Source organism: Lutra lutra, chromosome 15, assembly GCF_902655055.1.
Source record: "Lutra lutra chromosome 15, mLutLut1.2, whole genome shotgun sequence".
Lineage (NCBI taxonomy): Eukaryota > Metazoa > Chordata > Mammalia > Carnivora > Mustelidae > Lutra > Lutra lutra.
Window position 1 is genome coordinate 40,720,922 of NC_062292.1, and position 69,769 is coordinate 40,790,690.

Genomic DNA, 69,769 nt, shown 5'->3' on the forward strand with positions numbered 1-69,769 from the left:
CATCCTTCTGTACTCAATGGTTATCTGCTGTTCTACTCTTTGAAAATATTTAATTATTTGATGGAGTTTTCACACTTTACATCTCAAATTCTGGTTGGGTAGCTGAGTCCCTGATTGTTCTTTTTGAACCAAAATCGATAAAGAGAAGTTAGTTTTGACTACTGAATGTGGCTCTTCTGTGTCTTCAAACATTAACCAATTTTCCATCTCTATCTGGAGCTGCGCAGGAGTTCGGCTTTAGTGACTGTAAGAGTTTGGTAATGATGTGGTAAGGGCTGAGACAAGGACAAGTCACTCTATTAATCCCACATCCTGACACTCGGCCGTCAGCATCTAACTTTGAGGTTATGACCTACCACGTTTCTAACAGCCTGTTCCTCTGTTGGTGGTGTCATGCCTAGTGAGTTCCATTCCTGTTTTGAATCTCACCGTTCCCCCTTTTGTTTGGGACCTCTCCCTTCTCTACCATGCAGTGTTATTACATAGAACAATGATGGGCATCTTCTTCCTGTCTTTTAATCATCTCTGTTACGTAGAAGTCTCCAAACACGCCCACTTAAAATCAAATAGTGGTGGGAAGTTGCTTGTCACTCCCCAGTTAGAGTCAGGTAAATTATTCATGCGTTCTCTAGCAGCACCCGGGGGCATTCATTCAACAAATGAATGCCAAGCACTGTTCTCGACTCAGTAAACCAAACAGAATCTTTCTCATGGGGTTTCTATCTCAAGTTGAAGAGAGCCAATAAACAAATACATAGATTGAATCAATTTAGTACCAGTAAACGCTAGCTTCTGGGCACTGGATAATCAGAGAAGTTCGAACCAGTGACAAGGAGTCGACTGGACAGAGACAACAGCTTACATCCCTGCGATCCACAGTGGAAACAAAGCGAATGAAATAATTCAATGGTGTAGTAAGTGCCTAGCTCAGTCGCCCACTGCGGATGCTTCATACGTGCCAGTTTTCATCTCTGCCATGGAGAGCTGCTGTCAGAACCAACTGCAACAAGGACAGACACCATTTATTGGTGACCTAACAGTGGAGACTAGGTCTCTCCGATCAGATGAGTCTCTGAGCTGCGCCTGTGCCTCTGCCACCATGTGGGGAAGGCAGGGGCTACCTCCCCATCAGAAAACGAACCCCATGAGGGCAGGAACAGTCTCCCCTCGAGTCCTCAGGGGAGGGTCCTGTCCTGGGGGCTTCTTGAGCAGGAGACTGAAGGGCGCGTTTCCTCCCTATGGATGCATCTTGCAAGGACTTGAAGTGTCCAGCAGGCCCCGGGCTAGCTCCCCGCCCAGCCCTCCGCCAGGCCCCTGTCCATGGTGTTCTGCTTTGGCATGTGGCCCCAGGGCCAAGACACTGGTCGGGGATGGGGTTTCATCCTGAGCTTTGCCACGATCTGTATGTGTCGAGGCTGCTGGGAACCTGGGAAGCTGATGCCAGACTAAGGACAGCTGATCTCAGGGCAGGCGCCATACTGCCCTTGGAACCTGGGGCAGTGGGATTGCGTCATAGGGTCTTATCCCCATGGTACCGGTCTCAGCTGGCCAGTGGGAGTGGAGGTTCCAGGGACAAGTTATACCCCATCTGGGCCTCAATTTCCATCTTAGGCAAACTAGCAAGACGGAGCTTTCCCTGGGTATATGTCCAGGCTTAGGCGCAGGGATTGGGAGTCTCTGCCGCTGCCCCTAGAAACCCCTAGTCTGGTGTGGGATTGTTTTTGGGGAATGCCAGTCTAATGGGGGAGATAGGTCCTGGCTTCAGATTTTTTTTCCACTCCAATCTAAACAATACACAACACCCAAGAGCTCCTGCTAAAACACAAATATATTATTTCTTAAATAATATATTAAATAAATTATTAAAAACCTCTCCTGGCTCCTCATACACGCCAAGATAAAGACCAAACCCCATCGCAAGGCACAAAAAGCACTTTACTACCTCCCCGGGTATGAAGCCACCAGGGTGGGTGGGCCTTTTGGTGAAGGACTCTTTCCTTCCCTGTCCCAGAATTTGACCTGCCTAAAGGCTCTTTCAAAGGTATGCTAAATCCATGTTGAGCCAGAGCTTTCTTCTAAAGGTAATGGTTGCTTGCAGGGGGGGATGGGGACAGCAAAGAGAGCTTTGGACCATCTCCCATGCCCTGAGGCTACGGGTTCAGGAGAAACTGCCCTGCCCTCAAGCTGTCCTGGGAGCAGAGCCCTGTCTGGGGGCTACCGAGAGTGTGTCCTGAGAGGAGAGACACACTCTGGCCTTTGGGAATTTCCAAGGACTTGGAGGGACACAGAATTTGTGTCCCCAGAACAGGCCCGAGGTACGAAAGCTGAGGTGATTAATGTGGTCACACGGACATGTCACTCAATATGGGTATCACAGGAAGGCAGGAAAGTCACCATTCTAGATGGCGCGGCTGGTGGGAGGAGGGTTAAGAATGAACTGGAGGTCAAGTGCCAGCGAGTCTGAGTGAGAGAGACCAAGCTGGGAGGTCAGGAGGGAAGGACTTTGTTGGCAGAAAGGCCTTGGATGCCATGAGGAGCTCATATTTGGAGCAAGCAGGCTCCTTGCTCGCCATGGAGTTTCTGTCAGGCCCAGCCCTGATAGCGTTTGCTTCTAGTACAAGAGTCTGAGTCAGGCTGTCCTGTGGGGCTTCCAGGGGCAGTTCTAGAACTCGGGGCTCCCAACTTGCCCACCCTAGCCAGCCTCACGTCCCAGCTCAAGGTGGTTCCTCCACTCCGCTGCTGCTTCCCCAGCTCCTCACTGCCTCCTGGACTCAGTTTCTCCACTTGAGAAGAGGGAGTCCAGCTCTGTGTTCTCAGAGTTGCTCTGGGCAACAATCTGACAGAGCTGCGTGGGGATTCCAGGGGCGTGGCCCAGGTGGGGTCTCCAGTCCTCCCCGTCCCCCTTCTGCTCCCCCTTCTGCCCGCAGAAAGCTGCTTACTGTGAGGCCCCTGTCAGGGGCACGTGACATGGATGCCGGGAAAGCTCTTGGGAAAGATGGTAGAGATGAGGGAGCAGAAGGCTGGCTGGGGACAAAGCAAAAGGCTGACACCTCACAATCTCCTCCTCACCCGCACTCCTGGGTGGGACAAATGTAACATTCTTTAAGAATGTCCCAACTAGGGGCGCCTGGGTGGCTCAGTGGGTTAAGCTGCTGCCTTTGGCTCAGGTCATGATCTCAGGGTCCTGGGATCGAGCCCCGCATCGAGCTCTCTGCTCAGCAGGGAGCCTGCTTCCTCCTCTCTCTCTGCCTGCCTCTCTGCCTGCTTGTGATCTCTCTCTGTCAAATAAATAAATAAAAAATCTTTAAAAAAAAAAAAAGTCCCAACTATCTTTTTTTTTTTTAAGATTTTATTTATTTATTTGACAGACAGAGATCACAAGTAGGTAGAGAGGTAGGCAGAGAGAGATGGGGAAGCAGGCTCCCTGCGGAGCAGAGAGCCCGATGCGGGGCTCGATCCCAGGACCCTGAGATCATGACCTGAGCTGAAAGCAGAGGCTTGAACCCACTAAGCCACCCAGGCGTCCCTGTCCCTGAGATCATGACCTAAGCTGAAAGCAGAGGCTTGAACCCACTGAGCCACCCAGGTGTCCCTGTCCCAACTATCTTAATGTTAATGGTTGGCTAAAAGGGCAAGACCTCCAGACCTCTGGTATCCTGTACCTCCTAGATCCTCTTTAGCATATGAAAGTTCTATTGAAACCTCCCTTTCCCTTACCTTCCCCCACCCCATGAACAGAACCTGCCATCCCTCACAACCCCTGGGGGGGGGGGGGCAGCAGCTCTTCCTGCCCACGGGTCCTGTCCCCGTGCTTTAATAAGCCACCATTTTGCACCAAAGATGTCTCAAGAATTCTTTCTTGGTCATCGGCTCCAGACCTCACTGCACCAAACCTCACCAATGTTCTAGAACTTCATCAGTAGGAGGGCGTCTTCTCCCCATTCGGCTTGCCACCTCTTCCCACAACGGCCATCACTGGCTGGGGCTGCCAAGGACACAGAGCTGGGGTGACCTGCTGAGAGCTGGGGGGGCTGATGAAGGGATGACACCGAGCTCTTTCTGAACCACACAGATCTTCCTCCTGCCGCCCCCCAAGTCCCGGCCCCTGCCCTGGGTAGAGCCAGCCCATCCCGGGCGACGGCATGGTGCTTCTTGAAGGGCACTTCAAGCAAGGCAGGGTCACCTCCTCGAGCAGGACTGGTTCATTTACTTCCTCACCATCTGACGGACACCTCAAGGGAGCAACTTTCTGGAATGACTTAGTAATTGCAGGTTCTCCGCAGTTACCACCTTTTGGCAGGTCAGGTTCGTCTCCATTAACGACTAGAAACCTGTGGATCTCTCTGCCTCCCTCCGTTGCAGAGACGGGACCTGAGGCCTGGAGAGGAGCCCATCTCTGGAATGGAGGGAAGCGGAGTAGATCCACAGACTACCAGTTGTTAAGAACGCGGATGTAAGAGTTAACGTATTTAAAGACCCAGGAGAATGTTTGAAACGTAACAAGAGCTCTGTAAAAGTACTGTTGTCATTGTGTTGTGGATGTTAAATGCTGTCAAAGGTTCTGTTCAGTTCTGATCTTCTGGAAGGTTCTACACTGCCCTAGTAGGCTGACATCCACCGTGGCCTAACCCCTCCTGGAAACTAAAGCAGAGACTCTTCCTGCCCTCTGCTCCTTGGGGGTCCAGACCCCTTTCTGTGACCTTCAGGTCAGCGGGGACTCCTCTCTGATGATGAAAGCTGGCTTTGCATGAATGAAATCACCCTTGGGGTCTCTAAGATCTTCAGTTCCACAGGCCTCATTCCCTCCCTGCAGGTGGGTGAGAAAGACAGGAACTGAGGTTGGCGTGTGGGCTGCGCTGGAGACGGGGAGGCATACCAGCAGGGCAGGCAGCTGGGCAAAGAGTAGGGGGATGGGAGGAGTGGTTTGGGAGTGGCGGATGGAAGGGCCACCCTGACGGTGTCCAGGGAAGCTGGTGGGAAGCACAGGAAAGGAGAGCGTCTGCTCCCATCCCACTCTCTCACTTCCAACTTCCTGGGTAAGGACTGGTCCTGGGCCTTAGCCCTACACTCAGAAATGGGTCTAAACCCCTGAAGCCATCCCCACAGGGCAGCAGGTGGCCTATTACATTTCTGGAGAGTCCGGCTCTATTGGTGACTCTGTGTGTGTGTGTGTGTCTTTGAGTAGAAGCATGCCCTCCCAACCCATCTACCTGGACCTCAGCGGGGATGAGAGAGGACATAGTCCCAAGGAGGTTGTTTTCAGTGGCTTGTCCAACTGGAGCAGAGCCATTTCCCACACCAAGATATAGAGACAGTAGCAGCCTGCAAATTAATTCAAATTCTCTCTGAGTCACATGAAATCACCCCACTTTACAAGTCCACGAGGCCTTTACAGGCCTTGCCTGTGGAACCCACTTGGCAAGTCACGGGGCTCTAGAAGACTCAAGTTGGCCAGGATCTCAGAGATCATCCCACCCCACCCATGCCATGGGGAATAAGAGGGCCCCTAGAAGGAGGCCCATATGGGGTCTGAGCCTCTTGGCACCTGCCATAGAATAATGCATTTTCCTCTTCTGGGGACGAGAAGCAATAATAAATTGTGATCATTTCACTACCCAAAGTCATTGAGCCTTCCCATAAGACACTGCGGAAGAATGAATGTATATGAATCCTGCCCAGAGCTCTTCTGATATGGACAGTCCCCTAATAACGAAGGCCCAAACTGGTTCCTTTATCTCCCAAAGAAAAAGTCTATCAGGAGGTGTAATAAGCTTACATTAAAAAGAGAAGTCGTGTGAACATTTTGCCACTGGATAAAACCTGGGCACTGGGAAAGATCACTGGGTAAGGTCAGAACACTCTATCACTGGCCTGTGGCAGGTAGCCAGAAAATTCCTTAAAGGGGCTGCGCTGTGGGCTGGGCACTCTCGTGTCACCCCTTTTGTTACCTATTGCCAATTTTAAGGAGCAACACCAGTGTCTGACCCAGGATCTTTCATACCATTGAGGATTCTCACCTTCAGGTAGAAGGCTGAACATGCCAGGCATAGCTAAATATTATTGGGCATTCCATCTGATAAAGGATAAAGGATAAAAAACAGAGGATAGAGGATGGGTGAAAAACATTTGACCAATTTTAGTTGCTTGGAGTCGTGAAATTTCTATCTTACTGCAATGAGAGGGATTCGAGTATGGGACAGTGCAGAGCAGATAGGCATGCCTACTGTAGTCTTCCGGCCATCCCCAGGCCTCAGGGAAGAACCTACCAGCTCCCTGGGGTCCAGTGGAGACACATACAATGCTGAAGAGCTCTGTACTGGGCCATGTTCCCAACTCCCTCTTCCCCTCCTGGGACGATGGAGCATTGTGGCTCAGAAGGTCCCCTGGAGCCCAGGACCCCACTATCAGAAAGAACACCTTGGGTTTATTGGACCAGGCTTCTGGCAACTGGACTCCTGCTTCTCACTTCCACTCTCCTCCGTTCCTTTTCTGCCCTGCACCAGAATGAGTTTCTAAAAATGCAAACTGGATCCTGTCACTCTTCAAGGTTAAATAAACCTCAACAGCCCTTAGGTCAGAGATCAAAATTCTTCAATGGCTTCTCAAGCCTACCTGTCCAAGCTCAGCTCATGTCACTCTTGCCCTAGGTCTCTGAGCTCCAGCTCTCCTGGCCCTCTACCGGTTCTTCCGGAGCACATGCCGCGGTTTATAACTGGCTTTTTATCACACATCTGACCTATTAGACCTAGTAGACCTATTAGACCTATGAGACTGTAAGCTGTAAGCTCTGGGAGGGGAAGGCCCTGTCATTTGCTTACCTTTGTATTCCCTGTGCCTAACACAGTGCCAGACCCAGGACCTGACACAGGGTAGGTGTTGGACACATACTTACTGAATAAACGAAACACCAGCCTCTGACACTTAGAGTTAGAAACACACACCACACACACACACACACACACACACACACACACACACACACCCTAGAGTAGAAGAGGTCAAACACCTCACTTCTCAGAACATATGCAGAGGCAGCCCCTACAGCATTAACAACATGCTGATGAGTATGTGTAAATACCCAGCAGCCTCCCTTGGAAGGTGGCCCTTTCAGAGCAGACCAGGTGGTCTTCTCATCATCTCCTAAGCCTTGCTTCCCCTCTACACTCCTTAAGAAAATCTGTTAGCAGCAGCCATCCTACCCCCAATTCCCATCTCCCATCCCCACATCCTCAAAAACCCAACCATCTGCCTGCCACTTTCAGCCCCCAGCTCCCTGCTTCTACCCCGAGAAAGCTCACCTTCTCCCAGAAGGCCTCCTGGCTGCACGACTCCCAGGGTCTCCCCCGCTCAGAGGAGTGCATCCCTGCAGTAGAACTTCGGGATCATGCCCCTCTGTCTAGTTCCCAAAGTTTGTTGCCTGTTTGGTGCCATTTTGGGTTGTGATTCCCAAGGGGGGAGGTGGCTTTATGCGTCAAGGGTCTCAAGGGATCAGCTTAGCTGCAAAATTAGGGCTTTGGGTGGTGTACCCCACTCCTGCTAAAAGCGGTTATCTAAACCGGGCACCATGGAACAAACCTAATCAAGCCAGTTTAGCTAAGAGCTTAGAGCTTTGCAAACCGAGGAGCTGGATGAGCTAATGTCACAGGACCCTTCCATCTCTGACCTCCACAGAGGCAAAGGCATTAACCCTGGGGCGGGGGCCCTGCCCTGCCAAGCATGGGCCAGAGCAGGAGGAGGGAGGCGGGGTGAGTGGGAGGGGCAAAGAGAGCCTGGGCAGTCCGCAGTGACCTACATCTGCTCCCAGCACCGCCGGTCCACCAGCAGTCCATTCAGAGTCTCGGGCAGCGCGCAGCAGCTGGAAACAGGGAGGAGGGAGCAGACAGGAGGCTGGAGGGCAGCAGTGCACCAGGTAAGTGGGCACTGAGCACCTGGCTGCCTACACCGGGCAGAAATGGAGATGCTGGAATGTTCTCTAACTTTCTACTCAGCAAGGGGCAGCAGCAGGCATGAGATCAGCCTGGGAACAGTGAGCTGTAAACAGCTGATTATACCATGGGGTGCATGCTCAGTCCCCTCTAAGTGACTCCAGGATATTTGGAAGAGAGAGCTTCAGTGAGTCCTGTCCAGGTGGTTCTGTCCTGGCTCTGATTTTCCAGGCACTGTTTGGCTTAGGATGTGAAATGATGACCAGGTTAAAAATCTGACTAGCTGTCTAGAATGAGGACCTCAGATCTAGGACTTGTGATGTCTTGATTGATAACATGGTCAAAACAGTTGAGACCAACCCCATTTGGCTCTTCCTGCCTCAACCCTACCAGTTGGAACGTGGGAGCAGCAGCTACCCACAGGCACAAGATGAAGGCAGGTGGGGCAGGGAGTGGGTGGGGGGCTGTGGGTACTGGAGGGACCAGGAGACCGGCGGGCCAGGGCTAAGAGTCATGGTGGGATAAGCTGAAGTGAGGACACTGCTGTTGTTTGGTGCTGAGGAAAATTAGGTTTTTTTCTCAAAAGGGGAAATGAATCATGGCAAGAGAGAGAGTATCCTTCCCCAGCCCCTCTAATTGAGACCACATCCCTCTAGTCTCCAACCAAGCAGACCTCTTGCCCATTTGTCACTAACCGGGTCCCGAATCTGGCTTCCTGAAGAGAATGGAGGTCTAGAGGGTGAGATGGCTTCACATGAGACCCTTAAGTTCCCAGAGGGGTCTGCTTCTCTCTCCCTTCTCAGCTGGGACCTGCAGGCAGGAAGCTGGAGCAAGAGCAGCCGTGTTAGCATTACACTTCATGTGTGGCGAACGGCAGAATAAGGGACTGAGAGCTGGTCGTGGGGCTGACAGAGGTGATGAGGAAGATGAAGAGGACAGCTAAGGTGTCCATGTTAAATTCAAATTACACCAGGGCAGGGATCGTGGACAGGTGCGAGATGAGGTACTGGAGAACAGACAGGACACAGACCCCTGCAACTCCCACCACTCGTAGTCAGCTGCGTTCTCCTCTGCTGGTGGCCGCTCCATCCTCGCCCTCCCTCCTGACTCCCTGCTGCGTGGCGGCTGTAGCCCTGTGACCGCTCCAGAACGCAGCTGGCGCACCATGGCATTCCAGCGCACTGGGGGGCAGCCGCTGGGCTATAGATGGGACACCTTGATGCCAGAAGTGCCAGTGGGTGGGAAGTTGTGAAACTGAAGTGTCAGTTGGAGGGAGGAATTTGCTCTGTCATGTGTGATTCTATCCTGAACACAAGGCTCTTTGGGCAGGGAATGGCGTCTTCAAAATGGAACCCATTGGCCATGGGCCAACCGCACAGGAGGTAGGACTATTGGAGAACTCTTTCAAGAAATCCACCCCCCCCCAAGTCATGGCCGTCATCAAGGCTCTCATCTCAGCCCAGAGCCAAGCCCCCTCTCTCCCCGGGGTGGCACTCCCCAGCAGCCATGATGGAAGGATGCAATTGTGAGAAAATCAGGGGGAAAGAGTGGTGATGATGGCTGGGAGAGCCTGGAAGGCATTGTGTTCACCTGACACCATAACTCACTGGCTTCGGAGGGGAGCGGATGGATTTATGAGGATCCTGTCAGCCTGGGTCAAGAAGAGCTAAAGAGCAGCTAACTGAGGGTGCTCCCCCACCAATACAGTGATCAAAAGCATTCCAGATTGGTTGAGGGTGGGAGGTAGAAGGCTGCTGGGCCCTGCTAGAAAATCTCAGAGTTGGGGTTGGAGCCAAGAGCTCCAGAGAATATCCAGGGAAAATTGATATTCCATAGTCAAGAGGGAGCAGGCTGCAAAATCCCTAAAGAAATCCTAGATGACAGGCATTTGATTTCCTGAGGTTCAGGGAGGCTGTGTCTCACCCTCTGAGTGGCCATTGGGTCTGGGGACCCAGCCAAAGGCCAGGCCACCGGCATAAGTTGCAGGTTCAGCCCCGTGGGCTCCATTACCTGGGAAAGGTACAACCGAGCAGCAGCCCACCCTCTTCCGGGCTAAGGGAAATTGGTTTTGCCAGGGCAGGGACTGGCAGGACAGTGATTGGTACCATTAGGTGGGGTTAGTTAGACAAGCTCTCAGGGCGCCGCAGCTCTACCCAGCTCCCAGGCGAGAGACCAGCCAATGCATGGACAGTGTGCGTGGGGGGGGGGGGGTAAGACCAGCCTGCACCTCTCATAAAGAATTCTGTCTTCTGTTCTCAGCAGATCAGTTGCCACCCTCAGTAACCAAAGAGGAACCCAAACTATGGCAGGTGAGAGAAGAGCTAACCTCTCCCCGCCCCCATCCCAGTACCTCACTGGCGCTCCTCATGCGATAGAGACAGAGAAGGGCTTGGAGATCTTTGGGAACTCACATCTGTCTGTTTTTCTAGTCTTGGCTTTGGGTTTTAACTTGTTTTCCTGAATAAAGGATGCCCAGCTCCCCCATGTGAGCCCCTTCCCATTCTCCCTTCTCTAGCTTTACCCCAGTGACGCTCCCAGGGTCTTCGTTAAGTGCCCCTGCCCACTCCCCAGGGACTCCATGCACACTGCTGGAGGACCACTACCTGAATCCACTAGAAAATTCCAAAGCCCTGCTCATAGGCAGGAGCAGTGGGAGACAATCCTGCTTGATGGTGGGATAGGGAGGAGGGGCTCATGTTCCTTGGGTTCTTGTGTCAGTGCTCCATTGTATTAAAGGGCCACCCACGAGGAAGAGTAGGGAGGGTTCATCTCCCTTTCTCCCACCTTCTAGAGAAGCCCCCCAGGAAGTCCGCCCTTCATGGGGTGAGCATCCGGCAGCTGGTGGAGGAGATCCCCGAAGGCTACAGCACACCAGACTTCCAGCAGAAGCCCGTCGCCCTGGCGCTGCAGGAAGGTGAGACCAGGGAGGGGAGCTGCTGAGAGCCTGAAGGAGGGGGCTCAGTCCCATCCTTCCCAGCCTGCCTTCCGGCCCCCCTATCCAGCACCAGGCCACACCATATCTCCCTCTACTTGTGGGGGTGCCTTCCTGGGTCCCCAGAAGGGGCGAGGAACCTAAGGGGCAGAATGGGCAAAGGGAGTGAAGATACACTATGGTATGCTAAAACGAGATATATTTGGGAACAAGGTTGGGGGCTGCTCACTGGGAAGCGGGAGAGGTGGTGGTGTTTCCGAGCTCCCCTCCCTGCACCTGGGCACTGGGCAGCTGCTGCAGACGTTATTAAAATGAGATTCATGAGAGGAGTGCCCAGGAAAGTGATGGGAACAAAGACTTTTGAGGGAAGGGGTGAGAACTGGTGGTCTTTTCCCAGCACAGGTTCCTACAATACCTTGCAATTTACATCATTTTGGTACAAGAAAAAGAAGAGCACTTTATTTTTCTAAATCTGACTCTAAGTCCTCACTCAAAATACAAACAAAGGTCATGAGAAAGTGCCTGTCATCATGGGGAGGGCCCTTGGTCTTCACTGCACCGCTCTCTCAGGAGATGTTCCTGGCAGGAGCCCAAGGGATTTCTTGAGGGTAGGAAGCGCCCAGCCTCCCCTGCCAAACACTGAGCTTGGGCTCTTTCCTGAGGCTAGAACCCTGTGTCTCGGAGTCATCCCACCTTGAGAGAGGACACGGAACTCCCAAAAGACCAGTCCCCTTCCCAGTCTTGGGAGAGTCCTTCAGACTCTTCCCTTACCCTTGCAAAGAAACTCACCTGTCAAAAAGAAAAAAAAAAAGAAACTCACCTGTCCACCCCAAGCCCCGCTTGCCTTCCCTTCCACCGTGGACTGTCCAGTCGCACCTTTTCCTCAAGGAGCCCATACTCTGGGATGCAAAAGCCAGGCGGGGTCTGTCTTCTGGGCGTCTGGAAACTGCTGCTTTCTGCCTGGCATCCTAAGAGTCCTTGAGTCAGGGCGCCAAGGCCAGACATGCTTCTTGGAATGGGCAGTTGAAACCCCTAGAGCCACGAACACAACAAATTAAGGTCTCAAGAGAGTACACTCTCAGCCCTCCCCCAGGTGGCCAATCTTTTGACCACCTTTTCCTGCCACAGGGAAAAATGCCATCTTCCGGGCCCTGGTCTGTGGGGAGCCCCAGCCTGAGGTCCATTGGCAGAGCACCAAAGGTCACCTCAGTAACTCCAGCAAGTACCACATCTCCTCCTCCCCCAGCGGCAAAGAGCATGTGCTACAGGTAAGATGGGCCGCTCCCCCCTCCCCCAACCCCCCAACCCAGGTCTACTAGTCTTTCCCTGGGCCTTTGAAGGGCTCCTCGGCGACCTGCAGGACCCAGAGGACTATGAGATGCTCCCCGTTGGGGTTGGGCCCACTCAGCTCCGTCCTGTGACCCAGATGGCCAGAGCCGGGTGGGGACCCGCCAGGCCTGCAGGTACTCTGCTGATACCCTGGCGGGTGGCAGAGGCTGGAGTCTGACAACCTGGGTTCCAACCCCAGGCCCACCATCTTGGCCTTGGCAAGTTCCTTACTTCTCCGTACTTCCGTTTCCTCCCCTGTGACGGCAGCGGGGAGAGGGGGTGTAATAATAGTACTTACTTTGCGGTGTTGTCATGGGTATGAAAAGTTTATGTAAAGTATCTCGCCAGTGTTTGGCCTCCAGGGGGTTCTCTATCCGCGCCGGCCAGTATTAGTAATAATTAGAGCTACGAGTCACAGAACACCCACTCTGTGCTGGGCTTTGGGCTAAACATTTGACAGAGACTATATCATTCACTCCTGACCATTCACTACTTTTGGAGGCATTATTATCCTCACCTTATAAAAAAGTAAGGATCAGAGAGGTTAGGTAATTTACCCCAGGTTCCCCAGCCCATACTACACGACAGAGATGATACGCAGTCCCAGACCCATTTGACCCCAAAAGCCATCTTTTTCTGCAACACCAGGTTGCCTCAGCTGGCCAAAAGTCCCTCAAACTGCCAATGGTACATCTGCTCCCTGTCACCTTCCCACTTTTTGTTTTGCGGTCTGTTTCCTTGATGAAGACTGTGGGCTCTGTAAGGAAAGGGCTGTGTCTTATCCATCCTGATAGACTTCTAGCCATGTCTCATAAGGGGAGGAAGGGGGCGCCACTAGCCCTGTCCCCCTGGCCTGGGCCTCTCTGCAGATCAACAAGCTGACGGGCGAGGACTCGGACCTGTACCGCTGCACTGCGGTGAACGTCTACGGTGAGGCCACGTGCTCCACGAGGCTCCTGGTCATCGAAGGTGGGCTTGTCCCCTTCCCTCATCGGCGCTTGGGGTGCTAGCCCCAGCTTTCTCCTCAGAGAGCCCTCCGAGGTCTCAGAGGCGGGGCAGCTGGTGGGGTGAAAGGAGAGAGGGACAGCAAGGCCACTGTCCCATCTGGTGCCAGGGCCCTTGGCTTCACCCACTCACACGCCGAGTCTGCGTGTGGTCTAAAAGGCGCTCGCTCAGCAGATGCCCACTGCAGGAGCTCTGAAGGATATTCTCTTAACCCTGCGGGGTGAGGGCGGGACCTCGAGCTCGGTTTCTGGGCCTGACCGTTTGCTAACTCCTTCAGCGGGCTTCGTTTCCTTCTCTGGGCCCCATTTTCCACTCTGCGGGGGATATCTTATCCAGGCCTACATCAGAGGGGCAAACAGGTCATATGAAGGCCAAATCCTTGCTCAGACATGGGGGGCAGGGAGGTGGTTGGTTTGTCTTGATTTGTAGGGTTTCTAAATTTTAAATCAATCGTTGATGTACAATAACGGGAAGGGGCATGTCTCTTGAGAAAGTGGATCTAATCTTTCGATGGCTTATGCTTTTGCCCAGGAGTAACAGAAAACCCTAAGAATAGCCCAAGAAATAAAGACACTTGATTATGTCACATGATAAGGAGTCCTAAGGTTAGAGTCCAGGGCTCAAATCACAGCTCAGCGCTGTCACGGGCCAGCCGGACACTTCCTGTCTCGCTGAGCTGTCACCCAAAGACGTTGGCTTAGAGCCTCACGGTCATAAGACTGCTGCTGCCGATCTACACCGAATCCATGCTCAAGGTGGGAAGAAGGGGAAAGAGGTGGCCCCAGGTACAGCGGGCCCTTTTATCAAGAAAGCATAACTTTTCTCAGAAACACCTTGGACACTTCCGTTTGTATCCCATTGACCAGACCCGTGTCACATGGCCACTCCTGGTGCCCAGGGCAGCTGGGAAGGGAGGAGTTAGCTTTCCAGCCTCCTTCCTACCAGTGGGAGTAGGTGATGAGGACAAGGACTGGGAATGGCTGCAGGATCAGCCAAACAGCACTGTCGGCCTTCCTGGGCGACATCTAACCCGTACTCTGAGATGGCAGCTCCTGTGGGGCACAGGAGAGCCACTGGCCTCACTTCTGCTGCCCCCCCACCGGCCCTGCAGACATGTTAGCGGGCTTCCCCAACCAGGTCAGCTCCACCTCAGTCACACTAAGGCTCTGGGTATCAAAGCTTATATTGGACAGACCCTCTGCCCTGCGCATCCCTCTTGCTGAGCTGTTGCCTTGCCTTTGTGGACAGTGGGGAGGACAGGGCCGTGGCACTCAGCTGGTTCTCACGAAGACCCTCAGGGTGTCTCGCTTCTCTCCCTATCTGCCCACATTAATTCCCTCCTCTCCTCCTGATGATCCAGTTGGCTTTCGGAAGAACCGGAAGAGGCACAAGGAGCCCCAGGAGGGTAGGTGAAAGGGTTGCCAGAAATCTTCTTGGGTTTTGGGGAACGGGCTACTCCATTCCTGGTGCTCCCGACTTGGCCAAGCCCCTACCAACACGTTTCGGGTCATCACTGGTCCACAGGAGAGCACCATCCAAAAGCTCAGTTGTCAGCTGTGGATCACAGGTCCTCCGACTGCACCCCCTGATACCCCCCCCAACTCCCATTGCCATAGAAAAGTCCTGCATTAGCCCCTTGGAATCTCCCCCTGGGCTTGGGGCCTCATTGCTGCTCCTTTTCTAGACCTCAAGAAGGAGCTGATGGACTACCGAAATCTTCTGAAAAAGAGGTGGGTGTGGGCCTGTCCAGGGGCAGGGCTGAAGGCTCCCCAGCTATGTCCATGAGCCCATGGGGCTCAGCTCTCCCCTCGGCTGGCTAGAAAGCTAGACTGCGGGTAGCCAGCGGGAGGAGAGAAGAGCACTGACCCTATATTCTGTTCCCTTTAAGCTCTGTGTTCTTGAGTGAATCCTCATTCGTCTCTGGGTCTTGACTCACTCATTTTTAAAATGGGGTGCTCCACTAGAACCATGATTTTTAAAAAAAGAATTAAGGTAACAGAATAATGTGACCCCCCCCCCCATCTTTCTAAGCAGTCCATAATACAAGATGTTAGGAATGGAGTTTCTCCACCTGAAAATTCAGACTGTGGGGGGTAGGGGGGAGGCCGCCTTTGCCCATCTCTGGGTCCCCCGTGTCCCGACAGAGCTCAGGCCCAGGGCCCAGCCCCCTTCCCCCACTCCCTCCATCCCGTCCCTTTCTTCTAGTGCAGAGAGAGCAGCTCTTCACGGCCTCTCAGGGTGGCAGGTCCAGGGGACCAGCTCCTGGGGCTCCGCGGGGGCTCCGCTGGGGCTCCCCTGGGGCTCCCCTGGCCTCTGACCTGCCCGCCCTGCTCCCCAGGGCCCCGCCTCCCGCCAAGAAAAAGGTGGACCTGGAGCAGGTGTGGCAGCTTCTGATGACGGCCGACCGCAAGGACTACGAGCGCATCTGCCTGAAGTACGGCATCGTGGACTACCGCGGCATGCTGCGCAAGCTCAAGGAGATGCGGAAGGAGCAGGAGGACAAGATGGCGCGGGTACTTCCGCCCGGCCGCCGCCTCGCGGGCGCCCCCACCCGGAGCTGGGCCCCACGCAGGGTTGGCCCGCAGCCCGCCCCCAGGGCCACGTGTGGCTGGGACCCAGGCCTCCAGTCAACGTTCTGGCTTCAAAATCTGGCTCAGATACTAAAATCCGGGGCATTGGGAAAGTTAGGGCCTCCATGTCTTGATTTCCTTATCTGCCAAATGGGTGTTATAGTTGTACCTGCCCCTTAGGATCAGGGAGAGGATGAACTAGACAATGTAATTAAAGCATTTAACTGTGCTTTAATCACTTAATAGTGCCTCACACCTGGCAAGGGCTTCCTGTCCGCTGTCATCCTCCCCAGACTCTGGATGCCTATCTTATTTCTAAAGGCTTTCAGTGGAGGGGATTTCAGCATTATCTGCTTATCCCAGTGTCTTATAGACTGTATAGGAAGTTCTTTCCTGGATCTAACCTAACTATAGTATTAGTCTAATTCGTCTTCTGGAAATGCAAAACAACTAGTTTTCACCATCCTGAAAATAGTATTTTATCACCTTGAAGGTGGTTCATCAAATATCCTGGGACTTAGTTTTCTGTCCTCTAAGCTTTCTCATTGACCCTAACACAGGGCTTTGCCCATAGTAGGTGCTCAACTAATTTTTATTGCCTGGAATAGCAGATGAACAGAAATGCCCTACCATGTTCTCAGAAAACCTGGACGCCTGGGGTCTTTTCTCACTTTGCTTCCTGACCTGATATCTCTCATCTTGGAAAATTTCTTCCCCTCTATAAAATGGGCAAATGCATGCTTGAGTGAAACACTGGGGGCGGGGGCGGGGACTGGGGTCCAAGTGTGTGGAGTGCCCCAAAGAGGGAGCTCAGAGAGATCCCTTGGTATGTTTGTCTTTCCTAGTACGTTAACACCGTCTCCAACTTAAGACACATCAGGGTCAGCAAGGAGGGGGTCGCAACATTTGATCTGGAGCTGGATCTCAAGGATCCCGGGAGCAAGGTTTACCTGTATAAGGTGAGGCCGGAGGAGTCTTTGAGGGGGGAGGGATCTGACAGGGAGGCTGCTGGTCCTCAGGGGAGGAGCTATGGGTCCCTCGGATTCCCCTCTGGGAGCAACTCAAGCGCACAGGCACAGACGGTGAACCTTGCCTCCCCTGGAGTTCCTGATTGGAGGGAAGTCAAACTGTGGTGTGGACATTTCACAGACTCCTCTTATTCTCACTGAGCCAACCGGTTCCCTAGCCAGGGCACCAGGATTCTTAGATTCTAAGGATTCTAAGAAAGTACACCCTCACCCCCCTGCATCTGTTTCTTGGCTCTAGCTGGTCCTGCTCCCTGTCACCGTCTTCCCTTGTATCCACACAGCTAATTCCCTCACCCACACCCAGATGTCCCCTGACCACCCTGTCTGACACTGCTGTGTCCCCCCCTGCCCTACCCTGCATCCCTGAATCCATATCCTCCTCTCTCTTTTTTCCCTACTTCTATCTCTTTCTAATATAGGTTATATGATCTGCTTATGATATATGTTATTTGTGTCCCTCCTAGAATTTTAGCTCCCTGGGGGGCAGGAATCTTTGTTTTATTCACTCTTGTGCCCCAAGTACTTAACCCAGGGCCTGGCACACAGTAGGCAACCGAAGGTGAGCTATTGTTAATATCTGGCAAGTGACAAATATATCTAGGCTTTAGCTAAAGGGGGCATATGCATGGATTACTGGTTTTGTGGAGCTCCGAAAATACCTGATGGCTCTCTTGTTCCCCTCTGAAAATGAATGTGTCTCAGGTGTCTCTCTCAGGACATTTGCCAATTATTCACTTCATGGTCAGAGTCAGGGACCACCCTCCCCTCCCTGTTTTCAAAGCCTCTGAGCCCTGCTCTCCATCCCTGTCCCTGCCCCCTTCCCCATCTCCTCTGTGGTTGCAGCAATGTTGTCTGGTGCCGGGGGCCAGTGGGAGAAAACTACCCAAAGGGGGTCGGGGCAGGAGGTGCTGGGGACCCACGGAGGCCCTGAGCCTCCCTCTTCCTTTCTCTGCCTCAGGATGGTGAGATGGTCCCCTACAGCCTTGACAACCAGACCAAGCTCTGTCTGCGGCGGCTGGGGAAGCGCTATCAGTTCCAGATCCGGAACCTGCAGGCTGAGGATGCCGGCATTTACCAGGTTAAGGTGGAGGATGCCGAAATCTTCTCCACGGAACTGGATGCCAGCGGTAGGTGGTGTTCCCCCTGCAGAAGCTGGAGCGGAGGAGATCTGTTAGGAGGGGGCCCATGTTGGTGCCGTGGCTGGGGATTGGAGGGGTGGAGAGTGGAAATAAATGTGCCCCCCTCTCACCTTGCAAAGACTGTGAGGGATCAGAATGCACACCCACGTGGTTACACTGAAATGATATCTGCTTTCCAGAGGTCTGGGTCCGAGGTCTATGTTCTATTGGTGGTGAGCTGGGCCCTCCTGGGTTCCAGCCGCAGACATAGTGTCTGTGCCGTGGCCCTGCTTACAGACCTTCTGCAGCAGAGATTCAATCTCCAGATTCGATCCAGACGAATTTCACAGGCTCTAGCCACAGCCCCACTCTTTTCTGCTGCAGACTCCCCCTCCCACACTCCCCAGTAAGAAGCCCCACCCAGATGCAGCACCCTTGTGCCCCGTACAGACGTCTTCCTTCCCTGCCTTCTGTGCCCCCTCCCCACCTGGGAACTGTCCCGTCCTCTCTCATCGCACCCTGTCCCATCCCCTCGAGTAGCTGTGTATGCATCACCACCCCCCCCAGGCCCCCCTTGGAGTACTTTAAAGTTCCAGAGGCCTCCTGGGAGCAGGAGAGACCTGGAAAGGAAAACTGTGGGCAGGCAGAACATAAAGAACATGGTTCTAAATCAATGTTAAGGAAGAAAGAGGGCATGAGATCTCCAGCAGGCCTGGTACGCCTGAACAGGGCTTTGAAAAGCTGAGAAATGGTATGGCATAGGGGAAGGGGAGAGGGACTTTGGTTTCAGCTGGACCTGGGTGTGAATTCTGCCTGGGCTGCCTCTTAGTTGGGTAAGACTTGGTTTCCTTACTTGTAAAAAGGAAATAATACTACCTATCTGGGAGGTGGTCCTAGGATTCATAAGAGACCATGACCGTCAGCATATCGGTTTTCTTCATATACCCATCTTACCCCCAGACATGATCTCTGGATTTAGGATCATGGAATTCCAGAGCTGAAAACGGTCTTACAGTTTGTAACCTCGTTATAAGCCCTCATTTTATGTTGGGAACTGTCACCTGGGGTAAGGAGGTGACCTACCCCAGCTGACACAGGAGGTCTGAGACTGAGCTAGTTTAAACCTGGGCTCCTGAGCTCCTGGCCGTGCTGTGTCAGGTCACACTGGGTTACGCCGCCAAGCTAATGTCCCCATTCCTGCTTCCCCGACAGCCATCCCATCCAGAGTGGTGGTCCCGCTGGTTGAGGCTCACTGTGAAGAGCAGGGCGATGCTGTCTTCGAGTGTGTTCTCTCCAGCCCCTGCCCCCATGCCGCCTGGAATTTCCGGCACCGGCCCCTCCAACCCAGCAACAAATACGAAGTGTTTGTGTCCCCTGATGGGCTGACCCACCGGCTGGTGGTCAGGGGAGCCCATTTGTCAGACATGGGCCCTTACTCACTGGGCACTGGATTCCACAGCTCTACTGCCTGGCTGGTCGTTGGAGGTGAGTGGTTCATACCTCTGTCTTTCTCTCTCTACCAAGACAAGAGTCTGGGGCTGAGAAGGGCATGGAAAAGGCCAGGGCCAGGGACTTCCTTTGGTCAGTTATTTGCTTTTGATGATTCCTTCGGTCTCTGAGAATGAAGACAGCTCCTGAGATCTATTCCTGACCCACTGCAATGCCGGCCCTTCCTGGGCAGCCCGGTCCTCCTCCACTGTCTGGGCCCCGTGTGCCTCTAGGAATGCTTCTGGGGACACAGATCCAAGGTGGCCTGAGGGTCCTGGCTAGGGCTTGGCTCCAATCCAGTATGGATGAGAACCTGGGTCAGGCCAAAGGACACCCTTAAATCCCCTACAGATATGGATTCAAGGTGATCCTAGGAAACTGTAAAGTAGGCATTTTTAAGGCAGATGGTGAGCAAATAGCTCTTTTAAAAATCACACAACTGTTTGTGGCAGTTTGATAAGCAGGTGAATTTTGGGTTCTGTATTTTCCCAAAAGTCCTTATGGACCATATAGCAGGGCACGGTGGTCTGTGGGCACAGGGCTGGGGGAGGTGGCAATAGGACTCATCTATCAGGAAGCCGGCATACCCTGGCTTCCTTCTGAGATGGTCAGCTTTTTCTCTGCTGGGGAAACTGAAAGTCAGGCAAAGCAGTTGAGGTCAGACAGGTGCCTTGGACTAATTTAACAGGTCTTTTCTTTTGTCTCTCAATGGGGGCATTGACCTCTTCCCAAAGCAGGGAAAGAGAAAAGCCTTCTGACTGCAAGTGCTGACCGTCAGAAGCAAGCCCAAGGAGCCCAGTCCTCAGAAGCAGAAGATTCCAGGAGCATCAGTGGCAAGGGAGGGAAACCCAGAAAGCAGGGCCTGCTGGAGGGCTCCCTTAATGGGGCCAGGCCTGCTTCTGGGCTCCAGCTCACAGCTGACCTAGACACAGGTGGCCTTGGTGGGCATGGCTACTCCCTGGTAGGGAGTGATGGGGCAGCTGGCTCAGCCTGGGACCCTGGGCAAGCAGGAAAGGGCTTTCTGGAAGGAGAGGGAGGCACAGTCACTGCCCTTGGGGAAAATCAACTCCACAGAGAGGGTGGCTGGAGCAGAAGCCTTCCAGGGAGCCCCTATGCACAGGGAGAGGGCCTAGAATCAGGTTTGGGTCTCATGGAAGTTCAACAGCAAGATCATGGCACAGGCAGTGATGGGGACAAATGCCATAGGACAGTAGGAGGCTGGGAGGCTGAGTCCAAGTACCCTCAGGTGGGAGGACTGGGAAGCAGCGAGGAAGGAGAGGAGTACAGAGAGGACCACAGGAGTCCTCTGGACAGGCATAACCAGGAACAACTCTTCAGTACTTATTTGGGACCTGGGAGAGGAAAGACAGCCCTGAAGGGATTCCAGTCTGGTCCTATGGACTCTTGGTCAGAAGGGGGAGTGATGGAAGAGATTTTGCAGGGGAAAAACCTGGGTGAGGTGGAGGGAGGGGGTGATTTGAGCAGGGGAAGACAGAGAGGAGCCACAAGGGCAGTGTGGGGCAGGGGCACTGGCCTGGGGGAAGCTGGAGACAGCAGTGGGGCGGGTGGTCCTGGGGCCCAGGAGTATCCTGGAGAACGAGCTTCTAGCTCCAAGACAGGCATAGGCCCTGAGTCCTGGGGCTCTCAGAGAGGCAGAGATGCTGATGATGGGGAAGAAGAGGGCTGCTGGGGGCCAGGGGAGTCTCGAGGGCAGATACCTAAAGGAAAGAACTCCCAGGAACCGTCAATATCTGGTAGCAGAAGTTTCCTCCTGGGACGAGGGGGGCCTGAGGCCAAAGCTGAGGGGTCACTACAGACAGCTGGTCAAGGCCCAGGGAAGTCTGTGGGTGGGGGAAAGGGCTACAAAACCAGCCCCACAGGCCCAGGAGGTCCCAGGGGCTGGGAGAAGGGCCTACAGGGGTCCAGGGGAAGGGAGAGCCAGAAGACAGTAGGGGACTTGGGTGAGTCAGGGGATGGCTCTGGAAGCTCCCAGTGTTCCCAAGGCTGGCCAGCAGGTCAGTGGGGGGCAGAGGATGCTGGCAGAATAGAGTCTGAGAGCACAGATCCTTGGGATGACACAGGGTCCAGCCTCAGCAAAACTGGGGCCAACCACAGGCCTGGACTTTTGGGGTCTGGCGATGGGGAAAGTGGTGTGGGTGGTACCCAGGGGGCTGGACTGATGGGGTCTGGTCAGGGGGTGGATGCCAGAAGCCACAAGCTAATTGGGTCTCCAAGCCTGGGTGCTCAGGGTTCTGGGAAGACACTAGGAGACACTGGTGGATTAAAAGGTCCAGGGACAATGGGTTCTGAACCAGATTTCTGGAATGGGTCATGGAACTCCAGAGGAAAAGTACCCAGAGGTAAGACAGGCTACGAGGAAGGCTTAGGAGGTCCAGGGAGGATGGAATCTAGGTATGGCGATGGCACAGGGTACACTAGAGGAGTAGGTCCTGAAACTGGGGCTGGCTATAGAGACGGCTCAGCAGTGTCAGGAGAAATGGGATTTGGTTATGGCACTGGTTGCAGAGTGGCTTCTGGGGCACCTGGCGGAACAGAGTTTGAGAAAGGGGGTGGTTATACGCATGGCTCAGGTGTGTCTGGCGGAATGTGGTCTGGAAACGGAGATAGTGATGGTCCTGCAATACGGCGGTCTGGGAGACTTGCTAATCTCAAGAATGGCTCAGGTGGCCATGATAGAGGGCCCAGCGATGAAGCCAGGATGCCTCGGGAGGCCAGGGATGCATCCGAAGCGCAGGGGGATGCTGGCCCTGGGGGAAGGCATCGTTCCAGCGGTGGCCTAGGGAGCCCTGGGACAGTGGGGTCTGTGGGGAGAGGTGACCTTGGGGCCTTGGCAACTATGGGGGCTGTTAGGGAAGGACATGCAGAAGCAGAACCAGGGGTCTCTGGAAGAATAAGGCCTTGGGGTCAGACTGGAGACTACAAGGACTTCAGAGCCTCAGGGGCTCTGGGGGCCTTTGGAGAAGGAGGCCATGAAGAGGGCCCTGGGGAAGCCATGGAGCAGAGGTATCTGAAGGCAGGGGACAAAGTGAATGATGGGGTTGGGACCAGGGGCCTTGGTGCTAGGGTACCTGGAGCTGGAGCTGGTCATTGGGATGATACCAAGGTCCCCGAGGAGCTGGCTCCTCAACCTGGAGCCAGTTCTGAGAGCCAAGGAGCTTATGGGCCTGGTGGCATGCCTGGTCATGGGGGTGGATCAGGAATTCCAGGGTCTCAGCAAATTGGAAGCAGAACAGCTTATAGAGGAAGGTCAAAGGGTCTTGGGTCTGGGGGAATGGGGTCAGGGGGTGAGGCAGATTATAAGGATGGTATTGGGGTTTCTGGGGAGATGGGGTCAGTAGATGAGGCAGACTATAGGAAAGATTCAGGGACTCCTGAGGAAATGGGTTCATTGGGTAAGGCAGATCATAGGGATGATTTAGGGGGCTCTGGGAGAATGGGGATGAGGGGTGAGGCAGGTTATGGGGATGGCTTGGGGGGTTCTGGAAGAATAGGGGCAGGGGGTGAGGCACGTTATAGGCATAGCTTGGGGGATTCTGGGAGAATTGGGTCAAGGAGTGAGGCAGGTTATAAGGATGGCTTGGAGGGTTCTGGGAGAATGGGGATGGGGAGTGAGGCAGGGTATGGCGATGGCTTAGGAGGTCCTGGAAAAATGGGGTCAGGGGCTGGGGAAGGTTATGGGGATGGCTTAGGAGGTCCTGGGAGAATTGGATCAGGGGGTGAGGCAGGTTATAAGGCTGGTTTGGGGGGTTCTGGGAGAATGGGGATGGGGGGTGAGGCAGGGTATGGGGATGGCTTAGGAGGTCCTGGAAAAATGGGGGCAGGGGCTGGGGAAGGTTATGGGGATGGCTTAGGAGGTCCTGGGAGAATTGGGTCAGGGGGTGAGGCAGGTTATAAGGCTGGTTTGGGGGGTTCTGGGAGAATGGGGATGGGGAGTGAGGCAGGGTATGGCGATGCCTTAGGAGGTCCTGGAAAAATGGGGTCAGGGGCTGGGGAAGGTTATGGGGATGGCTTAGGAGGTCCTGGGAGAATTGGATCAGGGGGTGAGGCAGGTTATAAGGCTGGTTTGGGGGGTTCTGGGAGAATGGGGATGGGGGGTGAGGCAGGGTATGGGGATGGCTTAGGAGGTCCTGGAAAAATGGGGGCAGGGGCTGGGGAAGGTTATGGGGATGGCTTAGGAGGTCCTGGGAGAATTGGGTCAGGGGGTGAGGCAGGTTATAAGGCTGGTTTGGGGGGTTCTGGGAGAATGGGGATGGGGAGTGAGGCAGGGTATGGCGATGCCTTAGGAGGTCCTGGAAAAATGGGGTCAGGGGCTGGGGAAGGTTATGGGGATGGCTTAGGAGGTCCTGGGAGAATTGGGTCAGGGGGTGAGGCAGGTTATAAGGCTGGTTTGGGGGGTTCTGGGAGGATGGGGATGGGGGGTGAGGCAGGGTATGGCGATGGCTTAGGAGGTCCTGGAAAAATGGGGTCAGGGGCTGGGGAAGGTTATGGGGATGGCTTAGGAGGTCCTGGGAGAATTGGATCAGGAGGTGAAGCAGGTTACAAGGCTGGTTTGGGGGGTTCTGGGAGGATGGGGATGGGGAGTGAGGCAGGGTATGGGGATGGCTTAGGAGGTCCTGGAAAAATGGGGTCAGGGGCTGGGGAAGGTTATGGGGATGGCTTAGGAGGTCCTGGGAGAATTGGATCAGGAGTTGAAGCAGGTTACAAGGATGGTTTGGGGACTTCTGGGAGAATGGGGATGGGGGGTGAGGCAGGGTATGGGGATGGCTTAGGAGGTCCTGGGAGAATTGGATCAGGGGGTGAGGCAGGTTATAAGGATGGTTTGGGGGATTCTGGGAGAATGGGGATGGGGGGTGAGGCAGGGTATGGCGATGGCTTAGGAGGTCCTAGAAAAATGGGGTCAGGGGCTGGGGAAGGTTATGGGGATGGCTTAGGAGGTCCTGGGAGAATTGGGTCCGGGGGTGAGGCAGGTTATAAGGATGGTTTGGGGGGTTCTGGGAGAATGGGGATGGGGGGTGAGGCAGGGTATGGCAATGCCTTAGGAGGTCCTGGAAAAATGGGGTCAGGGGCTGGGGAAGGTTATGGGGATGGCTTAGGAGGTCCTGGGAGAATTGGATCAGGGGGTGAGGCAGGTTATAAGGCTGGTTTGGGGGGTTCTGGGAGAATGGGGATGGGGGGTGGGGCAGGGTATGGGGATGGCTTAGGAGGTCCTGGAAAAATGGGGGCAGGGGCTGGGGAAGGTTATGGGGATGGCTTAGGAGGTCCTGGGAGAATTGGGTCAGGGGGTGAGGCAGGTTATAAGGCTGGTTTAGGGGGTTCTGGGAGAATGGGGATGGGGGGTGAGGCAGGTTATGGGGATGGTTTAGGAGGTCCTGGGAAAGTGGGGTCAGGGGCTGGGGAAGGTTATGGGGATGGCTTAGGAGGTCCTGGGAGAATTGGGTCAGGGGGTGAGGCAGGTTATAAGGCTGGTTTGGGGGGTTCTGGGAGGATGGGGTTGGGGGGTGAGGCAGGGTATGGCGATGGCTTAGGAGGTCCTGGAAAAATGGGGTCAGGGGCTGGGGAAGGTTATGGGGATGGCTTAGGAGGTTCTGAGAGAATTGGATCGGGAGTTGAAGCAGGTTACAAGGATGGTTTGGGGACTTCTGGGAGAATGGGGATGGGGGGTGAGGCAGGGTATGGGGATGGCTTAGGAGGTCCTGGAAAAATGGGGTCAGGGGCTGGGGAAGGTTATGGGGATGGCTTAGGAGGTCCTGGGAGAATTGGGTCCGGGGGTGAGGCAGGTTATAAGGATGGTTTGGGGGGTTCTGGGAGGATGGGGATGGGGGGTGAGGCAGGGTATGGGGATGGCTTAGGAGGTCCTGGAAAAATGGGGTCAGGGGCTGGGGAAGGTTATGGGGATGGCTTAGGAGGTCCTGGGAGAATTGGGTCCGGGGGTGAGGCAGGTTATAAGGATGGTTTAGGGGGTTCTGGGAGAATGGGGATGGGGGGTGAGGCAGGTTATGGGGATGGTTTAGGAGGTCCTGGAAAAATGGGGTCAGGGGCTGGGGAAGGTTATGGGGATGGCTTAGGAGGTCCTGGGAGAATTGGTTCAGGGGGTGAGGCAGGTTATAAGGCTGGTTTGGGGACTTCTGGGAGAATGGGGATGGGGGGTGAGGCAGGGTATGGGGATGGCTTAGGAGGTCCTGGAAAAATGGGGGCAGGGGTTCGGAAAGGTTATAAGGAAGGCTTAAGAGGTCCTGGGAGAATTGGGTCAGGGGGTGAGGCAGGTTATAAGGCTGGTTTGGGGGGTTCTGGGAGAATGGGGGTGGGGGGTGAGGCAGGGTATGGGGATGGCTTAGGAGGTCCTGGGAAAATGGGGTCAGGGGCTGGGGATGGTTATGGGGATGACTTAGGAGGTCCTGGGAGAATTGGGTCAGGGGGTGAGGCAGGTTATAAGGCTGGTTTGGGGGATTCTGGGAGAATGGAGATGGGAGGTGAGACAGGGTATGGGGATGGCTTAGGAGGTCCTGGAAAAATGGGGGCAGGGGCTGGGAAAGGTTATAGGGAAGGCTTAAGAGGTCCTGGGAGAATTGGGTCAGGAGTTGAGGCAGGTTATAAGGATGGTTTCGGGGATTCTGGGAGAATGGGAGCAGAGGGTGAGGTAGGTTACGGGCATGACTTGGGGGATTGTGGGAGAATTGGGTCAAAGAGTGAGAAAGATTATGCGGATGGCTTAGGGGATTCTGGGAGAATGGGGATGGTGGGTAAGGCAGGTTATGGGGATGGCTTACGAGGTCCTGGAAAAATGGGGTCAGGGGCTGGGAAAGTTTATAGGGATGGCTTAGGAGGTCCTGGGAGAATTGGATCAGGGGGTGAGGCAGGTTATAAGGATGGTTTGGAGGATTCTGGGAGAATGGGGTCAGGGGGTGAGGCAGGTTCTAAGGATGGCTTGGGGGATTCTGGGAGAATGGGGATGGGTGATGAGGCAGGTTATGGGGATGGCTCTGGAGGTCCTGGAAAAATGGGGTCAGGGGTTGGGGCAGGTTATAGGGAAGGCTTAGGAGGTCCTGGGAGAATTGGGTCAGGGGGGGAGGCAGGTTATGGGGATAGCTTGGGGGATTCTGGGAGAATTGGATCAAAGGGTGAGATAGGTTATAAGGATGGTTTGGGGGGTTCCAAGAGAATAGGAGAAGGTGGTGGAGCAAGTTATGGTGATGGCTTGAGAGACTCTGGGAGAATTGGGTCAAAGGATGACGCAGGTTATAGGGATGGTTTGGGGGGTTCTGGGAGAATGGAGATGGGGGGTGAAGCTGGTTATGGGGATGGCTTAGGGGAATCTGGGAGAATGGGGATGGGGGGTGGGACAGCTTATAAGAATGGCTTAATGGGTTCTGGGAGAATGGGGGCAGGGGGTGAGGAACATTATAAGGATGGCTTGGGGGTTTCTGGAAGAATTGGATCAGGGGATGAGGTAGGTTATGGGGATGGTCTGGGGCATTCTGGGAGAATGGGAACAGAGGATGAAGCAGGTCATGGGGATGGCTTAGGGGATTCTGGGAGAACTGGGTCAAAGGGTGAGAAAGGTTATGGGGACGGCTTGGAAGGTTCTGGTAGAATTGGGTCAAGGGCTGAGGCACGTTTTAAGGATGGTTTGGGGGGTTCTGGCAGAATGGGGATGGGGGGTGATGCAGGTTATGTGGATGGCTTGGGAGGTTCTGAGAAAATGGGGCCAGGAGGTACAGGTTATAGGGATGGCTTGCGAGGTCCTAGAAGAGTTGGGTCAGGGGGTGAGGCAGGTTATAAGGATGGTTTGGGGGGTTCTGGAAGAATGGGGATAGAGGGTGAGGCAGGTTATGGAGATGGCTTGGTAGAGTCTGGAAGAATTGGGTCAGGGGGTGATGCAGGTTATAAGGATGGTTTGGGGGGTTCTGAGAGAATGGGGGCAAGGGGTAAAGCAGGTTTTGGGGATGGCTTGGGGGAGTCTGAGAGAATTGGGCCAAGAGGTGACAAAGGTTATAAAGATGGTTTGGGGATTTCTGGGAGACTTGGGTCAGGGGGAGAGGCAGGTTATAAGGATGGTTTGGGGGTTTCTGGGAGACTTGGGTCAGGGGGAGAGGAAGATTATAAGGATGGTTTGGGGAGTTCTGGGAGACTTGGGTCAGGGGGAGAGGCAGGTTATAAGGATGGTTTGGGGAGTTCTGGGAGACTCAGGTCAGGAGATGAAGCAGGCCCTAGGGATGGTTTGGAGGGTGCTAGGGGACTGGGGTCAGGAAGTGAGGCAGATTATAGGGGAGGCTTAGGAGGATCTGGAGAAATGGTGGGCTACAAAGATGCTTCAGGGACGTTCAGAGTAATGGGCACACAGGCTGGAGTGGGATATGAAGGTGGGCCCAGGAGCCAAGAAATCATAAAGCATGCTCCAGGCCAAGAAGGGGCTGGTCAGTGTCAAGACCCACGGTTCCTAGATAGCAAATTTTCAGGTCTTGGAAGGGGCAGATCTACTGGCTCAGGGGACTCAGGCATCCTGGATAAGGGGAATTTCACTGATAGGGAGAAGAGTCTCACCCAAAAACCTGGGGATTTAGGGCCTCGGGGAGCCTGGAATCGTCTAGATGGTCCCTTGGGCGGAAAAGACTCTATGGACAGATCAGGGGGTAGCCAGGGCCTGGGCTTTCAGCTAGACAAAGGGCAAAGAGGAGAAAGAGGGTCCCTGGGATATCAGGGGTCCCTGGGGGCTGAGAATGACAGAGCCCAAGGTCCAGGGACCCTAAAGGAGTATGAGAAATGGGGAGCAGAAGAGTCTGGAGGGTCAGACAGAAGGCCTGGCCAGTTCAGCAGGTCTCAGAGATGGTTGGGGGTGGAGGCTGGAACAGCAAAGGGAAGGGGAACAGACAAGGCCAGAGCCTCGGGGCAGCCACTGGGAGGAGAGGACCGAGAGAGCAGAAGGGTGACTCTGCACGAAGACCAGAGTTGGGAGCCCCTAAGTCATCTCGGCAGCAGGAGAGGTGGCCTGGAGAGCAGGTCAGACATCTGTGGTCAGGGGAGGGACGCCACCCAGAGTCCCAGATCCAGACACAAGCCTGGCACTGACGGTTTCTCCAAGGAGGCCCAAGGTAGGTATTTCTCACGGGAATGGCTCCGGTGGGGTAGAGCCAAGGGGGACAGGGATGACTGCGTCAGTCTCACTTCTGCCTCCAGCCTCAGGGGATTGTCCCTGCCAGTGCTCCCCATTTTCAGGGATCTCTTTCCATCCAGGAAAACCCCTTCCTCCTTATGCAGGTGGACCCCAGACCGCATGGGGCCGAGAGGTCTCTGGGTCTCTGTCTTAACAGTCTATGTCCAAAGACCTGGAGCTGTTGAAATACACCCTGTGGGTTACTCAGACTTCCTGTCTGCGTACTCAAGGGGGACCCTTCGTCCACCTCACACCCCAGGTCCCCCACACCACCCTAGGTCCTGTGGAGAAAAATGGAAGCTTTGGTTTGGCTGGCACGGGCTCAGCCCAGTTGGCAGGACACGGTGGCCTCCCAGAGCTCAGTGTAGGCAACGGTCTGGGAGGCTGGGTGTTGGCGGAAATCCTGGGTGACCAGCCCCCGACTCCCTCTTGTCTCTCCAGGCCCCAGGGGCTACTTCTCCCAGGGCCTGGCTGACACGGAAGTGCAGCAGGGAGAGGCTGCTGTGCTCTCCTGTACCCTCACCCGCGACCTGGGCCCCGGTGCCTGGTTTAAAGATGGAGTCAAGGTACTGCCCCCCATGCTTTACTGACAGTTTATTGGGGCGGAGTGAAGCAGTAAAGAGTAGAGGGTAGAGACTTTGCAAGAAAGATTTTTTATTCTTTTTTAAAGATTTTATTTGAGAGAATAAGAGCGCACAAGCCGGGGAGGTGGGGAGGGACAGAGGAAGAAGCAGACTCCCCACTGAGGCTGAGCAGGGAGCGCAGGGTTGGGCTTGATGCCAGGATCCCGGGATCGTGACCTGAGCCAAAGGCAGATGCTTAACCGACTGAGCCACCCAGGCACCCCAAGATTTTTCATTCTTCATATTACTAGAGCACCTACCCTGTGATTTGTCTAAATAGCCAGCATATTGATGTTTTTAAAATAAAACCGGATTTTTAGGTAGATGTGTACCTTCTTCACTTCCCTCTGGACACGCCCCTTCCTCTCCCAGATGCCTCCTCCTCATCTAAAATGCCTGTTGTGTCCCAACACCTGTTGAATTCCATTGTCCTTCAAGGCATGGTACAAACACCACCTCAACCCAGCCAGACAGGACCTCTCCTCTCTCGGAACAGCCCTTCTGTCCTATAGCCCTTCTGTCTTCTGCCACGGCTGTCCTCTCAGGAGGACCGATGACATCACGGTGGTCTAGGGCGCGGGCCTTGGCGCCCACTAGACCAAGCTTCAGATCCCAGCTCCGCCTCTTACCTCTGGTTTCACCTATAAGATGGGGCCAATAATAATACTGACATAAGGTCGTTGCAACACTAAATGAGGTGCTGAGCTTGGAGGGCACTAGCGTGCACCTGGGGCGTGCAAGGGTTTCCTGGACGCCGCTGTTACTACAGTTCCTACATTGCATTAGTAAGGGGCCCCGCTTCCCCCTCCTCCCCCTGCCTGGGGGAGCTGGGCAGGATGAGGATGACGGTCTCCTCCATGGCTCTTGTTTGCAGCTCAGTACCCAGGATGGAGTCGTCTTTGAGCAAGATGGTCTCGTGCACAAGCTCCTCATTGCCCATGTGCAGGGGACCCAGGCTGGGAGGTACACCTTTGTAGCCGGCAACCAGCGGAGCGAGGCCACCCTGAGTGTCCACGGTGAGGCTCAGCCCCACCCCCGCCCCTGCTCCACAGGCTTTCTGCTCCAGGGGGTCTGCAGCCAGTGCCTAATCTCATCCTCAGTCTGAGAAAGACTTTCTAAAACGGCAGCCATATCCTCCCTATTCTTTGTCAGGAAGTCCTTGGGGAGGTCTAGCCCTGGTGGCTCCTGCTGCAGACGAAGCCCATGCATCCCCTCCACAGTCCTCACGGGGGGCGGTCTTTAATCTCAGCCTACACTTCCTCCCCCCGGGTCCTCTTTCCCCACACCCCCGGTGCACAGCGCCCAGGCTGCCTTTGACTCCCTGGCCCTGTTATATCTCTAGATCGCCCCGTCATCGCTGCTGATGTGACAGAGAAACTGAGAGAGCCTCTGGTGGTCAAGGCTGGGAAGCCGGTGACGGTGAAGATCCCCTTCCAGAGCCGCCTCCCAGTTCAGGCTTCCTGGAAGAAGGACGGGACCGAAGTGGTGGACAGCGGCCGCCGCCAGGGGGCGCAGGTGGCCCTGAGGGAAGGCTTCACGCGGCTGTGCCTCCCCAGCGCCGGCAGGAAGGACGGTGGCCGGTACCGCGTGACACTGAAGAGCGAAGGCGGCTCTGTGCAGGCTGAGATCACCCTGCAAGTTATAGGTGCCAGCCCCAGCCTTCTCCCCAGCCGAGGCCCGAGCGCTCCCAGGGTTCTGGGGCCTCCCCGCTGGCAAGAGCAGGCCCAGTGTGTGCCCCCCAGTCCCGACCCTCATTTGCATGTTCTCTAAGATACAAACCTACTCCACCTTGGAGGCTCCCCTCCTCAGACTGGTTAGGAAGAAGACAGGGCTGGTGGCTCTTCTCTGGGAGCTAAGGCACTGGGCCCGGGGTGGGGTGGGGGACCACTGGGGTGGGATGGTGGCCCTCAGCCTTGAGCGGTGCCAGCAAGTTAGGACTGCCCGTGGCCAGAGAACCGAGCAGGTACCTGTACTGGCCACAGGGATGCATTCCCGGTCACCTCTGGGGGTGTGTGTGTGGGGGGAATACCTCCAGGTAATGCCCGAGGCTCTCTGGGCATTCCACCCTGTAGCCGGCCTATCCGCTAATGAGGGGGGAGGTCTCGTACCTCTCCCCTCCAGCTCCTTTGACTCCCCCTTCTCTTCCTACCCCTCTCGGTGGGACCCCAGACAAGCCCCAGGCCCCACAAGGTCCCCTGGAGGTAGAGGATCGCCGGGGGGCTGGTGTCTGCCTCCACTGGCGGCCCCCAAAGGACGACGGGGGCCGGGCCGTGGAGCACTACGTGGTGGAGAGGCGGCAAGCCGGCCGGACCGCTTGGCTGAAGGTGGGCGAGCCCCCTGCCGGCAGCACCACCTTCACCGATGCCCACGTGGAGCAGGGCAGGAAATACACCTTCCAGGTGCGAGCTGTGACCTCTGAGGGGGCTGGGGAAGCCTTGGAGTCCACAGAGGTGCTGGTGGCTCCTGAGGGTAAGAGGATGGACCGGGACTTAGCATTCCCCAGAGGGTGGGCAGGGCTGCCCCAGACACTGAGGGACGCAATGGTTGGGGGGCGTCTTGGGGCCCTCGTAGAGAGCACTGTGGAGACTCCTTGCATAGGTTCACTTGAGATTTGGCAGGTGATCAGGAAACAAGGGTCATGGGGTCTTCTCCCAGCCAGGGCTCTCCAGGAGTTGGGGTGGACACGCAGAGCGCACTTTCTCAGGAACCTGGGTGGGGCAGTCACCATCCTCCATCAGATGCACTCCCTCTGAAGCATCTGTCAGGAGACCTGAGGCTGAGGGGCCTCCGGGCTGCCTCTAAGGCTCCTAGGCCACAGCCAGAACAGTGTCCTAGGGCAGACTGGCTCAGCACCCCTGACACCGCCTGGGAAAGAACAGTGTGGCCTGCTCCCAGGTGTCCCACTCGCTGTCCCCCAGGACCTAGCTGTGAACTGGCACCTTTCCTTGGCCTCTGGGGCTGACCTGCACCTTCTCTCCCTACCCCCCAACCAGCTATCCCCGGGCCCCCTTCAAGCCCAGCCATCCAGTCGGCCTCCAGCCAGGGCATCACGCTGACGTGGACGGCACCTCGGGGCCCTGGCAGTGCCCACATCCTGGGCTACCTGATTGAGAAGCGCAAGAAGGGAAGCAGCGCCTGGACAGCAGTGAATGCCCAGCCCGTGCCTGGTGAGTGGGCCTGAAGGGACACTGCTTTATCCTGGCCTCCACAGCTTCCCTGCATGACCTCCTGGCTCCAGGGCCCTGTGCCACCAGCTTGCCAGTCCCTTTAGTACAGCAGGTCTCTCTTGGGGAGGTTCACCCCTCGGGGACATTTGGCAATTGTCTGGCAATTTGGGGTTGTCATAACTGAAGTGCGGGAAGCTGGGGGGTAGCACTAGTGTGAAGAGGTCAGAGATGCTGCTAGACACCCTGCAGTTCACAGGGCCATGCCCCTGTCCCATTCCCATGTCCCCAAACACAGAATTATCTGGCTACAAATGCCAATAGGGCCAAGGCTAGGAAACCCTGGTTTAACAGAAGTTTCAGAACAGAAGCCAGAGCTGGAGCTATTAGCCCTAACCCGTCTCCTTCTGGCCTTGACCTCGGGCAGTGTGCTCTTTTCTCTGGATCTTACCTTTCTCATCCATAAGATGAGAAGACGTGTTCCCTGTCCTACTCACTTCTCTACAGTTTCCAGGAAACTGCTTTCTGAGATCTGAGAAACATCCAAGCCAACGTTTGCAGAAGAAAGAACAGATCCCAAGCCCCGAGCATGTTGTCAAGAGACCAGGTTTCTAGCCAGGGCTGTGCCACTTAGGACCTCAGGATCCTCATCTCTGGAAAGAGGGTGGTGAACTAAGGGCACTCTTCCAACTTCACTCTCCTAGTCATTCTGTCTTATTTATAAATCTATATAGTTTTGTAACAACCTTTAGAAGTCTGCAAGGCAGAGAGAACCAGAGAGATTAAGGCACTTGTCCAAGACTACCCAGCAAGTTAGTGGCAGAACCAGACAGGGAATGAGGCCTCTCACACCCTGAGCATTGCTCTTTTTACCTTTGAGACCCCCGAGTCACCCCTAACCAGCTGGCTGGAGAGGAGGAATGTGTCGGGGCCCTAGGCTTGGTCTTTTCCAGAGCTTGGAGGCACGAGGCCATCTGTGTGCCCATGGTCTGGTCCTGTCACAGGCAGACAAACGTGGGGTGGGCTTTTCACAGAGAGGAGGTGGACCGTGGCAGACGTGCGACAGGGCTGTCAGTATGAGTTTCGGGTCACAGCTGTGTCTCCCTCTGGCCCCGGAGAGCCTGGGCCTCCATCGGATGCCGTCTTTGCTCGGGATCCCATGAGTAAGTAGAACGCCAGCCCAGGTTGGGTGGGGGACGAGCAGGGGATAGCTCTGGAGCCCGTGGGACAAGACAGGGGCTATAAGAAGGTCAGGGTTGGTCCTGAAGGCCATGGTCAGGAAGGCTGGAAGACAAAGGTCAAAGGGCCTCTGGAGTAAGGTGTATTTTAGGGGCCCTGGAGGATTGAGATCAAACAGGCACAGAGGCCAGGCAGTGGGGATTAGAAGATCTCTTCCCAAGATCACTTAACTCACTCTTCAGCCTCTGGGCAGGTCAGGCCCACCTGCTCTCATCCGATAAACGTCCACCCACCCCAGTGAGGGCTTGTCATCACCATGGGGCAGGCGGGAGGTCACCATGGAACCTCATTCCTAACTATCCAGCAGATCTTTGTTCATTGCCTTTAATCACAATGGCTGACATTGTGCCAGGAACTAGGTAAAAAATGATGGCCTCTGCTTCCGGTCTAGAACTGCATTTCCCTCTCTGTGATTTCAGACATCCAGCACAGACAGATGTCAATAGACATGCTGAGAACAATGTAAACAGTCAAAAAAATCTGTGATCAAAGATGTTTCTAACACGTAGCCTGTGATATTTCCAAGACCTACAGGAAAGGGACCTGTCCTACTTTGAGCCACATTTTCCAAATTTGAGTAGAGAATACCTTCTTCACAAAACCCCCTTCAAAAACCTCATTCCGAGGCATAGGACTTAGGAAATGCTGCTCTGTAGGCTTCATGAGCCCTATGAGCCAGCTAGTGACAAGCCATCAAGGCAGTAGCACATTTCTGGCACTTGCCGGATTGGCCACATGGTCACCTTGAGAGCACCTTTGTATCCCTACAGGGCCTGGTGCACGGTACGGGCCTGGGCTGTTAGAATGAATCCAGAAAAAAAAAAAAATAGAACATTGTACAAGTTTAACAGATCGAATGGTGTCTAAGTTTTAGTCCTAAAAAGGGCAGAGTGTGGAATGCAGAGGGGAAAGCGGACCCATGCATTTTACTCCTGGCAAGGGGACCCACCCCATCCTAGTTTATCTGCCTCTCTCCCTCTGATCACTGATAGGGAGTGGGGACAGCAGGCCGCCAGAGCAGTGACTACAGCAGCCGCCCGGATCACGACCGTTCCTAGGCCCTAGCTGCTGAGTATGATCACCGACCGGTAGCCTGACCCGGGGGCTTTTTAGGAATGCAGAGTCTCAGGCCCCACCCAGGCCTTCTGTATTAGGATCTGTAGTCTTAATCAAATCTCCCAGTGGCTTTAACAAATTAAACTTAAGAGAAGCACTATCCTAGCCCAGATTTAGAAACACCTGGGCAGCTCTTAAAACTCCAGCTGCCTGGGCTGCACCCCAGCCACGCCTCTGGGGATGGGACCTGGGCACCAGGGTCTTCAAGGCTTCCCACAAGAGTCCACTGTGCAGCCAGCTTGAGTAGACGGCTCTGCAATGGACAAAGCCCTTTACACACATTATACCTTTGTTCCAAAACCCCGGTGGCTGGGTAGGGACTGTGTTATTTTCCTTCCCACTTAACAGGTAAAAAATAAGAAGGGACTGAGTGGCCACAAGGCAGTCCTGACGAACTTAGAGCTCAGAATCAAAAGATACAGAATTCTAGTCTTCGGGGATCATAGAGCCCAGGGAGTCATCAACTAATATGCCAGATTTCAGGAATTACAGAAGGGTGGTTAGGGGAAGTGGGCTAACAGGTGGGTGAAGAAATTCCCAGCCCCCCACAGGAAAACTAATGAACAGCCACATGGAGTGGCCTCCCTCAAGAGAGGGTGACGGAATTCCTGATCTTCCCTCGGTGCCCGGCCAGGACCCCCCGGGCCTGTGCGGGACCTCCAAGTCACAGACACATCGCACACTAGCATCACCTTGAGCTGGGCCCAGCCAGACACGCAGGATGGGGATACAGCCCAGGGCTACGTGGTGGAGCTGCGTGGCTCAGACAGTCTGCAGTGGAGCCCCTGCCACGAGGGCACTGTGCCAGTCACCAACTTCACTGCCAAAGGGCTTCGGCCCCAAGAGAGCTACTTCGTGAGGGTGACAGCTGTCAATGATGGAGGCCGTGGCCAGCCCACCTCCCTGGACACGTTAGTGCAAGTCATGCCCGTTGCTGGTGAGTGCCATCGCCTTCCGCTTCCCAAAGGCCCTTCCTGAGCGGGACATCTGAGCAGCAGCTAGGATCCTCTTCCCGGTTTAATGATATGCCCTTGATCGAGCACCTGTTAGGGAGCGAGGCACTGGACGAGGCAGGCCCATTCAGAAATGTTTTCTCATTACAACTCATAAAAATCCTAGAGGATTAGTGATATTTACCCCCAAGTTGCAAATCAGGAAGCTGAGGTCAAAGGGCTTTGCCCTGGGTCATGCCACCCGTATGTGTGGAGGGGCCCAAGTGTGGAGGGAGGTAACAAGCCATCTTGTGTGTTCCAGTCCGTCCCAAGTTCCTGATGGACTCCAGCAGACGGGACTCGCTGATGGTCAGAGCTGGGGAGACCATCCGTGTGCCTGTCTCCTTTGAAGTGAGTATAGCTAATGGGGAGTGGGGAGAGGGGCTCAGAGTGGCCAAGGGAGCCAGAGTCAGCCCTGTGATTCTCTTTCACTTCCCCCCCTTTTTGGTCCCCGACTGGTGGCCCAGTCTTGTGCTGGAAATCAAGCCAGAGTGAGGATGGAAGAGTCCTCCTTGAAGACAGGATCCACACCAGGCCACTGGGTGGCCATTCTGCGCTCATCTACACCTCCCTCAAGTGGTCACTTCTGTTACTGCGCCTCTAAGCTCTGACGCCCCCTTTCCTCTCTCCTCAGTCTGGGAATTCAGTGCGGCTGCAGCACGGACAGTCCGTTTTGACTTTACAAAATCCTGAGTATGAGTAGTGTACAGGCACATGAACTGCATTTGACTCGGGATGGTCCTCCACCAACACCACCTTTTCTGTAGGATAGTAGAGCCGTAGAGTGTGGGGGCTGGAATCACAGAGGGCCTGGGTCAGATTCTAGCATCATTACTCACTAGCTGTTTGACTTCGGACAACTATCTTAACCTCTCTGTGTTCCAGCTTCCTCATCTGTCAAATGGGGATAACAGTAACTTCTCTCCAAGGATTTTTCTGAGGATTCAAGGAATTAATACCGTGAAAGCACATAAGTAGTGCTTGACATATGGCAAGAACCCAGTTGTGTTATCTAGTACTAATTGTTGTTGTTGTTGTTACTATTATTAAAATCATCATCATCATCTCTGTGGGAACTCATAGGCAGCAGCGCCTGATTCAAACCCAGATATAATTCTAAATTACATGTTCTTAACTATTAGACTATAATATGAGGTAATGTGACAAAATATTTCATACACACACTGAGTGTTCCTCAGCCCTGTTCTCTATACTTTCCATGTATTATTAACTCCTTCAATCCTCAGAACACTCCTGTGAGGTAAGTGACGGTCCGCATCCCCGTCTGACTCTGATGCCCAGTGTGACGGTGCCAGAGGCTCTCACGGGGACTTGGCGGTTTGCCTTACTCCCCCTTTCCTGCTTCCTCGCTACCCCACACCCCCTCCCATCCCTCCCTGGATCCCTGTCTCAACCAATCTCTCCCTAGGTAGTCATCTCCCACCTCTGTGCTTTTGCTCAGACATTTCTCCCCTGGGAATGCCCTTCTCCCCACTTATACCTTAGGCCCAGCTTCAATGCCATCCCTCCCACGAAATGTCCCCCCTTTACTGTTCTTTCCTCTCATTTCCCAGGCTGTCCCCATGCCTGAGGTGACCTGGCTGAAGGACGGCTTGCCCTTGCTTAAAAGTAATGTGACCTCCACCAAGGAGGGCCTCACCCAGCTTCTGATTCCTGTGGCCAGCTTCTCAGACAGTGGCGTCTACACCGTGCTGCTGAGGAGCCCGCAGGGCACAGAGGCTCTCTACCGCTTCTCCCTCAGGGTGGCAGGTGAGGCCGGCCCGGGCAGGGGCTCCTGACACCAGCTTGCTACTCACCAAAGCATGGAGCTCTCCAGCTGTCCTGGTCACATGTCTCAGCTATTCTCCCAAACCTGGGTACACAGGGGACAACACCACCAGCCCTTCCTGAGAGCAGGAGGAAAAGAAGGAAGAAAGGCAGAGGGAGAGTCTGGGGCGGGGCGGGGTGGGGGTGATGTCCATTATTCTTCTGCCCCAAGAACTTAGGGACCGTTAAGCCATGGCCCTTCCCCCATCTGGGACTATCAGTGAGCAGAGACAGTCCCCACCATTACCTCACTTGAAAGAGCCTCGGAAGGACTGTGTGTGGTCCTTGTACAGGATAATTGTTGCCCTCCCCACGGGGACTCCTGCACAGCCCCTGCTCACCCTGGAGGAGCTTCTGGAACACAGAAACGACCAGTGGCTAACTGGGGCCTCTGCAACTCGGTCTTGTGAAAGCCCCTCCACTGTCCATGTCCTGGTCATTTTACTTACAAGTCAGAGTCATTTCAAATGACTCTTGTTGGAGAGGCTTTCCATGCCCTAGAGATCACTGTACACCCCCAGCGGACCTCTATCTGGCTCCAGCTGCCAACATGGCCAGACTGCATTCCCCAGGACCCCAGAAGACTTGGGGACCTGGGGAGGGTCATGAAGAAGCCTGTGGGCATTCTGGGGTGCCCTGCTGGGTCCCCCCCAAACTCAGCTGCCTTTGCTCTCTCGTGCAGCGTGTCCGAAGGCACCTGGGCCCATCCGCCTGCAGGAGAACGTGCCCGGGACAGTGACGGCCGAGTGGGAGCCCTCTCCAGATGAGGCTGGGGGTGTCCCCCTGTACTACGAGGTGCTGACACGCTCCTCCATGCACGGGCCCTGGCGCCAGGAGGCCGACCGCGTGCACACCAACCACTTCACCCTCCTGGGCGTGCTCCCCGGTCGCGAGTACCATTTCCGGGTGGTGGCCAAGAACGAGCTGGGGGCCAGCCTGCCCTCGGACACCAGCCAGCCCTGGTGTATCCCCCGGCAGCGAGGTGAGCTCTTGGGGACGCGGGCTGCATCTGGGGCAGCCCTGGCAGAGGTGGCCCAGTGCAGCTTAACGTGTCACTAGCCCCACCAGAAGGTGGAGGCCAAGAGCTGTTACCCTGCCGTCCTCCCCACCTGCCCAGCTTCCCAGCTGGCTCAACCCACCTGCATTGCTACCCTCTGTGTCCCTGACTCAGGGTGGGTCTGGAGAGGGCAGAGGGCTGTGGGTGTCTGCGTGTCCAGGATGCCTTTGGGTGAGGTTCAAATCAGCAGCAGGCCATACGGCAAAGAGAGGTTAATGTTTCTCTGAAAACCAAGTGTATTTTACAATCAAACAGATGTGGGCCTTCAGAGTAATCGCTAGAAAAAGCAGATCATAAAATCGAATGTGTGATTCCATATTTCTAAAACACAAAAATGTCTGAGAGGTTCCACACCAAAATGTTAGCTCTGGTCACTGAAGGCAGTGACATTATGCTTGGTTTTGATTCCTTCCTGCTTTGACTTTCTTACACATTCTAGTTTGTTCTCAGTGAATGGGTGTTAGCTTATAGAAAAATAAATCCAAATGTATTTTAAGAAAAGGATAAAAAGGTGAGTCCAGCTGTGGGGGCCAAATTGACAGTAAAATGTGGCAGAAGGACCCAGAAAGTGCCTAAGTTCCACCAGGAACCGGTTACCCTGACTTGTGCCTCGGCCATCCCTTCCTTGATTACCGACCCTTCTCCCTCTCGCCCTGGTTTCTGCCACAGACAGGTTCACGGTGAAGGCTCCAAGCTACCGGGAGCCTAACCTGAGCCAGAAGCCCCGGTTCCTGGTGGGGCTGCGGACCCACCTGCTGCCGCAGGGTTGCGAGTGCTGCATGAGCTGTGCTGTGCAGGGCTGGCCGAGGCCCCACGTCACCTGGTTCAAGGATGACCAGAGCCTGGCCGGAAACCCTGCTGTGTACAGCACTGACGTGCTGGGTGTGTGCTCCCTCGTCATCCCCAGCGTCTCCCCCAAGGACAGCGGCCAGTACAAGGCAGTGGCGGAGAACGCGCTGGGTCAGGCTGTCAGCACCGCCACCCTCATTGTCACAGGTGAAGGTACTGCCCTGGCGGGGGGGGGAGGGGAAGGAGAGTCGGGGAGCAGCCACCTTCAGGGAGCCCTCCCTGTCCCCTGAAGGGTGGTTGGGCTGGAGGTCAGGATACCGGGGTCCTCTAACCCCCGTGGCTCTGCAGAGCTCTGTGACTCCAGCTGGCCATCCATCACTCGGCCTCCTGGGGCCTTGATTTACCCACCTGCAAAATGTGGTATTAACTAGATCATTGAGGACTAATTCACCTAACTCTTGGCTTAGGGACGATGCCTCCCCAGCCTAAGCTTCCCAGTATGGCCTGCAACACATTTCAAGATGAGAGATGAAGGGGCCTCTTCTGTCTTCTGTGTTTTACCTTCATAAATATGCCCGGACATAGACATTTTGTGCCCAAAAAGCCTTGCTGATTGTCTTACTGGTAGTCTCTTTTTCAGTAAAGCAAATAACCTATGTTAATAAGAAAACAGTTTTCCTTAAGAGTACTTAGGACAGCTTATATTTTGAATAGAAAACAAAGTAACCCCTAAACATTTTAAATTATTCAGAATTGATCTTTATGCAAAAATGGCCCTTTCAGCACTGACCCAGAACATCTTTTCTCGAATCTGTGCCAAGGCCCTCGGGAAGCCACTTGCCAGGTGCCCCAGCACGTGCACGCACCTTGTCCTGAAAAGGCTGTTTTCAGAAAAGTGTTCGGGGGCTGGTTGCCAGGGGAGGAATTGGCCCACGCTCAGAGAGTGCGTGCTGTCTCTGGACTTGAGCCCTTGGGACTGACCATGACCTTTGCCACGGAACGGGGGGTGGGGGTGGGGCAAGCTGCTCTTTCGGGACCAGCCTGACTGCCCCAAGTACTCCCTGTCTTGCAGAATCCAGCTCCTAACACCACCTCACCCCGGGATAGTCCTGTCTGGCTCGACGGTTGTGGATGATGACAGATTCCTGAAACTTCGCTCTTGACACCCACACTGGCCCAGAGAGACAGTCCTAAAGGATGGAGGACACTGGTCATGCCTGGAACCCCAGGGAGACAGGAGCGAGGAGCAGGAGGGCATGGAGTCCTTAGGGGAAGAAAAAGAAGAAGAGGGGCGACCTTCAGCCTCTCCACCCCAAAGCCAAGTCCCTGAACGTTAACCGTGAACCTCCTCCACTCTCTCCATGGGGGCTTCTTTCTTCTCTACTTCTTGCAAGAGATCCGGAGTGAACCCGTCGGCCAGAGTGAGGCCCAGTCCTTGTTTTCCAGAAGCGTGTTCTTAGAAGAGCTGGGCCTGCTGTGAGCACAGGAGGGAGGAATGAGGAGGTCAGAGGAGCTGCGTGAGGGCCAGGGGACCCAGGGGTGTCTGGAGGGTGTGCTTTCTGTACTTTTCATCATTAAAACATTAGGCAAACACAAGCCTATCTCTTGCAAGTTGACTTGGGGCTGGTGTGTTGCAGGAAAGATTCCCACCGCAGAGCCTTCACCCCAGGCTTCCACAGGGAGGACCAGTGGTTCTGCACCTGCTTCTGAGGGCAGGAAATCAGAGCGGGGTTGGAGGGTCTGCATGGAGGAGAGACACACCCTTCACTCCTCACCCATATGTCCCTCACGCCGCTGGCAAAAATCCTGTAAGCAACAGAGCGAGAGGCTTTCTGGGTGTTAGAGTGTGGGGGACCCGGAGCCAGGGCTGCCTGAGACCGCTGTTTGTCTGTCCCTTCCTGGGGCCAGGGAGAGTCTGGGCTGAGGAAAACCCTACTCCAGGATGTGATCGCGGGGACCCTGTCAGAAGGCACTGAGGGAAACCACCACATGCGTGGGGATTTGGCTCTCATTCAGGGTTCTGTGGGCGCCTGCTCACCTCATCCACAGCCCCTGCTTCTCCGGTGTCACACACAGGATGGGACGCCTCCCTTTCCAGAGAAGGACCTCTATGTGACCTCCCACAGAAACTCTTGTCCTTCTCCTTCCTCAAGGTCCCCGAACCTCCCAGGCTCCCAGGAAACACTCCAGAGTTCCTGTGGGTGAGAAGGAAGGAGGGAGCCCCAGGAAGGCTGAGCCTCACTCTGTCCCAGTGTGTTGGCTCCAAGGCCTAGCTTGTGGCCTGACACCACGTGCTCTTTACTCCCGAGGCTGGGATGCAGGCTTCTGCCTTCCCCTGTCTCCTCTCACACCTGACTGCAGACACAGGAAGAGGGAAGCACAGGCCACAAGGGGAGATATAGGGTGGGTGTCAAAAACACATTTCTGAGGCATGGGAACACGTAGCCTGGGAATGGGTTATCTCTGGATGCCAGAGAGAACTGTCCACCCAAACGAGACCAAGAGTGCTCCCAGAGGCAGGGGGGATGGATTAGATGACTTTGTACAGGCCACGGCTCATTCCTACCCTCCCCAGAGAAACCTACAAGAGAGAGCTGTTTTCCTTGGGTTTTCTCTTGCCATCTTTGCCTTGTTACCGCAGCAGGCCAGAGTGGGGCCAGGAGCAAAGAAAGAAGTTCTTAGAAACTGTGAGGCAGTGGCTGAACACCTCGGCCCACATGAACCATTCTCCTAAGCACTTTTTGTGCTGTGGGGTCCTGCAGTGCGGGAAGGACAGGGCTTCAGCTCAGACTGTGGTGTCGGGAGGAGAGGGGGTTTGCACAGAAGGGATGACCCAGTGTCTGTGCCCTGCCTGGCCCTGAACAGGGACTCACAGAACAAGGATGAGCAAAGAGCCCTTTCTACATTTCTAAGGGTGGAATGGGGGCCTGACCTTCCAAGGAGATCCAAAGACAAAAGACCCTAACCCATGATGGCTTCTCAAGATACATTCATTCATTCAACCGACCCTGAGCAGGCGCCGTGCAGGGAGATGCAAAGACAACACAGACATGAGACCTGCTTGCAAGAGGCCCACCTTCTGCAAGGGAGATAAGACTCACAGAAGCACTAGAAAGCCCAGAGGACCTCAGAGGAGGGGAGACCTGCAGGCTGAGAGCATCAAGGAGGGCTTCCCAAAGGAGGTACCAGCATCCTTGAAGGATAAGCAGGAAGTGGGCCTGCAGAGAAGGGGAGAACATTATGAGCACGGGCCGGGCTCAGGGACTGCAACTCGGCCCAGGACAGTGGGAAGCAGTGGTCTGTGTGGTGATGGACAGCAGTGCTCACATCTGGGGCGAGTGAAACCACATGGGAGGGGGCTTGCATACATCTACGAACAGAGCAGAATGTGAAGGAGAAGGGAGCCATGGTGGGTATTTTCATTCATTTCCACTCAAAGCTCAAAACCCTTGCCAGTCAAGTACATTAAATCTGAGTATGAATTTAAGTTTTTAAAGGCTAGTTCTGCTCCCTAACTAGTTATGTGACCTCAGGAAGTTCCTTATCCTGTTCTATGACTGAGTCCTCACTTGTAAATTAAGACTACCAGTTCCTAACCCAAGGTCACAGGGGTTTCTCCTGTTTTCTTCTCGAAGTTTTATGGTTTGAATTCTTTTACATCTGTCCCTTTTGAGTGCAGTTTTGCATGTGGTGTGAGGTGACAGTTGAGGCTTTCTTTTCTTCTTTCTTGATTATCCACATGGCCTAGCACCATTTTCACAAAGAGATTTTCTTTTCCCCTTTGAATTACCTTGGAGGCTTCATTGAAAATCAATTAACCATATATGTATGGGTCTGTTTTTGGATTCTGTCTTCCCTACTTCTTTTCTACTTTCTGGAAAAGTTTGTATAGAATTGATATAGTCTCTTCTTCAAATGTTTGGCAGAATTTACCAATAAAGCCACTGGTCCTGGAATTTTCTATGGGAAGGATGTAACCACAAATTCAGTTCTTTAACAGGCATATAGGACTATTCAGGCTATTAACTTTTTCTTGAATGAGCTTTGGTAATTTATGACTTCCAAAGAATTTATTCATTTCATCCAGGTTGTTGAATTTATCTGCATAAAGTCGTTTGTAATATTCCCTTATTATCCTTTTACTGTCTGTAGGATCTCTAGTGATATCTTCTCTTTCATTCTTAGTATTGGGATTTGTGTGTTCTCTCTTTCATTCTTAATCAGTTTGGCTACCGGTTAGTCCATTTTATTGATCTTTACAAAGAACCAACTTTTGGTTTCATTGATTTTCTGTTATTTTTCTGTTTTCAGTTTCATTGATTAATGCTATCTTTGTTATCTCCTTTCTTCAGCTTACTTTGGGCTTAACTTGCTCTCTTTTTCCTCCCTTTTTGTTAAGGTCAAATCCTAGATCACAGATTCTAGAACTTTATTCGTTTATAACACACAAGCATTGAACACTGTGAATTTTCCTTTAAACGCTGCTGTTTTAGCTATAGCCACATGTTTAGACACATGTACTCATTTTCATTCAGTTCAATGAATTTTCCACTTTACTTTATGACTTCTTCTTTTACCCATGGGTTACTTAGAACTGTGTTGTTTAATTTTGAAGTAGGTGAGATTTTCCAGCTATCCCTTCTTGACTTCTACTTACATTCTACTGCAATTAGATAACACACTTTTATGATTTTTACCTTCTTAAAATCTAATGAAACATGTTTCACAGCCCCAAATGTGGTCTATCTTGTTAAATATTCTCTGTGCACTTGTAAGGATGGGCATTCTGCTTTTGTTGCAATGAGGGTTATGCAAACGTCGATTAAGTGACGTTGGTTGATGGTTGTTTGAATTTTCTATATCCTTACTAATTTTCTTTCCATTTGTTCTCTCAATTACTGAGAAAGGCATGTTGACATAGCCAACAAAACTGGGGATTTGTATAGGATGTAAAATATATACCTTTAATTTATCACAATTTACTTCCAAATAATATGCCTCTGCCCGTACAGAGCAAGAAGTTCACCAGGGGGCTTGCATTTCCGCCTCCCACTGTCTGTGTTATTTGTCATGCCTTTTACGTCTACATAAGTTATAAACCCCAAATACGTGGTTACTTCTGCTTTAAAAACTCACTTGTCTTTTAAAGATATTTTTAATGAGGAAAACCAATTCATATTTACCATTTACCATGTTTTTCACTCCTTTGTGTCATTCCGGGTTTCCATTTGCTATCGTTTCTCTCCTACCTAAAGAACTTCTTGGGGGGCACCTGAGTGGCTCAGTGGGTTAAAGCCTCTGCCTTCTGCTCGGGTCATAATCTCGGGGTCCTGGCATCGAGACCCGCGTAGGGCTCTCTGCTCAGCAGGGAGCCTGCTTCCTCCCTCTCTCTACCTGCTTCCTAGCCTACTTGTGATCTCTGTCTGTCAAATAAATAAAATCTTTAAAAAAGAAAAAAATAATAACTTCTTGGAACATTCCTTCTGCTGCAGTTCTCTTGACAATGCATTTTCTCATCTGAAGAAGTCTATTTCTCCTTCCTGTTTCCCAGAGCCTACCAGAGAGATATTTATCCAGTGTTTTATTATATAAATGTTCTCAGAAAAGCTGAAAGAATGGTGCAGTGACCCCTACGTTCATCCCCCTGGATTCTACAGTTAGCATCGCTGGACCTGCTTCATCATGTATGTAAGCACCCACGCATCTCTCTACTCATCCACTGATCCAACCTCTGTCTTTTTACACGTTCCAAAGTAAGTTACAAACAAGAATACACTTCCCACCGGAACACCAGCATCGCAGAAGACTTCTGTCACGTAGAGGATTTGGCCACTAGGGGGCGGCCAAGTGCCATCAAGAGCTTTAGAAGATCAATGAGTCTAAAGTCTTAAAAAGTGTGCGATGGGGAAGGTTGGAGGAAAAAGTCTCATGAAGTGAAAGGATATGATTTAGAAGAAGAGATTTCATCTGGAATCCAGCAAGAAGACTAGGCACCTTTTATCTCTGCCCTCAAAACTCCCCTCTTCTTTTTACAGTTATTTGAACTATGAAAGAGAAAATACATCATTGACCACTTTTCCTTCAGATGATTTGTGCTATAAAAGATAGCAGTTCTTTAGATCAGAACCTCAGAAAGCTTGATGAAGGCAGGGTGTCATATTTGGGGCAATGAGCCGATAAAATGAATTAAATGTTAACTCATTGATTCTTACTCTCCACGAGGGATTTAGTTTATCAACTAAGAAAAACTCATTTATCTGTCCCTCCCGCTTGTGCTCTCTCTCTCTCAAATAAGTAAATCTTAATTAAAAAAAAAAAACAGGATATATGACAGTCAAAAATTTAACAATAAATAGAGTTCTTATAAGTCAATAAGAAAAAGACTCTGTAATGGGCAATTGCACAAAAAGGAAACATGTAGTTTATTTTAAAAAAAAAATGAAGCAGGGGTGCCTGGTTGGCTCAGTTGTTTAAGTATCTCCCTTCAGCTCAGGTCATGATCCCAGGGTCCTGGGATAGAGTCCTGCATCGGGTTCCCTGCTCAGCGGGGAGTCTGTTTCTCCCTCTCCTTCTGCCCCTTCTCCTGCTCGTGTTCTCTCTCTCACTCACTCTCTCCCAAATAAATAAATAAAATCTAAAAAAAAAATAGGGGGCACCTGCGTGGCTCAGTTGGTTAAGCAACTGCCTTCAGCGCAGGTCATAATCCCGGAGTCCTAGGATCGAGTCCCGCATCAGGTGCCCAACCCCACGGGATGTCGGCTTCTCTCTCTCACCTTCTCCCCTCTCATGTTCTCTCGCACTTTCTCGCTCTCAAAAAAAAAAAAAAATCTTAAAAAAATATGAAGCTGATTTTACAATTATGTGTCATTTATTACAACACAGTTTAGGGAGCATTAAAAAGAATTTTCTAGGGGTGCCTGGGTGGCTCAGTCAGTTGAGCTTCCGACTCTTGGTTTCAGCTCAGATCATGACCTCAGTGTCCTGAGGTCAAACTCTGCATCAGGTTGCACACTCAGTGGGGAGCCTACTTGAAACTCTCTCTCTCTCCCTCTCCTTCTACCCCTCACCCTGCTTGCATGCTTTCTCTCTCACATGCTCTCTAAAATAAATTAATAAATCTTTAAAAAAAAAAAAGAAAAAGAAAAAGAATTATCCAGTGTGTCAAATAATATAAATTTCCATACACTGCTGGTCTATATGCAGAAAAATTAATTAATATGTATCAAGAGCCTTAACATGTATAAATCTCTCAGTGATACAGTAATTTTACTTTTCTGCATTTATTATTATGAGGTCAAAAGAGACATTCTCAGAAAAACAGAAACAGAGAATTTACTACTAACAAACTCAGAATAATTTCCATTATACACTTCAGATAGAAGAAAGATGATTCTAGAAATAAGTTCTGAGATGCAAGAAAGAATGACCAGCAAAGGGATTTTTAAATATTTGGGCAATGAAAAAGCACTGGCTGCAAGTAATAATAATCATAATATTTAATAAGAAACTATAATCCTGGAAAAAAATTAGATGTAATTTGGAAAACGGTCAGAAATAAAATATAGAAAGATATTTATTATCTTTAAACTTTACATGTATATATTGGGGATAACTAGAGTAATGCCTAAAATAATAGACTCGGAATATATAACTTTCAAACAAAATACAGAATGAGTAAAATAACTTCAATCAATCCAAAAGAGGGCAAGTAAGAGAGGAGGAGGAGAGGACGAAGAGGAGTAAGAGAAGATGGAAAGAGGTGGAGGAAGACAGATGAGAAACAAAAATACTAGAACAAATATGAGTAAGTAGAAATCATCAGTAATCACAAATAAGATAAGTCAAGTTCTCCAGTTAAAAGACAAAGATCATCAGACTTGATAAAAACCATCTATGCCCTCTTTACCAAAAACACACTTAAACACAGTATTCCAAAAGGTGGAAAGTTGAATAACCAAAAAAAGATATTCTAAGTAAATACTAGTCAAAACCAAAAACTAAAACAACCAACCAAAAAATAATCCTTGATATAACTTTATTGGCAACAGATAAAATCTTTAAGAATACCATTACTAGAGATAAATGGAACAATGACAAAAGGTTAAAATGTTTACATCATTAGGAAAATAGAACAATTCTGAGCTGGTATGCACCTCAACACAGAGCCCCCAAACATATTTTAAATTAGCCACAAAACATCAAAAGCAGGACTTGATAGAATTACAAGAAAAAATAACTAATCGTTGTGATCATTAATGTCTTTCTTTTCAGCAGTTAATATATCAAGCTGGCAAACAAGTAACAAGGAAATAGAAGACATGAACAGCGCTATTCATGAGCTTGGTGTATGGAGACACATCGACCATTGTGCCCAACAAATGGAGAACAGCATTCTTTGAAAGCACACATGAAACATTTATGAAAATTGCTATGTACCAGGCCATGAAGCTAGCTTGAACAAGCTTTAAGTGACCAGCACCATATAGACCACACTGACCACAATGCAGTCAGTTGAAACTCAGTAATAAAAGATATATAGAAAAAAATCTCATATAATTGGGAATTTAAAAACACTCTTCTAAATAATTAGTGATTCAAACAATAACCACAAAAAGCATAGTGGAAAAGAGAAACATATTTAGAATTAATGATAATAATAATATAATATGATATAATAATATAATATATAGATATATTTTATCAATAATAATATATAATATATATTATAATATAATATATAATATAATGATATAATAATGATAATAAATAACAATACACTATATATAAAAACTTGTAGACTTCAGTGAAAATCCAATGTAGAAGGAAATTGGGGGCCTATATGCTTACTCCGAAAAAGAAAACAAGGCTCAAAATCAATGAGAGGAGGATTCATGTCAGAGACAATTTATCTAGCCTCTCGCGATTGATAGGACCGTGAAACTGCTTTCTGGCCAGTAGCGTATGGGCAGACGTAATGTGAAGAGCTTCTGGGTCTAACACTTAAAACTTCCTTTGCAAACATCCACTTCCTAGATGCAAGGAATCCTTTGTAGGACTCCCTAGCTCTAGAGCATGGTGAATCCAACTGATGAAGGGAACTCAAGCTCCTGAATGACTTCAGGCAGAGCAAGGTCATGCCTGCAGTCCACTGAACTATACTGTGTTAGACTACTGAGGTTTTGTGTGGCAGTTAGCCCATTCTGATTAATATAGCAAATAATTTTAAAGCTTTTTTTAAAAAGCAGAATAACATTTAAAAATTGAGAAGAAAACAACAGAGGGCAAAAATTAATTAAATAAAACACATCCTAGAGAGGGTAATCGAATCCAGAGATTATCTTTTTGCAATGGGTAATCATTGACAAGCCTTTGTCATGATTAATCACAGAGAAAAAGAAATGGCAAAAATAAACACTAAGAATGAAAAAGGGTGAATTACAGACTGAGCGGAAACAAAGGATACTATTTAAGACTATATGTATGTTAATGTTTGAAAATTGGAATGGAATGTGTGAATTCATAGAAAAAGATCATTTACCAAAACAGACCCAAAAAGAGATGGAAAACCTGAGTAGTCCTATATCATTGAAGAAATTCAGTCAGTAGCTAAGCATTTTTCCCACAGAGAAAACATAGCCCAGCAGTCTGATAGGTGAAAAAGTTCTTCCAAATGTTTGAGGAACATTTACAACCTTTAAAAACTTCTCCAGAGAGTAGAAAAAGGAGTCCTCCCCAACTTGGTAAGTTAAGATTAGCCTGGTCCTGATGCCAGAACCAAAAGGACAGCCCAAAAGAGGAAAACCATAGGCCAATCTAATTCATTAGCATCAATGCAAAATCCTTAACAAATATTAGCAAACTGAGTCAAGCAAGGAGGAAAAATGTTTATAGATCATGACCAAATAGGTTTCTATCAGACTTGCAATATTGGATTCATGTTAGAAAAATGATTCATGTAATTCACCACATTGATAAAACAAAAGAGAAGCCATACAGTCATTTCAACAGATGTACAAGAAAGGGGCTCCAGGGTGGCTCAGTCATTAAGCATCCACCTTCAGCTCAGGTCATGATCCTGGGGTCCTGGGATCAAGCCCCGCCTCAGGCTCCCTGCTCAGCGGGAAGTCTGCTTCTCCCTCTCCCACTCCCCCTGCTTGTGTTCCCTCTCTTGCTGTGTCTCTCTCTGTCAAATAAATAAGTAAAATCTTTAAAAAAAAAAAAAAGTCATCCATAAAAAATATGTACAAGAAAATTTCCTTACAATTCAACATCTAATGACAGGTAGTGGAGAATGTTACAGACATGGGCCCTGGAGTCAGGCTGGTTTTGAATGCTGACTGTACCATTAGGAGCTTTGTAACCTTCAGCAAGTAATTTCATCTCTCCAAGCTTCCATTTCCTTCTTACCTATAAAGATGAAGATAATCATAGTATTTTCCTCATAGGTTTGTTGTGAGGATTAAAATAATTTATATATACAAAGCATTGAGAACAATCCTTGCATGTAATAATACATGTTCACTCCTATTATATTAGTGATTTTTTAAAAACCCTTAGCAAACTAGGAGGAGAAGTAAACATCCATAATGTCCATAAAGGGCACCTACAAAACCCTACAGCAAATGTCATAATTACTGATGAAGTTTCGAAAGCATTTGCTTTAAAATCTGAAGAAAGGCATAATGCCTTCTGTCATCATTTATGGTTACCATTGTACTGGAGCTACTAACCAGTACAAGAAAAACAAATCAGAACTGGAAAGAAAGAAACAAAGCTAGCATTACTTACAGACCATAGGGTTGTTTATATACCAAATGCAAAATAATCTACAAATTATACAAATCTAGAAGGGAATTTCACACAAGTTACGAGTAAAATAAGTAACATACAAAAATAATTTGTATTTTCATAAACAGCTACACCCAATTAGAAAATGTAACTTTAAAACAATATCATTTAGATCTATTCCTAGGTATCTTTATGAAAACTGAAAAATTTTTCAAAGGTAGATGGATGTATTTTGTTCCTGGTTGGAAGGCCATATTACTGAAATGTCAGTTATCTCCAGAGTCATCTATAGATTCAATGCATTTTTTTTTAAAGATTTTCTTTATTTATTTGACAGAGTGAGAGAGAGCACAAGGAGGCAGAGAGGCAGACAGAGGGGGAGGGGAAAGCAGGCTCCCCGCTGAGCAGAGAGCCCAATACGGGACTCAATCCCAGGACCCTGAGATCATGACCTGAGCCGAAGGCAGAGGCTTTAGCCCACTGAGCCTCTCAGGCGCCCAATGCATTTTCAATTAAAAAAATCCCAACAGAGTTTTTCATACAAATGAATAAAGCAATTGTAAAATTTATGTGGATGAACGGAGTCCCCCAAAAAAGTCAAAACGTTCCTGAAGAATAAAAAAGAAAGGAGGAAACTTGTCCTATCAGTTATCAAGATTTATTATCTCTACAGACATTTCAACAATGTGATTTGGGTGTATTACTAGACATATAGAAACAGCAGGTCAAGTAGACACATGCCTATTTGGAAACTTGATTTATGACCCAGTGGACATTGTAAATCAATAATAAAGAGTCAGGTCTTCGCTATGTTCTTCTAGGACAATTTGGTTACTCAAGTGAAGTCAAATTGCTACCTTCTACTACACAAAAAGATGAATTCCAGGTGTATTAAAAATTTATATGTAAGTGACAAAACTATAAATCGTAGAAGATACTATAGGAAAATGTCTATATCACTTTGAGGCAGGGAAGGTTTTCTTCGACAAGATGCCAAAGACAAAGCCAGAAAGGAAAAGAGTATAAATTGGACTATATTAAAATTGGGCTTGTGTTTTCATCCAAAGAAAACAAAGCGTATGAAAGAATAAGCCAGAGAGTTGGAGAAAGACTTGCTGCTCATGATTCTGTCAAAGAATTATTATTCGTAATTAGTGTCTCTAATGACCCCTTGAAATCAATGACAAAAAGATAAACATTTCAAGAGAAAATTGACCAAAAGATACAACCACACCTTTCGTAAAAGAGGTAGTATGAATACTGGTTCCTAAATATATGGGAAAAATGTTCAACTTCATTTGGAACCTGGAAGTCTAAGTCCAACTTAAACACACAACGAACATTAAACACACACAGGTAACACTTCACGTCTATCAAACTGGCAAAAATCACCTGTTAGTTCAAGTGCAGGTCAGACTGTGAAGCAGGGGAACTCTCACTGCTGGTAGGGGTGTGAATTCAAGAAGGTCTGCCATGACCTCATCAAGTTGACCATGACCATTGCACTGGAGAAGGCTCTCCAGAAATAGAATAATTTATTCTATTTATCCTGTTAATAGGATAAATAGAGGTACGTAGAGATTTATCACGTGGGTTTGTGGAGGCTGATACAGCCCACAGTCTGTTGTCTGCAAGCCAGAGGCCCAGGAAAGGTGCTGCTGTATTTCTAGTCCAAATCTGAGAACCCAAGACCCGAGAACCGGGGGAGTCGATGCTGTAAGCTCCGGTCTGAGTCTCAGGAGCATCAGGGATGCCAAGTTTTAAGCAGAGAGCAAATTTGTCCTCCCTCTGCCTTTCTGTCTTAATTCATGCCCTCAATGGATTAGGGGGTACCCACCTGCTCTGGTGAGGACCCTCTTATTTCCTCAACGCAGAGTCAAATGCTCATCTCTTCTGGAAACACCCTCACAGACACACCCAGAAACCACATTTTACCAGCTGTCTGGGCATCCCTTAACCCAGCCAAGTTGGCACATAACATTCACCATTATAGGCATCCTACCTTCTGACCCAGCAACCCCACTCCTAGCTGTATAGTCTAGACAAGGAACTATTATGTATGTGTCCTGTGGAAAAGAACGTTCACACCAGCATCGTGACTCTTACCATAGCCACAGACCAGAAACAACCCAATGTCCATCAGCAGTAGAATAGATGAAAAAAGGAAAGGAAAAGCAGTAAAGCTTAGAAAAGGAATGACTAAGTGCTATGCCAGTTCTAGAGCCACGGCCTGAAGCTTCTGGAGCAAGGGTTTACCGAGATACAGATGGCCCAGGTCAAGCTTCAGCCAAAGTTCCCAGAAGCCACAGGTGTGGCCAAGCACCTACTGGCCGATGTCCCTCCAGAGAGACTGGGCCTGGCACTCTGGGCTGGGGAGGTGGGGCAGGTCAGTTGATTAGGCTGCGGGAGAGGCTGACCCACTCGGAGCAGGGCCCCCGCCCCCCCGTCCACCCACCCCCACCCAGGCTTCTCCGCCCAGGGCTGGGCTGGGTCCAGGCACCAGGCTCCTACCTGGAGTGCCTTGTCCCATCCCTGGCCTCCAGCCTCTGCAAGACCCCGAGGATGCCCCTAATCTCTGCGGAAAGGAGACCGGGAGGCCCAAGAGGCTGCCTGGAAGCTAGAGCAGAGGCTGGGGGTGGAACCCAGAGAGCCTCAGAGGCAGAGAGGGCCGTGGGCCGGGGGGCCTGACTCTCTCAGGCTCTGCAGCCGCGGCTGGACAGGAGCGGCTGGGAAAGGTGAAGGACGGGGTGATAGAGCCAAGGGGTGGCCCCAGGGTGCACCCACTGCGGGGAGCAGGGCGGGTCAGACAAACTGTTCTGAGTGTCTCAAGTCTACCACTGCCTCCTGGAGACTGGGGACACACCCCTTAGCCTCCCTGGGTCTTGGGCTTTCCCCCACTCGGCTGACCCTGCAGTCCTGCCTGCTCCCCACGGCCAGAGGAAGAGCACACTTGGAGCAGTACTAAAGCCAGTGGTGTTATAACCAGTTCCCCAGTGGGTGGCCTTCCCCAACCTGCCGACGGCTGATGGCAGCAGGCCCCCGGTTGATACGCTGTTGGGGCAGAGAAGACCTCATGGGCTGGCTCGTCTCTTCCCTTGCAGATTCTGAGCTCAGAAGCCTCGGGGTTTCCCAAGCGTTATCCTCATTAATGTATCCGTTCCCACAGCAGGTTGTTACCGAGTACTCACGATGGGCCAGGCCCCGGCTGGGTGCTAAGAGAACAAAACACGGTCTGTTGTCTGCGGGAGAGTCCCTGGTCTAGTGACCGGCAAGTGTGTTCCCGCTGGATCCGTGTGAGCTTGCAGGGAAACACGGGTACCATGGAGGGCCCCTAGCCCAGCTGAGGGGAATCAAGACAGGCTTCCTGGAGACAGTGACACCTGAACAGAATCCCAAAGACAAATTAGCAATTAGAGTCATAAGGAGGAGTTTGGGGGGGTGTGCCAGGGAACAGTGGGCACGTTTGGGAGAAAAAGAAGTAAAGTTTGGGGTTCACAATTGAATCTTCAAGATTGGGGATCAGCTGTCAGCTGAAGGGGCAGCGATGCCACTTCCTGGAAGGGGAGGTCACTCGGGAGTGTCTGTACCTCCAGGTGGGAGGCTGGCAGGGAGTCGGGTAGGAGATCAGGGTGGGGGATGTCCCTTTGGTTAGAATGTGGGAGGGGTATGGTCACTCTGGGGTAGGGTGTCAGAGTGGAACCCAAGGTGGACCGAGGGCTCAGAAGCAGTCAAGGAGGTAGAAAGGAAACCAGTAGAGTGTCAAGGAGGGAGGCTCTGGGACACTGGTGCTTTGGAGGGTCAGGTAAGGTCAAGCCTAAGAATGCTCAGATGTGGCTGGAGAGGAGAGAACTGGCCCTTCCAGAGCAAGCATCTCTATGGGACCTGGGGGGCAGGAGGGACAAAGGGACCTGGCTGTGGATGGGCTGGGGGCAGGGGGTTCTGACCCCCAGAACATGGAGCTCTTGTGGGTGAGGGGCCCAGCAGGAACATTCTGGAGCAGACCACAGATGGAGCCGGCCCGAGACCCCAGATGGGCCCAGCTGGGCTACAGGCCTGAAGCTTCCTGTGCTGCCGGCCCCGTAGGATATGGGCACAAAGGCATGAGGACAGCTGCCCCAAACCCACTGTGGGGTTTGGCTGAGAGGCTGTGAAGAGCTTGGGGTCACAGTGTTAAGGATGTTGGTAAGAATGGGCCACCAGTGTAGGGGCATGGCCAGGAGAGAAACTTGCGCTGGGGGACTTCATGGAGGAGATATTGCAGCTGGAGCTTGACGGATGGGAAGTTCAGCAGAGGAAGAACATGGACCAAAGCAGGGAAGAGACTGACTCAGCATCCTTGGGGAACTGGGGATGAATCTGGTGTGGCAGCAGGAGGGAAAGACTTGAGTATACCCTAAGGGATTGGACATTTGTCCTTTGGTCAATTTGTCTTTGGGTAGCCAGCTAAAATGTTTTCACCAGGAAGCCACCTGGTTCCTGGCCCAACGTGACCACTCGCTCTATGTCCAAAACGGCAAAGCCAGCCCAGCCTGCCCCCTCCTGCTGGACCCCTGTGAGGACTGAATGGGATCATATAAGCAAAAGGGCCAGGAGCTCCAGACCAGGTCCCGGATGGCACCTCCCAGAGGACAGTCCTCCCCGCACCATTGTCCTCAAGCCCCACTCTAAAGGTGAATGTCGGCCTCTTACAAAAGGTGCTGGGAGAGGGAGCAGAGAGAAGTCCCAAGAAGCTGCAGAGAAGCACACAGCAGCTGCGCCTGCCTTCCCTCTGCCGCTTCATCTCCACAAGCCTCATTTTTCCCAAGTGTCAGATGGGGGTAATGATGCCTGCGTTTGGGGGTTGTTAGAATTAAGTGAGGCAATGTGTGCAGAAGTGCTTAGCATGCAGCCCATGCCCAGCTGATGTTAGAATACACGACGATGAATATCCATAAGGCCTATCCTAAGAGGCTTCATTGCCAAGTTGCTTGGGATCTAACTGGCCCAAGGGAGCAGAGGGGAGGGGCCTGGGAGAATGGAAAGTTGGGGAGGGGGCTCTGCTCCTGTCTCCTCCTCCAGGAGTCCTCCCCACCCCAACCATGCTGCGAAGGGGGTCAGGGATCCTCTCATTGCTCTGGAGACCCCTCTCACAGCACCCAAGACCCCAGATGGCACAGGAGCCCTGGGCCAGGACACCTGCCACACTGAGCTCTGAGAGACTTTGGGCAAGTCCCCCATCCCTTATCTGTGACCGCAAGACTCCTTCCTGTTCGGTGTGTGTTTCTGATAGTCTCTGGCCATGGTGGGGCTGTGTCTCACTCGCTCCCACACTTCTGAGTCCATCTCCCCAGGTGTGTGCTGTCCTGCCCAAGGAAGGAGAACAGGTGTGACGTGGCGATGGGTGTGACAGGGTTACAGGCACTTTTCCTGGGGTACTTGTGGCATGGAGTCCTGGGAGCCAGCACGTCAGGCTGGAGTTGGGATCTGAGGAGACCCCGCAGCAGCGTCTCATCAACCCCACTGTGAGGAGGGAGGCCTAGCTGCTGTCCGGAGAGGGCTGGGAGGGGCTGGGGACAGCGGGCTGGGGGTAGGGAAAGAGGGAAAGAGGTCTTGAAGTCTGCCGAGAGCCTGAGAACACAGCTACAGCCAGGCTCCCACCCCGTGAGGCCCCGTACTCCACGTGAGGCGCGGGCCACTGTGGGGGCCATGCGACCCAGGGACCCTTGCTGGTCTGGGTGAGGACTGGAGGGCAGAATGTCCTGGCGATGAGGTGAGGGAGAGCATCTTTGGGGGTAGAAGAGCCTGTGAATTCTCAGAGGCCAGGAAAAGCGCCTTCCAGTCACCAGAGAAACGCCCATACTGGCTGGACACCTGGTCTTCGGGAGTGGGAGAGGGACTCTGAGGGTTTTAAGAGGCTTGCCAGAAGTGCTTCCCAGAGGGGCAGAGCGGGAGCAAGCTAGAAGGCATCACTGAAGATATCACCCACAGTGGCCTTTGAGGCCTGTTTCAAACACCTGTCAGAAACCCCAGGACCTCCTGCGACAACGTTTTGGGTACCCGGTCACCAGCGTGTGCTGCAGCTATCCCAGCCCAGCCTGGATCCCCCAGTCCATGGAGGATGGTCTGATCTGATTCCCTTGGGGGACGCATAAAGCCCAGAGAGGGAAAGTGCCTTGCCTGGAGTACCACAGCAAGTTAGTAGCAGAGTGGGATTAAAATCCAACTCCCAGTTTAGTGTTCTTTCCACTCTCCTCTCCGGGGCCTCAGTTTGTCCTGGGAGTGAGGCTCTCTGCCCAGCAGGGACCCTCTGGCTGAGCAGGAAGCAGGCTCCAATCCCAATGCCATCACTTACTCGTTGTGTGGTCTGGGGCAAGTTGTTTCATATTTCAGATCCCTGAGCTCAGTTCCTCATACGGACCGTGGAGATCATCCTAGAACCTGCCCCAGTGTGCTGTTGTGAGGTTCCAACGTTACTCCGTATCCTGGGGCTGGTATTTCTAAATCTCCTTTCACACCCCTGCTCGAGGTCCCGGATGCCCAGATCTGTAACGCCATCAAGCGGCTGGAGAGGGCAGAAGGCAACCAGGGTAGTGGGGTTCAGCAGAAGGGCCTGGAGCTCCAGGAAAGCACAGGCAGGTCGTTGTGGGGCAGGGGCGGGAGGGCGGGGTTGGTGGTGACAGACAACCGGGGCCTACAGCCCCTTCCTCTGAGTCCTGAGAATCACACGGCCTGCCATCCCGGACTTGACCACCAGGTGGCACCACAGGCTTTGCAGCGGGGCAGGAGAAGGGCGACCCTGGGGCAAGGAGAAAGGGTCCTTTGGGAAATCTGGTGACATCCTGGAGGCCAGGAAGCAGGGGAGGAGGATGGAAGAGAAGCTGGAGGCTGGAGGTGGGAGGAGGTGGTGGGCACTAGCAGGTTCTCTATCCCCCTCTGCTCTCTCCCAGGTCTCTCTTGGCGAACTTCATACTGGACCCAGGACCCCTGTACTGAGCCTAGATGAGGGATGTCTCCTTCTCCAGCCCCCTCCCCTTGCCATGTTCCGTAGTCCTCAGCCTGGCCAGACCCTCAGCTTGAGCAGACCCTCAGCCTGGGTTCCTCTGGGGGTCAGGGCTAGGGCCCTGGGTGTCACTTAGAAGAGCTTCTGAGGGGAGGTCAAGAGGCCAGACCCTTGGAGGTCTGGGGGTCCTGCAAGGACGGTGGGTGGGGACAGTAGGCAGGACAAGTAGGACCCAGCCTGACATCACCCTCGCTCTCCTGCTGCTACGTGGGCCTGCTTGGCCTTCTCACCTCTCCTCAGGGATACTTCTCTTCACCGCCTTCCCTCCTGGATCCCAGGCGGGACTTGCCCCTCTGCCCCTGCTGGACCCCGGAGAGGACAGGGTTAGCGCGCAGAGGCTGGGCCCACAGAGTAGACCCTCCTTTCTTCTTTCCAGGTAAAGCTGGGGGTATCCCTGAGGGTCAAATTGTAGTGTGGAGTGCAAGGCCAGAGTGGAACTCCCTTGGGGTACAGGCTCAGAGGGCCTGGACAGGACTGCAGGGTGTTCCGATAAGGACAGGGTGTGGCCACCGCCAAGGAAGAGGAACTGGGGCTGGTGGCAGTGAAAAGTGACACTGGGCCTTAAGCTGACACTTGGCTGCCTGGCTGCATGTCCTCCTGGGACGATGGAGCAAAGACTTTTCCCCCTCCCCACCCGCCCTTGCCCACCTCACCTGGGGAGCCACTCGGGGTCCCAGGAGGGAGGCTGCTCCAGGATGTGGCTTCCCTGCTGACAGCTCTGTTGCCCTCCTAGGACACAGGGTCCCGGGTGAGATGCCTGAGATGTGGGGCAGGGGCTGGGCACAGGCTTGGGGAGGGTGGGGTCCCCAAGGGGAAAGAGAAGGCCCTCCTCCTGGGCTCTTGGCGGGATGCTGGCCACATGGAGCTGTGTGGACCGGCTCCTCCCAGAGCAGAGTGAGCTTCCCACCTGCCTTGGGCGATGCTGCCAGCTCCAACCTCCCCTTCGGAAGGAAGACTGTCCCTTCCCAGCAAAGCCCCAGACCCTACATTTGGCTTGAAACCCTTCCAGCTGGCACCCCCCCCCACACACACACCCTCCCAGACAGCTTCTCTAGAGCTCTCCTCCCTATGTGGACCACACCCCCAGGAAACCCAGCCCTGTCCCTCCCTCCCCCTCCCCTCTTCTTCCCAACCCCATGAGCAGTTCCCACCCTCGGGGGCCCAGTCCAGGCTCAGGGGCTCAGGGGCACACTCTGGGCTCAGGGCTGGACCATGGAGAAGATGCATAAGTGCTTACTAAGGCAAGAGGCCACGGTGCCTCACGCTGGGTCCCTGCCTGAGGGCTGCCTGGGATCCTGGTCACTGTTCTCATACCCACAGGACAGTGGTCTTGGGGAGCCTCCAGCTGGCCCTGCATGCCCACCACCGCTCCGCTGTCCCATCCCATCTCCACTGGCAACAGGACAGCCAGGACAGCCGACTCCGAGTCTAAAAGCTGGAATCTACACATGTACTTGACCTAGGAGCAGCGTGCCCTGGGCACAGCGGGCCTTGGCAGGATTGGAGGAAGACAGGGCTACAGCAGGTGGGGGGCCGACTCACTTGCCTCCTGGAGGCCCAGTGAGCCCCTCCCTCTGCCTCTTCTCTTGCTGGGGAGAGGAAGGGCCCCCGGTTCTGCTGAGTCACCATTTTCGAACTCCTTCCTGAGAGGTGTTTTGTTTTTTAACGATTAGGGAGTTGGCCCATGTTGGCTCATCCCCGCAGCGTCGACGGCTCTGCCAAGCTCTCTAAGGGGCCCCTAAAGCTGGGGGCTCCTAGGACTGCTCTGTGCCTCCTTTGATGGGACACTGCTGGCCTCCCCCACCTTGAGCGGGGCCAGCCAGGCTTGCTGTGTTACCAGAAGGCCGGGCCTGGTCAGGCCAATCATGGCAGTCACAAGAAGTCAGGGGAGAGGGCAGGCCATGTGTCTGGCCCAGGCAAGTGAGGTGGGGGAACTCGCACCTGTTTCAGGGGAGAGAGCTGTGGCTTTATTGTTTTCTGGGGGCCAGGCAGCTAGTAGACCCACCCCTCCCCCAAGGCCTGGCCTCACCCCGGGAGCTGTCACCCAGTAGTCCTCCTACTCCTGGGCCAGGAAAGGGTACCCCGTCCTACTAGAGGCCAGGCCAGGTGTAGGCTCTGCACCCCCCAGTAAAGGGCACTGGGTGCATGGACCACTTACCATGGGACTTCCTCCACCCCCAGGTCTGGAGAGGCCAGCCACAGTGGGGGCTGGCCCAGCAGTCCCAGCGAAAGCCTGCTGTTCCCCAGTAGCAGCACCTGCCCACCCCCACCCGCCGCCTGCGTCACGGGAGCTGTTGGTGCTTGTACCCGGCTTCCCAAGCGATGAGACATGGCTCCCAGCCTGCCTCCCCAAGCCGCTGGCAGCTCACACCCTGTCATCTGGGGAGCCGCAGATCCCAGGAGTGCCCCCAAGCCCCTCTCCCCCTCTACCTGGGCAGTAGACCTGGGAGCCTGGCCCTCGGGAGGAGGGAGACCAACCATGGACTATAGGAAATGAAGCTGGATCCCCTTTTGAGAACTCCAACCAATTCCCCCAATCAGGCCTTGAGGGTGGGGCCGAGAACCAGAAAGGGACCAGGAGTGAGTTAGGCTGGACCAGGTCTCAGAACTGAGCAAGGCCTGTGCGGAGCAGATTCTGGGAAAAATGTGCACACGGAGATGGGTGTGTCCAGCTCTGCTTTCTGGACAGAGACTCGGTCTCCTCCCAGCCACGGCCCCTGCTCCAACAGACAGTCACACCCATCGCCCAATGCTGTCCTGTCTCAGATGACCTTTCTGTGTGCTAGCCCCCGTCCATCATTTCCCTCCCTCTGAGTCTGTCTCAAAGACTGTGTTTTATATATCGAGGTGTGTTTTACATACAATCAAATGCACAGACCTCCAGGGTACATTTTGCTAAGTTTTAATAAATGTGTACCCATCAAGATCAGCACACCCCCAACCCTCCTGAGAGTTCCTCAATGTGAAGAGTCACCTGCGGGCAGGGCCTGTGTCACCATCATCTCTGTGTCTCTCCTGTACCTGGCACTAGGTACAGGTTTGTACGTGGAAAGGTTTTCCCACATTGGCTTATCTTCCCTGTACAAAGGGACCCCTCACACCCTCTCCCCAGTAAAGGGTGTCTCTGGGTGCCCTGGTTGTGTCCAGAGACTTTGTGGGCTTGGGACAGCCCCACCGAGCCCATGGGCTCTAGGCTAAATCGGCTCACCATGGTCTTTTTGCTCCCTACCTCTGAGCACTGTCTACAGCTCAAGGTTCCCTTCACTCCCAGTATGGTCCCTGCCTGGCCCCACAAGTCCCAGGAAGGTGGGGACCCTAGGAGATGAATGCCCTGCCTATTCTGGGGGAACTAACAGCCGAAGCTTGAGTTGGAACACCGCCTGGGGAGGCCAGCCCACTCTGGCCTGGGGAGGCGGTGGGGCTCCAGCGTGAGCAAGACCTGCTCCAGAGCTGGCCTTAGCCCCCTCGTAGCCACAGAAGCTTTGGCCTCGTGCTAGACCCTGAACCTTGTTCTTGCGATGACCACGGCAAGGCCTAATTCCCTAATGTGCAAAATAAGGGGGTTATAAAAAAGGGAACTCAACCCTTTGCGGCACCAAAAATCTTTCCCAGTGATGCTATTTGAAATCCCAATACACTGAGCAGATAGAACTGGAACCACTCAGACTTGGGCAGGAGGGGTTCCGAACCCTAGCTGCCAAGAAAGCCTCTCCCCTTCTCACAGAAGCTCCAGGTGGCTCCCGTGAGACCCTTGGGTTCCTTTCCCACTTTGAAGTCCCTGGTGATAGGGCCTGCTCCAGACGAGACATGTGGATCCCGGTCACCCCGAGACACCCCCTTACTGTGAAGGGGCAGAGAGATCTACTGGCAGAAAAGGAGAGGAAGTGACCAACTATTGATTAAGCACCAGCCGTGTGCTGTAAGTCTTTATATCCATGACCTCATTTATTTCTCATGACCATCCCACAAAGGGGTTGTTACTACCCCGTTTTACAGACAAAAACTATGCTCAGAGAGTACAGAGGAATCCGCTTGGGATTACACAACTGGTTCCCTCCAGGAATGTCAGGTCATGATGAGGAGTCCAGCAGGGCGGAAGAATCCTGGTCCGGACGGTCATCTCTGTTGTGCTGGGAGATTTACATCACCCAACAGTCACTCAGCAAACATGCCAGGCATGAAGCAGAGACTCTGTGTCATGGAAGGAATGGGGGAATTCTTTGCTCAGGGACTATTGTCACCAGGAAGTTTGACTGTTGTGTCTTCCCATCCTCAGGGCAGTAGCAGGTGGGAATGTGGCTTCTTTCAGGTTTTCTATGACCTGGTAGACCAGATGCCCAAGGCTGGACTGCTGGTAGCCATGGAGGGGAGTTGAACCTGGGGTCCTGGTGGACTGAGGACATCGTGGGTGGCAGGTACGAACCACAGGGCTGGATTCCTGAGCCCAGTTGCTCATTGGGCAAGATAAGCCAGGAAGCAAGGGACTCTTCAGGGCTTCCTGGAGGTCTAGGTCTCCAGCTCTTCCCAGACAAGCATGAGGCTTCATGAGCACCAAGCAAGACTGATCCTCTCTGAAGTGAAAATTCTGTTAGGGCAGAGGCTGCTTCAGCCTATTTACCATACTTCCTGAGGCCTATCCCGGGGCTGACCCATTAAATGTGTTAAGTGAAGTTGTGGGGAGAAAATTTGGGGTTGGGTCCGTTGTTCCCAAATCCCCTCAGGGACAGAGATCCCAAGGGGCCTTTTCTTTGTCCCGTCGACTCCCTTCCTTTCCCTTCCCCCAGTTAGGGGACCAGTTGAGAGCCAAGCTGGTAGGAATTGGACCCACAATTGGGCTGGATGCCTCACCATTTAGCCTAGAGCTGCCCTGGGAATGGAGAAGTAGGGCCAGGGAAGATGGGGAGGGGTGGGGGGGAATATGACAGAATGGCTGATGGGCTCAGGGGCCAGGAGGGGGAATCACACCAGACAGGGGCCTCCTGCATAGAACCTGGCAGAGGTCAAGGAGAGGAACTCATGGGTGTTGAATGAATGGATAGATGGATGATGAATGAATGGATGAATAAATGCATATTTTATTATTTCCTTTGTCCAGACCAATCTCCCGGCCTTAATACTCTTTGTGTCTAGCTTGAAAATCTGTGCTGTTCAATACCACAATGGAGCACAGAGTACAAATCTCAGACACTTAGTATGAGAAAAAGAAGGCTAAAATATCTCAATAATTTTTATATCGATCACAGGTTGAAATAATATTTTGGCTATATTGTGTCAACTAAAATATATTACTAAAATTAATTTCACCTGGGACGCCTGGGTGGCTCAGTTGGTTAAGCGGCTGCCTTCGGCTCAGGTCATGATCCCAGGGTCCTAGGATCGAGTCCCATGTCGGGCTCCTTGCTCGGCATGGAGCCTGCTTCTCCCTCTGCCTCTGCCTGCCTCTCTATCTGCCTGTGCTCGCTCGCTCTCTCCCCCTCTGTCCCTGACGAACTAAAAAAAAAAAAAAAAAAATCTTAAAAAAAATTAATTTCACCTGTCTCTTTTTACTTTTTTAAATGCAATCACTAGAAGAATTTAAATTACACACGTGGTTCACATTGTATTTATTAGACTGCCGTGATCTCAATGCGTCTCTTGCTGGTTCCCTGCCCTGTCTGGAACCCTAGGGCTCTGCAAAGCATACAGTCCAGCTCTACCCTCCTGATGGGATGACTTCCGGGCCTGAGAATGAGGCCCACTGGTCAGAGGCCTCGTCGTTGTGCTAGACTGGGAGCTTATCAGTGCTGGTGAAGAAACAGCGCAGGGAGGACACCCGATGATCCAAGGCCACCAGCTGGAACGCAGATCTGAGTAGGGGTCAGGAGTGGGAAGGAACCAGCAAGCATGACATGGAGAAAAGGGACCAGCAGAAGGATCACACACCCACTGTGTGTCAGGAGCATTATTTGTGCCATTCCACTTAATCCTCTTGACATTTTATGGGGTAGATGATATTATCTCTATTTTGCGTCAGAAAACTGAGGTTCTGACAAGGTTGATGAAGCCAGCCGAGGTCACGAGTTTAGTATGTGGCAGAGCCATGATTCAAATAAAATTTATTGGACTTCAAAGTCTGGACTCTTTAACCTCTAGCTTGTCCCACGTGGTGGTTTCAGAGTCCTGGAGGTGGGAGTTGGGTTTGGGTGTTCCATCCATCGGAAGGGAAGGGATGAGCTTCAAAGGTCAAAGCGATGATGGGGGTAGGATGAATGTTCTCAGAGGACAATCTGAGTCCCTCTGTGAGTCTGAGCTTACAAACAGCCCCTGCCACTTATGGGGAGAAGGCTGACCGGCTTCACCATGGCTATCCAGCAGTGAGTGGTGGGGCTGGACCTAGAGGCCAAGACTCCTAGGGCATGACTGCTTTTGTGATATAGGCGATGACCAGTTTCCACTGGGCTGCTGAAGTCCAAATACAGCAAGGCAGCTGGCTCAAAACAGAGCCTTTGGGTTCCAGATGCCAAGGCCCTGGGCTCTGGGGAACACGAGGAAGCCCGAGACCATTTTATTGCCACTTGCTATGTAATTAATAACTTAATGACCTTTTGGGAAGCAAAGGAGCCATTAATGGCCTCTGAGAGCATGACCCCAGCTGAGAGCTGAGTCTCTGTGCCCTGCAGGTTTGGGTGGGTGTAGTCATCACCCTGACCTTTGCCTGCTTTAAGGCTTCAGTCTTCCTGGCCCCTTCCTCTCCTGGGCCCGGGGGATCGCCTTTGAGGACCTCAGCCTAAACCCCACACAGCACACTGCTACTGGGAGCCAGTCCAAGTGCTCGGATCCCTGTTTGTAGTCACATGGGATGGCACTGATCATTGTTCTCTTCCCTGTCCAGTCTCATTGCCATTACCCTTTGAGGGCACTTCCTGTTGCATTCACACACACCGTCGCAAGGTCATTCGTTGGAGCCTTTGTACAGGACCTTCCTCACTCTGCCCAGGACAACTTTCCCTTGGGGTTCTGCTCGGCCTCTGCCTCAGGGAGGCCGGGTCTGAGCATGGCCACCTGGTCTCCTGGCTACCCCAGTCTACCCTGTGCTTTGTGCCTGTACTTTGTACCCTGTCTACCATGTTCTCCCCTCGCTTTCTCTGTCTGGTCTGATTCCTCATCCAAAAAATGGAGATGATACTACCTACCCCACAGACCCAGAAGGGTTAAGTAAGATACTCCATGATGTTTCTGGAAAAAGAGATGCTCTCCAAAACTTCATGTTCTTCAAGGTCCAGCTCAAAGCCAACCAAGAAATCTTCTCCTGTCTCCTGCCCCTCCTGTCATCAGGGAGGTAGATGGAACTCATGGAAGGAGCCGAGGCATCTAACCCACGGCAGTCCGGAGGACCTATCCCTTCTGCTCTAGGATGGATTTTTGGCTACAATCACTTTCAGCTTTCTTTTTTTTCTTTTCTTTCTTTCTTTTTTTTTTTTTTTTTTTTACTTTTAGCTTTCCGGCCGTGTTCCTAAGTAATGCTTTTGACGATTTCTACCAAAATGGCACAGGCTTGTTATAAAAATTCAAACAGCACAGACATCTGCATAGAAGAAAGTAATCACTCACCCCACATCCTACCACCCAGAAATAACCAACATGAATATTTGCTGAACATCAGTCCCGACATATCTCTAAGCAGAGATACAAATAGAACAGTAGGTAGATGATAGACAAACAGAAAGAATTATCTAAGGATGGGATCATATATGACGTGCTTTTAAAATATAGAAATGTTTTATGTTTTCAGTTTATGTGAACTTACCCATAACAGGAGCTAAAGTGATAAATAAGACTGAAGGCGTGATTATATCTTGGATAAATGTTTCTTAACCACAAGAGACATTTGTACCTATAAACTGCCTCTATATATAAGAAAATGAATTATTTTTCAAAATCATTTTCAAAAGGTTGTAGTCATTGATTTTTTTAAATTATGCTTTCATTAGAGACAGTGCAGCTGATTCCCTTATGAAAGACGAGATGATAAGCACCCTGTACCTCCTCCCTCCGCATCTCCCACATCCTGATTTTTGTTGCTTGCACAATTTTCATTTTGCTGGGAGTCTTAAATGTTTATATTCTGCAACTCTATTTTTAACCGGGTTTAATGCTCACCACCCATCCTTTCTTTGGCTTCGTTACTTTCGAGTTCTTTAGGTTGAATCGTTCATGGCTTTTTGCCTCTTATGGTCAGATCTTCAAGACAGGCTCTTATGTCTGAAGATACCTGTTGTCTTTAGACTTACCTGGTGGACTATCTGTGGGTCATGCTTTCTGTCCCTCGGGATTTTGTGACCATTACTTCCTGGTCTTCTAGCACTGAATGTGGAGAAGTCTGAGGCTAACCTGGGTTTTCCCTCTTGTAATGACTTGGTTTTTTTTTTTTTTTTTCCACCTGAATGCCTGAACAATTCTTCATGCTTTGAAGTTCAGTAACTTAAACAGGATGTGTCTCAGTGTTGACCATTCTCATCTATTTTTTCTGGAATGCCATGTGCCCTTTGTCTCAGTAAACTCAGTCCCTTCTTTATTTAAAGGAAAGCTTTTCTGTACAATAGCCCTAAACAGGGACGTCTGGGTGGTTCAGTCCTTTAAGCATCTGCTTTCAGCTCAGGTCATGATTTCAGGGTCCTGGGATGGAGTCCCACATCAGACTTCTTGCTCAGAGGGGAATCTGCTTCTCTCTCTCCCTCTGCACCTCCCCCCTACTTGCTCACTTGCTCTCTCTCTCTCTGACAAATAAAGTCTTTTAAAAAATAGCCCTAAATATCTTTTCTATTTCCTTCGTATAGTTCTCTACTTTAGGGATATTAATTATTCTTATATTAGCTGATCTTCACTTATTTCTTTTTTTCTCCTCCAAACCTATTATCTTCTAATTATTTCTAATCTCTTTTTCTTTGCATTGATTACGATGGATTCAAGCCTTTCCTTTGTGCCATCCTATTTTTAGTTGTCTGTGTTGTTGTTTCTAAATCATTCATTAGATTAGTACTTGTATTTAGTTCTCACTCTGTTTTCCTAACCCTGCAACCTTTTTTCATCTCATTCAGTTTTATTATCATCTAGCCTTTAAATGTTGCATTAACATGCTCCCCAAACATGAAACACTAGCAAAACTTTGTTTCTGTTTTTAGCTTATGTTTTCTTCCAGGAGGGATTCTTCACCTATCTTTTTCATGCTGTGTTCCTTTCTGTCTCCCTGCCCCCATTGTAGATTTTCAGAGTTGCTGTGCTATTTCTTTTTCATATTGTTTATGCTAACGTGAGCAGCTCTGTCCACACCCTCTATTAGCTTTGATATAAAACGGATGAATCACATTAGTCTTGTATGGCTCCCTGGATTGCCTCATGCATGTAAATCTTGCCCTCATGCCTGCGGCATCCAAAAGACAAGGACCACGCTTCATTCTGTTCCCTGCTCTACTGCTGGACCTGGGCACACACAGCTGGATGTCTGAGCTCTGACTAGAATGACGAGGGGTTGGCGCTCTATTAAGTTCTCAAGTCCTGAAAGAGTGTTTTATACTGACAGAGGATTCCCCATGGCAGTTCTGAAAGTTTACTGGGGACAAAACTAGAGAAAATGTGTTTAAATTATAGCAAGAGAAATTGAGGTTACTCACAAAACATAGCCTGCTAATTTCCAAGAGTTTGCCTGCCACTAATTAATTTTATAGGAGCAAAAATCTTAGGGTTATTTCAGTGTGGGAAGAGATTTGGTTTATCCCACCCTCACTAGGAGCAGAGTTTTCTTTGCAAATTCCTCCACCCAGATCCACCCTGTCGGGAAAGGTTTTCTTGAGTAATTCCAACAAAAGCCACCATTTATTAAATAGCTACTCTGTGCCAGGCACTTTACACTTAATCCTCTCAAAACTATCTTGCAAGTGAGCTCTCATTAGTTTCCTTATATAGATGAGAAAACTGAAGTCCAGAGAAGTCAGGTAACTAGTCCAAGGACACAGCCGGATGAACTTCTGAGACAGGAGCACAAAGCCACCCAGTCCAGCCCCAAAAACTATGCTCTTCCCCTGCCTCCCAGGTTGGCTTTCAAGAAGTGTGAGTAGGAAAAAAAGAAAAAAGAAGTGTGAGTAGGTTTAGAAGAGGCAAGAGAAATATGATGGGACTTGGAAGACAGAAACCAAATAGGTATTCTAGACAACAGGAACAAATGGAATGAAATGACAGAGTTAGAGCAAGTGGAGGGTCTGGGTATAGACCCAAAGGATATGAAAGCAGGGACTCTAACAGATATTTGCACACAAAATGGCGTTATCCACAATCCACAATCCACAATCCACGATCCAAAAGTGGAAGCAACTCATGTCCATCCACAGATGCACAGATAAACAGAAGGTAGTATATACATACAACGGAATGTTACTCATCCTTAGGAAGGAAAGAAATTCCAACACCTGCTCCAAAACAGATGAACCTAGAACACTTTATGCTAAGTGAAACAAACCAATCACAAAAGGGAAAACGTCGTGTGATTCCACTTACAGGACCCAGCAGTAGAAGGATGGTTGCAGGGATGAGGGGAGTTGTGGGGGAGAGGGAGTTAGTGTTTAATGGACACAGAGTCTCTGTTTGGGATGATGAAGCGGTTCAGGACACGGACGATGTTGATGGTTACACAGGAAATGGTGCATTTCCTGCCATTGATCTGCGCATTTAAAAACGGTCCAAGTGGTAAATTTTATGTTATGTATATTTTATTGTGATCTTTTAAATGCACACAAAATACTAGCTGGACCTGGAGGTCTCTTTAAAATTCAGATTCCTAGGCCTGGCCCCAGACTTGGGTGGGTTCCTAAAATGTACCTTTTATTTTTTTTTTTTTTAAAAGATTTTATTTATTTATTTGACAGAGAGAGAGAGAGAGAGAGAGAGAGAGATCACAAGTAGGCAGAGAAGCAGGCAGAGAGAGGGGGAAGCAGGCTCACCGCTGAGCAGAGAGCCCGACGCGGGGCTCGATCCCAGGACCCCGAGATCATGACCCGAGCCGAAGGCAGAGGCTTAACCCACGGAGCCACCCAGGCGCCCCTAAAATGTACCTTTTAAAAGAAGGACTTCCAGGGGCGCCTGGGTGGCTCAGTGGGTTAAGCCGCTGCCTTCGGCTCAGGTCATGATCTCAGGGTCCTGGGATCGAGCCCCGCATCGGGCTCTCTGCTCAGCAGGGAGCCTGCTTCCTCCTCTCTCTCTGCCTGCCTCTCTGCCTGCTTGTGATCTCTCTCTGTCAAATAAATAAATAAAATCTTTAAAAAAAAAAAAAAAAGAAGGACTTCCAGACGATTCTTGAGCCCGCTAGTTGAAGAACTATTGGCTAAAGCAGATCAGAACAAAGAGACTTGATTAATGACAAGAAAATGGGCAGCTGGAGGAGTCTGTGGAATGACCAGCGTCTTTCCAAGGCCAGAGGGCTCTGTTCAGGAACCTTGGGAAACCTGCACCATTTTCCTCTTTCTGTGGGTGCAGGACCATCTCCTTGGAAGCCTGCTGTCTCCACTGAAAGCCCATCTTTCCTGGAGAGCCCTGACCCAGCAGCCTCAAAAGTAGAAGCTCCATGATAGGGTTGGGACGGGACACCACCAACAGAGCTGTTCCTTTAGAATGGGAGGCTCTGGGATGAGGGGGCCTAACAGATCATCGGGTCCTTCCTCCCATCCCTGTCAGACCCCCCTGTACTCCCCTGTACCCCCAAGTCTGGATCCCAGCATGATTCATTATTCACAAAGGTTTATCCCCAGGGAAGGGTCCGCAGGAAGCATCTGGGAGAGGGTACACAAGGGCTAGGAGCCAGAGCGTGTGGCCTCACCTGGTAAATGGGGGCATTGTCATCATTGTTTTTATTCTCCATGGACCAGGCCCCTCCCCTGCCCAAAACAGTCCATTATTGGTTGTCATGGATCCCAACAGGAGGACATTGCAAGGTCATGGGAATTAGGAGCTAGGAGTCCCCTGAGACCCTCATGTCTTCCCTCTGCTCTCCCCTGTGTGTGTCTCTGTGTACTGGGGTTCTCTGCTTGCAGGTCAACCCCATGGGCACACATGGATCCCCACCACCCAGAGAAGCTCACTGTCGGGGCTACTGTGTTTGGAGCAGATAAGCTGAGGCTGAACCAATCGGTCACAGCCCCGGGGGGAAGAGTTACATCATAGCTTCTCAGCAGGGTGTCTAGGAGCCCCTGCAGCTGCAGCACCCACGTGAATTGCAGGGAGGAGGTATTCTCACAAGAGGGCTGGAACTTCCATGGTCCCAGTACTCACTCGTGGCTCCTAGGTGCATTTGCATGGCACGTAAGAGTCCCCAAGAGCGGTCCGAGCTCCACCCCAACTCCCATGTCTCCCCACACTGTGCCCATATCCCTGTCTTTCTGTGCTCTTCCTGCCTACAAAAAGCGGAGTAAGGAAGAAGCCATGCTGGGTCCCAAACCAGTCCTTCCTTCTCTCTCAGCCCTTCCTCTATCCCAAGTTGCCAGGAGTTTTCTGGGTAATGTCACTGGGTTTCAAATCTCTCCCGATGTAATTCAGAGGATTT

The 69,769-nt window shown here is 51.9% G+C and overlaps 1 protein-coding gene across 6 annotated transcripts; it reads left to right on the forward strand.

The window, feature by feature from the left end:
* The first annotated feature begins 7,821 nt into the window (after positions 1–7,821).
* IGFN1 (immunoglobulin like and fibronectin type III domain containing 1) lies at positions 7,822–40,959 on the forward strand. Of its 6 annotated transcripts, XM_047705568.1 has the most exons (25): positions 7,822–7,909; positions 10,185–10,234; positions 10,717–10,839; positions 11,986–12,125; positions 13,056–13,155; positions 14,552–14,596; positions 14,876–14,921; positions 15,530–15,704; positions 16,607–16,720; positions 17,748–17,916; positions 19,120–19,392; positions 20,130–20,168; positions 28,356–28,505; positions 29,009–29,133; positions 30,065–30,206; positions 30,533–30,835; positions 31,360–31,659; positions 32,184–32,357; positions 33,389–33,517; positions 35,344–35,646; positions 35,964–36,052; positions 37,276–37,471; positions 38,211–38,510; positions 39,255–39,587; positions 40,447–40,959. In XM_047705568.1, the coding sequence occupies exons 2-25, from the start codon at positions 10,228–10,230 to the stop codon at positions 40,458–40,460; spliced, it is 3,789 nt and encodes a 1,262-aa protein (XP_047561524.1). In that variant the 5' UTR covers positions 7,822–7,909; positions 10,185–10,227; the 3' UTR covers positions 40,461–40,959. The 6 variants fall into 6 exon arrangements, with proteins under 6 accessions (XP_047561524.1, XP_047561521.1, XP_047561518.1 ...); XM_047705565.1 differs by lacking the exons at positions 7,822–7,909; positions 10,185–10,234; positions 10,717–10,839; ... (7 more) ...; positions 19,120–19,392; positions 20,130–20,168 and adding exons at positions 23,060–23,108; positions 24,189–24,383; positions 25,086–25,484; positions 25,647–25,754 and having other exon boundaries at positions 26,187–28,505; XM_047705562.1 differs by lacking the exons at positions 7,822–7,909; positions 10,185–10,234; positions 10,717–10,839; ... (7 more) ...; positions 19,120–19,392; positions 20,130–20,168 and adding exons at positions 23,066–23,303; positions 25,086–25,484; positions 25,647–25,754 and having other exon boundaries at positions 26,187–28,505.
* The last annotated feature ends 28,810 nt before the right edge of the window (positions 40,960–69,769 follow it).

What these genes read in the sequence shown, in the direction of transcription:
- IGFN1 (XM_047705565.1), top strand. Translation starts at nt 23,066, where the DNA reads ATGGGGTCAGGGGCTGGGGAAGGTTATGGGGATGGCTTAGGAG. An exon ending in GGTTTAAAGATGGAGTCAAG is followed by an intron (nt 29,134 to 30,064) that starts GTACTGCCCCCC and finishes TCTTGTTTGCAG; the next exon opens with CTCAGTACCCAGGATGGAGT. An exon ending in GATCACCCTGCAAGTTATAG is followed by an intron (nt 30,836 to 31,359) that starts GTGCCAGCCCCA and finishes GTGGGACCCCAG; the next exon opens with ACAAGCCCCAGGCCCCACAA.